This window comes from Barbus barbus, assembly GCF_936440315.1.
Source record: "Barbus barbus genome assembly, chromosome: 22".
Lineage (NCBI taxonomy): Eukaryota > Metazoa > Chordata > Actinopteri > Cypriniformes > Cyprinidae > Barbus > Barbus barbus.
In genome coordinates, this window is record NC_136750.1 from 31,400,759 (window position 1) to 31,472,847 (window position 72,089).

General features: G+C 43.4%; 2 protein-coding genes across 2 annotated transcripts; both read left to right on the forward strand.

The window, feature by feature from the left end:
* The first annotated feature begins 20,179 nt into the window (after positions 1-20,179).
* Positions 20,180-22,817, forward strand: LOC306888514 (uncharacterized protein). The gene is made up of 3 exons (XM_079446869.1): positions 20,180-20,454; positions 20,542-20,592; positions 20,807-22,817. Exon 3 carries the CDS (start codon positions 21,456-21,458, stop codon positions 22,164-22,166), a length of 711 nt encoding a protein of 236 aa, XP_079302995.1. The 5' UTR covers positions 20,180-20,454; positions 20,542-20,592; positions 20,807-21,455; the 3' UTR covers positions 22,167-22,817.
* Positions 22,818-47,178: 24,361 nt separating this feature from the next.
* On the forward strand, positions 47,179-57,289 carry LOC306888368 (zinc finger protein basonuclin-1-like). The gene is made up of 5 exons (XM_079446604.1): positions 47,179-47,529; positions 49,687-49,789; positions 50,495-50,730; positions 51,340-53,063; positions 53,250-57,289. The coding sequence occupies exons 1-5, from the start codon at positions 47,521-47,523 to the stop codon at positions 53,827-53,829; spliced, it is 2,652 nt and encodes an 883-aa protein (XP_079302730.1). The 5' UTR covers positions 47,179-47,520; the 3' UTR covers positions 53,830-57,289.
* The last annotated feature ends 14,800 nt before the right edge of the window (positions 57,290-72,089 follow it).

Sequence of the window (72,089 nt, forward strand, 5' to 3'; positions counted from 1 at the left end):
GACCTAGGACTGATCCTTGTGGTACTCCATACTTTACTGGTGATAATTGTGATGACTCTCCATTTAAATGAACAAAGTGGTAGCGATCGGACAGGTAGGATCTAAACCATCTTAAAGCCTGCCCTTGAATACCAATATGGTTTTGTAGTCGATCTATGAGTATATCATGGTCTATAGTGTCAAACGCAGCACTAAGATCAAGTAATACTAGCAATGAGATGCAGCCTTGGTCTGAAGCAAGAAGCAAGTCATTTGTAATTTTAACAAGTGCAGTTTCTGTGCTATGGTGAGGCCTGAAACCTGACTGAAATTCTTCATAGAGATCATTTTTTTGCAAGAAGGAGCACAATTGAGCAGACACAACTTTTTCTAAAATTTTTGACATAAACGGAAGATTTGAAATGGGTCTGTAATTTGCCAGTTCATTAGAATCTAGTTGTGGTTTCTTAATAAGAGGCTTAATAACCGCCAGCTTGAATGGTTTTGGGACGTGACCTAAGGCTAACGATGAGTTAATAATATTGGACAAATACAAGGTGATTTCTCTTTCTCTGCTTTCTGTTATAAAATGTGAGGGCCTTCCTGAGACTGATGCAAAGACTAGCAGTGGCAACTTTGACCAATCAGAATCAAGCCTTTCAGAGAGCTGTGTAATAATATAATAATAATAATAATGTATGGCTTCCATAATAAATACAACAGTAAGTTTCACTTAATTTTCAGGAGCTTAGGGACCCACCCACAGAAAAAGGGGTAGAGGCTGGTGGTGTGACTGCTGGTACATGGGTGATCTGCGTAGGACAAGGGCATCGTGTACAGATCCTGGATTGCCAGTGTATACATCTTAAAATGCACCTTTGGCATCACAGGTGCCTTGTAGAATGATGGAAGGAAAAAGCTTTCTGTTTATATAACACTTTTTTTTTTGTGGCTCTGCAGGAGGAAGAATCCTGATGTGGCACCCGTCGATGGCACCAGCTGCATAGCGGAATGCCTCATGGCCAGCAAGGCGAACAGAGCCGGCCCCCACCTCCTCCATCTCCTCTGCCTTTGGAAAATGAATAACTTTGTGGAGGATGGTCATCTCTTCCACAACGTTGTGAACAGTTCTACAGACAGTTGGAAGTGGCATGCTGAAGGTGTCTGAAGTGACCCTGTAGGACGCTCTGCAGGTGTTACAGATCAGCCAGGCTCTGCCGCCTCACAATCACAGCGGTCACTCTCACCTGAGTTCTGATTTCTTTCACCTGTCCCTCATCACGTCACTCATTACCGGTTCCCATAAAAGCACACACTGCCTGACACTCGACGTCCGGTCTCGTTTTAACGAAGGAGGACTACTTCAGCTACTCCAAGCGCTAGTGTGTTTAGCTACCAAGTACTATCCTGCTACTTAACTTGCCTCCACTCTGCACCCTCAGGATCCTGTTCCTTGTCTGTTCCGGAGTTCCCGAGTCCCAGCTCCCAGTCAGCGGTGTGTGTGTTCACTCCTCTCCTCTCCGTGAGTGTGGCAAGAACGCATTACGCCAGTTCATCCCGGTCAAGGATTCCAGCGCTCATCCTCACTCGCTATTTCTGGTCACCAATAAAGATAACGCATACCGTTCCTCTGTCTCAGTCCTCTTCTGTAACAGAAGACCGGACCTTCACCGACGATCACCAACATGAGCAATCCAGACCCGTTTCAAGAACTGGTGGAGATTCTGAAGCACGCGCTGACTGGGTCCCCGTCTACCTCACCCACGGGCGCTTCCGGCAACAATTCTTCTTCGGTGGTATCCAGTCCCATGGCAAGACCAGCGCCCTACTCTGGCTCGGCGGCAGAATGCAACGGCTTTCTCTTACAATGCTCGTTATCCTTTGAGATGCAACCCAATCTGTTCCCCACCGAGAAGTCTAAGATAGCCTACATTATCACGCATCTTCAGGGTAAGGCTTTGCAATGGGCGGAGACCATCTGGGCACAAGGTGGAAGTGTGACCCTCTCTTCTCAGAGTTTCATTCAACATTTCCGAGAAGTGTTTGGGAGGCCTGTATTTGACTCCACCATCAGTGATCAGCTGTATCGGCTGCGGCAGAATTCCCTACCCATTAAGGAATATGCCTTACAGTTTCGTACCCTTGCCGCTGCTAGCGGTTGGAATGAGTGTGCCCTCCTTACCGCCTATCGACAGGGCTTGGAACCTCGCCTCCGATTGCAGCTGGCCGCCTTCGATGATGCGCTAGGTTTGGAAAGTCTAATCCAACATTCCATCCGTTGTGCCACCCGAATGGATTCCTGCCTCTCAGAGATCTCTACCTAGTGCCGCCGAACTCCCCTTCTTACCCGCCAGATGGAGCCACACTACCCCGACCCTGCTCAGGAACCCATGCAGCTCGACAGCCACCGCCTATCTGCGCAGGAGAGAGCCAGACGACTTGGACTCGGATTGTGTCTTTACTGCGGGGAGAAGGGGCATCTCCGAGCAGCCTGCCCTGTACGACCGCCTCGCTTAGTGGTAAGCGCAGTGAAGTCCAATGTGCCCAATGTAAAACCCCTGACCATAGAAGTGCTACTCACCAGCTCCAAATGCTCTCTTCCAGTCACTGCCCTCCTCGACTCCGGGTCTGCAGGGAATTTCATCTCGGGCAGTCTCTGCCGCCAGCTCGGCCTCCCTACAACAGCCACTCCGCGGGAATACAAGATCTACTCCGTGACGGGTACTTCCATCAGCCAAGGGTGCGTAAGTCGCTGGTCGAAACCAGTACATATTCAAATAGGAGTTTTGCATGAGGAAATGATTCAATTTCTTGTTCTTGAGGGTTCCACCGTCGATATCATTTTGGGCAGACCATGGTTCATACAGCATGAACCCACTCTTTCCTGGCGGACTGGTGAGGTGATGAAATGGGGAGAGACCTGTTTTGACCACTGTTTCCCCAGAGCACCCAGACCTTGCTCCCTAGCTAAAGATTCCCTAGCACTGAACACCACTTCCATTGAGAGTCCCCCCGAAAGACAGTCAGTGGCGATACCCACCTGTTATTATGATTTCCAAGACGTTTTCTGCCCCAAGAGGGCTTCCCAGCTACCACCCCATCGACCCTGGGATTGCGCAATCGACCTCCTTCCGGGTGAGTCAGTGCCCCACGGAAGGATCTATCCTCTTTCCATCCCCGAGCAGAAGGCCATGGAGGACTACATTGAGGAGGCCCTTAAGCAAGGATACATTCGTCCATCCACGTCCCCTGCTTCCTCAAGCTTCTTCTTTGTGGCGAAGAAGGATGGCGGGTTACGCCCATGTATCGACTATCGTGCCCTGAATAAGATCACGGTGAAGTTCCGCTATCCACTTCCCCTCGTTCCTACAGCTCTGGAACAGCTCCGTGGTGCCACCGTGTTCACCAAGTTAGACCTCCGCAGCGCCTACAATCTGATCCGAATACGTGAGGGGGACGAATGGAAGACTGCCTTCGTGACCCCTACGGGCCACTATGAATATCTAGTTATGCCCTATGGCCTCGTCAACGCCCCCTCCGTATTTCAAGATTTTATGCATGAGGTACTCCGGGAGTTCCTCCATAAGTTCGTTCTGGTATACATCGATGATATACTGATATACTCCCGGAGTATGGCCGAACATCGTCGCCACGTTGCGGAGGTCCTGCAACGCCTGAGGGAGTATCAACTGTTCCTTAAGGCTGAAAAATGTTCCTTCCATCTTCCCTCAGTGCAGTTCCTTGGATATAACATCAGTAGCGGTGGCATCCAAATGGACGAGGGGAAAGTGAAGGCAGTCCGGGAATGGCCCACTCCTGACTCCATCAAGGGACTCCAACGTTTCCTGGGGTTCGCCAATTTCTATCGCAGATTTATACGGAATTACAGCTCCATAGCCGCCCCTCTCACTAACCTGCTCCGCAACAGACCTAAGACCCTCATCTGGACCCCTGCCGCCACCCAGGCCCTCCAAGCGCTAAGGGATGCTTTCACCAAGGCCCCTGTCCTAGTTCACCCAGACCCCAGGAAACCATTCATTGTGGAAGTTGATGCGTCCACTTCAGGAGTTGGTGCCATTCTCTCACAGGAGCAGGGGACACCAGCCCGACTCCATCCATGTGCCTTCTACTCCCGTAAGCTCAGCCCGGCGGAGCATAATTATGACATCGGGAACCGGGAGCTTCTTGCCATCAAGCTGGCCTTAGAGGAATGGAGGCATTGGTTGGAGGGAGCCCAACACCCCTTCTCCGTTTTCACCGATCATAAGAACCTACAATATCTCAAGGAGGCAAAGAGATTAAATCCCCGTCAGGCCCGGTGGGCACTTTTCTTCACTCGTTTCCATTTCACCATCTCTTACCGTCCAGGATCGAAGAACATCAAAGCCGACGCACTTTCCCGCCTATACGATGCACCAGATGAATGCTCCGAAGAACCCGAACCCGTAATTCCTGAAAAGATATTCGTCAACCCCATTCAGTGGGACTCCGATCCAGCAACCTCCTCCAATGCCCCAATCGAGACTCCGCCGGGCTGTCCGCCAGGACTACAGTTCATTCCCAGAACTCAACGCACCCAGCTCATCCATTCAGTACACTCATCCCTGGGCACTGGCCACCCTGGGGCCAACACCACCCTCTCGCTGCTACGAGATCGCTACTGGTGGCCCAACATGGCTGAGGATGTTCGGAGGTTCGTTCGAGGTTGTACTGATTGCGCGATGGCCAAGAATCCACGACGGCTCCCTGCTGGCAAATTGCTTCCCCTGCCTGTTCCTAATCGCCCCTGGTCACACCTCGGAGTCGATTTTGTCACGGATCTACCCCCTTCCGAAGGTAACACGTGTATCCTGGTCATCGTGGACAGGTTCTCTAAGGCCTGTCGGCTACTCCCTCTCAAAAATCTTCCCACAGCCATGGAGACAGCAGAACTCATGTTCAACTACGTCTTTCGCTACTTCGGAATTCCCGAAGATATCGTATCGGATCGCGGACCCCAATTTACCTCCCGTGTGTGGAGATCCTTCTTCCGGCTCCTAGGTGTGACCATTAGTCTCTCCTCAGGCTATCACCCCCAAACTAACGGGCAGACGGAACGCAAGATTCAAGAGGTAACCCGTTTCCTCCGAACCTTTTGCCATGGCCACCAGGACTCCTGGAACCAGTTCATTGGCTGGGCTGAGTATGCCCAGAACTCTCTCCGCCAGCCTGCTACCGGTATGACTCCATTCCAATGCATACTCGGTTACCAGCCACCCATGTTCCCTTGGTCAGGGGAACCCTCGGACGTACCCTCTGTGGATTTCGGGTTCCGGGAGAGCGAGAGGGTCTGGGACACAGCTCACCACCACCTACAACGTGCAGTGCGTAGGCGCAAGATGACAGCCGACCTTCGTAGAGCTGAGACTCCCATTTATCAACCTGGTCAGAAGGTCTGGCTGTCAACCAGGGACATCAGGATGCGCCTACCCTGCAAGAAGCTAAGTCCCAGATTTGTTGGCCCCTTCCCCATAGTCAGACAGATAAACCCCGTCACCTACCAGCTCCGATTGCCTCCCCAATACAGAATTCACCCCACCTTTCACGTCTCCCTACTAAAACCCTGTCATCCTTCTGTTTCTCCCCCCGCAGAGCCTGGTCCTGTAGCAGAAACCCCTCTCCCGTTGGTCATCGAGGATGGGACCATCTACCAGGTGAAGGACATATTAGACTCCCGACGCCGAGGCGGTCGTCTTGAATATCTCATTGACTGGGAGGGGTACGGCCCGGAAGAGAGGTCCTGGGTACCTCGGGATGACGTACTTGACCCGATCCTTCTGGAGGAATTCCATTCCAACCATCCACACCGTCCGGCGCCAAGAGGAAGAGGAAGACCGCCACGGCGTCGGGGTCCTCTGCCCTCAGGAGCGGGCCTTGGAGAGGGGGGTAATGTTACAGATCAGCCAGGCTCTGCCGCCTCACAATCACAGCGGTCACTCTCACCTGAGTTCTGATTTCTTTCACCTGTCCCTCATCACGTCACTCATTACCGGTTCCCATAAAAGCACACACTGCCTGACACTCGACGTCCGGTCTCGTTTTAACGAAGGAGGACTACTTCAGCTACTCCAAGCGCTAGTGTGTTTAGCTACCAAGTACTATCCTGCTACTTAACTTGCCTCCACTCTGCACCCTCAGGATCCTGTTCCTTGTCTGTTCCGGAGTTCCCGAGTCCCAGCTCCCAGTCAGCGGTGTGTGTGTTCACTCCTCTCCTCTCCGTGAGTGTGGCAAGAACGCATTACGCCAGTTCATCCCGGTCAAGGATTCCAGCGCTCATCCTCACTCGCTATTTCTGGTCACCAATAAAGATAACGCATACCGTTCCTCTGTCTCAGTCCTCTTCTGTAACAGAAGACCGGACCTTCACCGACGATCACCAACATGAGCAATCCAGACCCGTTTCAAGAACTGGTGGAGATTCTGAAGCACGCGCTGACTGGGTCCCCGTCTACCTCACCCACGGGCGCTTCCGGCAACAATTCTTCTTCGGTGGTATCCAGTCCCATGGCAAGACCAGCGCCCTACTCTGGCTCGGCGGCAGAATGCAACGGCTTTCTCTTACAATGCTCGTTATCCTTTGAGATGCAACCCAATCTGTTCCCCACCGAGAAGTCTAAGATAGCCTACATTATCACGCATCTTCAGGGTAAGGCTTTGCAATGGGCGGAGACCATCTGGGCACAAGGTGGAAGTGTGACCCTCTCTTCTCAGAGTTTCATTCAACATTTCCGAGAAGTGTTTGGGAGGCCTGTATTTGACTCCACCATCAGTGATCAGCTGTATCGGCTGCGGCAGAATTCCCTACCCATTAAGGAATATGCCTTACAGTTTCGTACCCTTGCCGCTGCTAGCGGTTGGAATGAGTGTGCCCTCCTTACCGCCTATCGACAGGGCTTGGAACCTCGCCTCCGATTGCAGCTGGCCGCCTTCGATGATGCGCTAGGTTTGGAAAGTCTAATCCAACATTCCATCCGTTGTGCCACCCGAATGGATTCCTGCCTCTCAGAGATCTCTACCTAGTGCCGCCGAACTCCCCTTCTTACCCGCCAGATGGAGCCACACTACCCCGACCCTGCTCAGGAACCCATGCAGCTCGACAGCCACCGCCTATCTGCGCAGGAGAGAGCCAGACGACTTGGACTCGGATTGTGTCTTTACTGCGGGGAGAAGGGGCATCTCCGAGCAGCCTGCCCTGTACGACCGCCTCGCTTAGTGGTAAGCGCAGTGAAGTCCAATGTGCCCAATGTAAAACCCCTGACCATAGAAGTGCTACTCACCAGCTCCAAATGCTCTCTTCCAGTCACTGCCCTCCTCGACTCCGGGTCTGCAGGGAATTTCATCTCGGGCAGTCTCTGCCGCCAGCTCGGCCTCCCTACAACAGCCACTCCGCGGGAATACAAGATCTACTCCGTGACGGGTACTTCCATCAGCCAAGGGTGCGTAAGTCGCTGGTCGAAACCAGTACATATTCAAATAGGAGTTTTGCATGAGGAAATGATTCAATTTCTTGTTCTTGAGGGTTCCACCGTCGATATCATTTTGGGCAGACCATGGTTCATACAGCATGAACCCACTCTTTCCTGGCGGACTGGTGAGGTGATGAAATGGGGAGAGACCTGTTTTGACCACTGTTTCCCCAGAGCACCCAGACCTTGCTCCCTAGCTAAAGATTCCCTAGCACTGAACACCACTTCCATTGAGAGTCCCCCCGAAAGACAGTCAGTGGCGATACCCACCTGTTATTATGATTTCCAAGACGTTTTCTGCCCCAAGAGGGCTTCCCAGCTACCACCCCATCGACCCTGGGATTGCGCAATCGACCTCCTTCCGGGTGAGTCAGTGCCCCACGGAAGGATCTATCCTCTTTCCATCCCCGAGCAGAAGGCCATGGAGGACTACATTGAGGAGGCCCTTAAGCAAGGATACATTCGTCCATCCACGTCCCCTGCTTCCTCAAGCTTCTTCTTTGTGGCGAAGAAGGATGGCGGGTTACGCCCATGTATAGACTATCGTGCCCTGAATAAGATCACGGTGAAGTTCCGCTATCCACTTCCCCTCGTTCCTACAGCTCTGGAACAGCTCCGTGGTGCCACCGTGTTCACCAAGTTAGACCTCCGCAGCGCCTACAATCTGATCCGAATACGTGAGGGGGACGAATGGAAGACTGCCTTCGTGACCCCTACGGGCCACTATGAATATCTAGTTATGCCCTATGGCGTCGTCAACGCCCCCTCCGTATTTCAAGATTTTATGCATGAGGTACTCCGGGAGTTCCTCCATAAGTTCGTTCTGGTATACATCGATGATATACTGATATACTCCCGGAGTATGGCCGAACATCGTCGCCACGTTGCGGAGGTCCTGCAACGCCTGAGGGAGTATCAACTGTTCCTTAAGGCTGAAAAATGTTCCTTCCATCTTCCCTCAGTGCAGTTCCTTGGATATAACATCAGTAGCGGTGGCATCCAAATGGACGAGGGGAAAGTGAAGGCAGTCCGGGAATGGCCCACTCCTGACTCCATCAAGGGACTCCAACGTTTCCTGGGGTTCGCCAATTTCTATCGCAGATTTATACGGAATTACAGCTCCATAGCCGCCCCTCTCACTAACCTGCTCCGCAACAGACCTAAGACCCTCATCTGGACCCCTGCCGCCACCCAGGCCCTCCAAGCGCTAAGGGATGCTTTCACCAAGGCCCCTGTCCTAGTTCACCCAGACCCCAGGAAACCATTCATTGTGGAAGTTGATGCGTCCACTTCAGGAGTTGGTGCCATTCTCTCACAGGAGCAGGGGACACCAGCCCGACTCCATCCATGTGCCTTCTACTCCCGTAAGCTCAGCCCGGCGGAGCATAATTATGACATCGGGAACCGGGAGCTTCTTGCCATCAAGCTGGCCTTAGAGGAATGGAGGCATTGGTTGGAGGGAGCCCAACACCCCTTCTCCGTTTTCACCGATCATAAGAACCTACAATATCTCAAGGAGGCAAAGAGATTAAATCCCCGTCAGGCCCGGTGGGCACTTTTCTTCACTCGTTTCCATTTCACCATCTCTTACCGTCCAGGATCGAAGAACATCAAAGCCGACGCACTTTCCCGCCTATACGATGCACCAGATGAATGCTCCGAAGAACCCGAACCCGTAATTCCTGAAAAGATATTCGTCAACCCCATTCAGTGGGACTCCGATCCAGCAACCTCCTCCAATGCCCCAATCGAGACTCCGCCGGGCTGTCCGCCAGGACTACAGTTCATTCCCAGAACTCAACGCACCCAGCTCATCCATTCAGTACACTCATCCCTGGGCACTGGCCACCCTGGGGCCAACACCACCCTCTCGCTGCTACGAGATCGCTACTGGTGGCCCAACATGGCTGAGGATGTTCGGAGGTTCGTTCGAGGTTGTACTGATTGCGCGATGGCCAAGAATCCACGACGGCTCCCTGCTGGCAAATTGCTTCCCCTGCCTGTTCCTAATCGCCCCTGGTCACACCTCGGAGTCGATTTTGTCACGGATCTACCCCCTTCCGAAGGTAACACGTGTATCCTGGTCATCGTGGACAGGTTCTCTAAGGCCTGTCGGCTACTCCCTCTCAAAAATCTTCCCACAGCCATGGAGACAGCAGAACTCATGTTCAACTACGTCTTTCGCTACTTCGGAATTCCCGAAGATATCGTATCGGATCGCGGACCCCAATTTACCTCCCGTGTGTGGAGATCCTTCTTCCGGCTCCTAGGTGTGACCATTAGTCTCTCCTCAGGCTATCACCCCCAAACTAACGGGCAGACGGAACGCAAGATTCAAGAGGTAACCCGTTTCCTCCGAACCTTTTGCCATGGCCACCAGGACTCCTGGAACCAGTTCATTGGCTGGGCTGAGTATGCCCAGAACTCTCTCCGCCAGCCTGCTACCGGTATGACTCCATTCCAATGCATACTCGGTTACCAGCCACCCATGTTCCCTTGGTCAGGGGAACCCTCGGACGTACCCTCTGTGGATTTCGGGTTCCGGGAGAGCGAGAGGGTCTGGGACACAGCTCACCACCACCTACAACGTGCAGTGCGTAGGCGCAAGATGACAGCCGACCTTCGTAGAGCTGAGACTCCCATTTATCAACCTGGTCAGAAGGTCTGGCTGTCAACCAGGGACATCAGGATGCGCCTACCCTGCAAGAAGCTAAGTCCCAGATTTGTTGGCCCCTTCCCCATAGTCAGACAGATAAACCCCGTCACCTACCAGCTCCGATTGCCTCCCCAATACAGAATTCACCCCACCTTTCACGTCTCCCTACTAAAACCCTGTCATCCTTCTGTTTCTCCCCCCGCAGAGCCTGGTCCTGTAGCAGAAACCCCTCTCCCGTTGGTCATCGAGGATGGGACCATCTACCAGGTGAAGGACATATTAGACTCCCGACGCCGAGGCGGTCGTCTTGAATATCTCATTGACTGGGAGGGGTACGGCCCGGAAGAGAGGTCCTGGGTACCTCGGGATGACGTACTTGACCCGATCCTTCTGGAGGAATTCCATTCCAACCATCCACACCGTCCGGCGCCAAGAGGAAGAGGAAGACCGCCACGGCGTCGGGGTCCTCTGCCCTCAGGAGCGGGCCTTGGAGAGGGGGGTAATGTTACAGATCAGCCAGGCTCTGCCGCCTCACAATCACAGCGGTCACTCTCACCTGAGTTCTGATTTCTTTCACCTGTCCCTCATCACGTCACTCATTACCGGTTCCCATAAAAGCACACACTGCCTGACACTCGACGTCCGGTCTCGTTTTAACGAAGGAGGACTACTTCAGCTACTCCAAGCGCTAGTGTGTTTAGCTACCAAGTACTATCCTGCTACTTAACTTGCCTCCACTCTGCACCCTCAGGATCCTGTTCCTTGTCTGTTCCGGAGTTCCCGAGTCCCAGCTCCCAGTCAGCGGTGTGTGTGTTCACTCCTCTCCTCTCCGTGAGTGTGGCAAGAACGCATTACGCCAGTTCATCCCGGTCAAGGATTCCAGCGCTCATCCTCACTCGCTATTTCTGGTCACCAATAAAGATAACGCATACCGTTCCTCTGTCTCAGTCCTCTTCTGTAACAGCAGGCAAGCCAATAAACTGTAACCAGCACTTCAATTTCATGGCTCATCCATGAGTTTTTTTGACAGGGCAGCATCTGCACCAGCATATTGATGCTGTTCCTGGAGAGCCTGAAGGATGTTCTTAAATCATCTCCAGAAAAAAACTTGACCAGGATAGGTACCTGGTCATTGATCTGGGAATATCTTTGAGTGGGACTTTGCTCCTGTTTACATATATAGATAATATATACATTTAGACTGTTTTAACTGTTGTCGTTTTATGTATTTATTATATTTATTGCTTTTTAAAATGGTTTTTATTCTATTTAATGTATTTATTTCTATATTTATTCAGTCTTTAATTGTATTTTAAGCATTGTCTGAAATTAATTGTTGAAGTCTGACAGAATAAAATTTTCCTCTAATATTTGATCGGTTTGGTGAGGTATTTGCTTGTACTTGATTTCAGTTTCATTCATTTATTGATAAGCGTTAGCACAATGGTCTTCACAAAGTCCAAAAGTTGTAGCCTATGTTATTATTGTACAGAAAACATGTTCTGTTTGTGTTAACGCAGTAATATGATGCGCACAAATAACAAAAGAAAGGTGTATGGAATGTAGGCAGATTCATTAATTTAAGTGTTATTAACTGTCAGACCCCTATTATACTTGAGTTTATTTGGTACACCTTGAAAAATCTAATGTAGTCTCATTTTGTAAGTTAGTACTTTATGCAGTCTTTTCATAAGGTGCTTATGAGGTAAGAGATTTATATATTGTGGCGGGAGGAGCAAACGACAGACACAGTGGGTGTGGCGTCAAGCCTCGGAGAGGTTTTTATTAAACAATAAAAAGGTAAAATAAAGTGTCCAAAGGAATGGGGAACCTGGTGTCCTCGCTGTGCCACGGGGCTAGTGAAGGAGGGTAGTGTTCGTCAGGGAAGGGTCCAGGGAAGGGGCGGAGTCCGGTGGCCGCACGTGCTCCCCTCTCGGGGCCGGGAGCGAGTGGCGGCGGCGTCTCTTGCGCGGCTTCGTCCATCTCCTAGGTTCCCGGCGCTTCTGGGGGATTCGATGGCCCGGCATCCTGGCCCGTCAGCCGTCTCACGGGTGCGGCAGTCCTCCTCGACGCTCCCTTCCTGGTCCCACGAGGACACCAGCGTGCATGCACGGGGAAGAGACTGGTCTCCCGAGGAGAGGCGTGCTCGGCGTTTAAACAGCGGCGGTGATGAGGCTCTATTCACATCAGGTGCGCCTCATCACACGCTGCCAGCCCTAGGTGTTCAGCGCCCCTCCTCTCTCACACACCCACTCCCGTCGGGAGCCTGGTGAAGGGCGGCGAATACGGGACGGGGTGGTGAAGATGGACAGGGGGGAGGCAGCCGACTCGTCACAATATATATATATATATATATGGTAATACTTTACTTGAAGGGGTGTGCACAGGCTGACATGACACCTTATGAATACCTCATGAATATGAAGGAGGTTCAATGTATGTTTATGACAACTGTCATTAAGTGTCATTCACTGTTGTTATTTTTAATGCAAAGATGAAAAAAGTCAGTCTTATGCACACCCCTTAAAGTGTTACCATATATATATATATATATACAGTTTATGAAGAAAGAATAATACAACGTACAAAGCTAGAGAGACATGCTAATAAGGCACCTCTCTTCTCCATCCTCCGCTGCATCCTGGCTCTTCTTTGAAGGATTCGTGTCCTTAGTGCGGCAGCCTCCTCTTCAGCATCTTGATACAGAATACCAACTGCAATAGCAATCGCAAGCTGTTCCATTTTGATGGATTAATTAATTTTTTATTTTCTTTTGTCTGGTGTCTATTTTTTCCTCACAACGACGGTTACAATTTCCCAAAGTTTTTTCCCCGCTTGTTTTTATTTAAAATAAAAAACGAAAAGAGTTGTTTCACATGTAATTTTATTTTAAACAAAGTAAATAACCATAAAAGATGCACAAAAGATGCAGTTGTTTAAGATCATATTAGGTACAAGTTAATATGTTAATTAATGTTCATAATAACATATTTAATACATTAAAAATAAAGAAATGAAAAGACATTCAATGAAGCATGACGTGCTGAGCGATGCCATCAAGTACGCTGCTGTTCCAATTGAAGGATTACCGGACTTGTGTCCTCTCGTCCTCGGAAGTTCACACTCCTGAGTCAAACTTGCGAAGTCCGAACTTCCGAGGACGCAAGTTCGAACTTTGCGTACTTGGTATTGAGAAACGGCATGTGTGTGATTGGGTGATAGTTCACAGCTGTGAGTGATTAGTGAGTGCAATGGATGGTGGGAAATGGAGTCCAATGTGCTGTGTAGTGTGAAAGTCCATGTGGTGAGCGGGTGACCTCTGGTGGTAAATGAATGGAATTGCACGGACCAGATTCGTGACATAGCCCCCCCCCCCCCCAAGGAGTGGCTTCCAGACACTCCAATACAATCCAGGAGGGCGGTGGAGCAGAGGCGGAACAGGGGGAGGGACGTAGGGCCAGGTTCATGTGCAAATGGAGGGACTGGGAACTGAGGCAGAGCGGGAAGCCAGGGCAGAGGCGGTGGGACTGGAGCCCACCAGGGCGGAGCAGACGGGACCGGAGCCCACCAGGGCGGAGCAGACAGGACCGGAGCCCCCCAGGGCTGAGCAGGCGAGTTCGGAGCCCAAGGCCACCACGGCGGAGCAGACGGGACTGGAAACCATGGCAGAGTCTGAAATCTGAGAGAAACAGAGACAGACAACACATGAAGAACAGAGACAGACAGAGCCCCCCTGGGCGGAGCAGGAGACCCCCAGAGCCAGACAGCTGACCACCACGACGGAGCAGACAGAGCCGGAACCCACCAGTGTGGAGTAGACAGGGCAGAGGATCTCCACAGTAGAGCAGACTGGTCAGGGAACCATGGCAGGATCAGGGATATGGGGAGAACAGAAACAGACACCACAGGGAGAGCAGAGACAGACTGAGCCCCCCTGGGCGGAGCAGGAGACACCCAGAGTCAGACAGCTGACCACCATGGCGGAGCAGACAGAGCCGGAGCCCACCAGTGTGGAGTAGACAGGGCAGAGGATCTCCACAGTAGAGCAGACTGATCAGGAAACCATGGCAGGATCAGAGATCTGGGGAGAACAGAGACAGACACCACAGGGAGAGCAGAGACAGACAGCACAGGGAGAGCATCCATGGTCTCAAGAGCCGTGGCAGGGCAGGACGGGGATTCATAAGCGGCCTCCGTAACTGTGGCAGGGCAGGACAAGGATTCACAGACGGCCTCCATAGCCGTGACTGGGAAGGACGTGGATTCACAGACGGCCTCCATAGCCGTGACTGGGCAGGACGTGGATTCACAGACGGCCTCCATAGCCGTGACTGGGCAGGACAAGGATTCATAGACGGCCTCCATAGCTGTGACTGGGCAGGACAGGGATTCGCAGACGGCCTCCATAGCCGTGACTGGGCAGGACAAGGATTCGCAGATGGCCTCCATAGGCGTGACTGGGCAGGACAGGGATTCACAGACGGCCTCCATAGGCGTGACTGGGCAGGACAAGGATTGACGGGAGGATACCACCGACACCTCTGAAGGTTCTGCAGCAAACGCCGCCACCTCTGGAGGTTCTACAGTGGTAACATCAGGTGGTAGGTGGAGTTCAGTGACGGTCTCTTTGACCACAACATGACAGACTGAGAGTACATTGCTGGGCGCCACCACCTTACAAGGGGCTGAAGCGAGCACCACCGCTTGAGGAGGTTCTGCAGCATGTGCCTCCTCCTCTGGAGGAGCTGCAGCGGGTGCCATCGCCTGGGACAGTTCAGAGGTGGTGTATGCGGCCCAAAAGCAACACAAAGCGATCCCTAACATGGGAAGTGCTTCAGACAGGGGAGTAAGTTCAGGGACAGGAGGGTTAACATGGGTGGATTTGGGAACACCAGCTGAGCATGCAGACACCAGCAGTGCATCCCTCACGCTGGACACAATGTCTTTAACAATGGCTGTGACCTGACTTGGCTCTTTAACAATGGTTGTGACTTGACTTGGCTCCTGACTGGCAGCAATGGCGCTGCGGGGTGTAGTTGTGGCCGCCATTTTGTGAGCGTGCTCTAGCGCGGCTGTGAACACACAATTGGGTGCGGGGTCTCGTTCCTCCGCAACCCCCACAGTGAGCGTTGAACCAACAGTCAATAAAGCATAGTCCAGAAATTTTATGAAAGAAGAACGGGGACCCTCACGGATTAGCTGCGATTTCAGCGGCTGATTAACGCCCTCACAAAAGAAGTCTATGAGTACACAGTCTGACAGATCAGAAAAATGGGCGAGGTCTAAAAACTATTCTATATAACCCTCGAGCGATCGCGAACCCTGCTTGAGGGTTAGTAACATACCTGCCATGTCCATACTTGGCCAATATCTACTGGAAAAGCTGCTGGATCCTTTTGTGGCCGAGTATTCTGTTACGGGGTTGACGAGACGTGAGAAGTGCGGATCTATTTGCAAAGCTTTATTATAAAACATGGTAAAGACAGGCAGGGTCAATAAACAGCAGACAGGTATGGCAGAGGCAAGACACAGAGCAATCCGAAGGGCAGCGTGGGTCGACGATCAGCATTCAGTATCCAGAGGGTTAGGCAGAGAGAATAATCCAGGAGAGTGAGCAATAATCCGAACGAGCAGCAAACAGAGTCCAAACAGGGCAAGACAGAGAGAATAAACCAGGAGACCGGGCAGGAATCAGAACACGGGAAATCTAACCAGGAAAACTATGAACAGAGAACGCTTCGTAGAGTAGCAGGGCTAAACAATACTCGGCAGTGAACAAGAGAATGTCCCAGACTTATAAAGTGTGTGTGTGATTGGGTGATAGTTCACAGCTGTGAGTGATTAGTGAGTGCAATGGATGGTGGGAAATGGAGTCCAATGTGCTGTGTAGTGTGAAAGTCCATGTGGTGAGCGGGTGACCTCTGGTGATGAATGAATGGAATTGCACGGACCTGGACAGTCAAAACACACATGTGAGAATGCTGTTCATAGATTTCAGTTCTGCATTTAATACTGTAATCCCCTCCAAGCTGATCTCCAAGCTCAGCCAGCTTGGAATCAGCACACCCATCTGCAATTGGATTCTAGATTTTCTGACTAACAGACCTCAGTCCGTTAAGTTAGATAACCTCTCCTCCTCCATCATCACCCTGAACACCGGCGTGCCACAGGGCTGCGTACTGAGCCCTCTCCTGTACTCCCTCTTCACCCATGACTGTGTTCCTGTTTATGGCTCCAACACCATAATCAAATTTGCAGATGACACCACGGTGGTAGGTCTGATCAAGGATGACGATGAATCAGCCTACAGGGATGAGGTACAGCACCTGGCTGTGTGGTGTGCCACCAATAATCTAGAACTAAACACCCAGAAGACAAAGGAGATCATTGTGGACTTCAGGCGGACTAGGAGTCATGCACACACACCCATCTACATCAACGGAGCTGTAGTGGAGCGTGTGTCGAGTTTCAAGTTCCTTGGCATCCACATCTCTGATGACCTCACCTGGTCCCATAACACCTCCACTCTGGTCAAAAAGGCACAGCAGCGCCTTTACTTCTTAAGGAGCCTTAAGAAAGTTCACCTGAATCCCAGGATCCTTGTGGAATTCTACCGCCGTACCATTGAGAGCATACTCACAAACTGCATCTCAGTATGGTAAAGCAATTGCTCCGCATCTGACCGCAAAGCACTCCAGCGGGTGGTGAAAACTGCTCAACGGATCACCGGCACCCAGTTAACTTCCATTGAGAACATTTATCATAAGCGCTGTCTGGGCAGGGCAAGAAACATCATCAAAGATGCCTCTCACCCTAACCATGGACTTTTCACCCTCCTTCCATCCGGCAGGCGTTACAGGTGCCTACGCTCTCGCACTAGTAGGCTCAGGAAGAGCTTCTTCCCCGAAGCTGTGACACTTCTGAACGCCACACCACCAATCTAACCTGCACCTGCTTATTACTGCACTGGTCACAGTACTTTACACACATGCATTTGCACTACTCATATTTTGCACAGACCGCACATTGTTAAAGTTATTACAATATAAACTGTCTAAAGTTGTTACTGTACAAAGCACAGTAAACTATTTCTATAAAATATTGCACTACTGTTATTTTGCATAGAATACATTGTTCTATCAATACTTGCACACACTCATCCAGCTGTATTTATTTATTTATTTATTACCACTGTTCTCACGTCTCTGCTGTTCATAATGTGTATATATAATCCCACATTGCTCTGTTCATAATGTACATACAATCCCTACATTGCATTCCTATTTATATTCTGTATATACTCTGCTCAATACTGTATATAGCAATTCCACTGTACATTCTGTAAATCATATCTTCATTTACTCTGCACTTATATGTATATAAAACACTATATTCTTGCACTTCTGGTTAGATGCTAACTGCATTTCATTAGCTCTGTACTTGTACTCTGCAAAATGACAATAAAGTTTAATCTAATCTAATCTAACCAGATTCGTGACAATCACCACCAAGGAAGATGAACGAAAACCGTGCCAGAGGAATTGTGCCTTTGTTCCTGTACCTTCTTCAAAAATGGCTACGTAAGTATCACACTGTTTTTGTTTTAGTTTTAATGCATTGTTGACAACTTTTAAATGTTTTGATCACATGTCATGTACTGTGGCTGCCGTCGCATCATCCAGGTGGATGCTGCACATTGGTGGTGGTTGAGGAGAGACCCCCCCCACATGATTGTAAAGCGCTTTGGGTGTACAGCAATACACAATAAAAAGCGCTATATAAATGCATCATTCATTCATTCATTCATGTCCATAATACAGGTGGTGTATTTTTCTCTTGGATTTTAAAACACTTTCTCCTCCTTTTTCTGTATTTTTGTCTTTCTAAGAAGCACCGGAATCATAACTATACAGAGAGGCATTTCTAAAGAACGAGGAATATAATTTGAAGGTACAAAATGAAAAGAGAAATCTCATTGTGCAACTTTTCACAGCAGTTTTTAACTGTGACTAAGGATTAACTTCATATAGCATTGTTGATGATCTTAAAATGCTTTGTTGTTTGTGTCTTGTCAAGGTCAGAAGAGACAAGGAAAGGTGTCTACATCTCAAGTAGGGATATCTTCTAGAAGGTTTGTTTTTAATTATTACTATTTTTTATAGTTTTTTAATTTAACATATCAGTGATAGTCCTCTGCAATTTGCTTGTTTTTTTCAGAGTGGAACAAGCATTGAGGAGCATATTCAAGACATTGCTGGAAGTGCTCAGCCCTGTCTCCTGGCTCAGGGAAGAATTATTCAGTTCACCAGTACTTCAGTTTTGATCAGCATGCCATTCCATGCAAGTCAATCTCTTCTCTTGATGCCTTTGCCAAACTGTTTAATTTACCCAGAAATGAAAACTGTCATCATTTACTCACTCTCATGTCGTTCCAAACCTGTAAGACTTTCGTTCATCTTCAAAACACCAATGAAGATATTTTAATGAAATCTGAGAGATTTCTGTCCTTAAATTGAGAGTCCACGCAACTAGCACATTCAAGGCCCAGAAAGGTAGTAATGACATCATTAAAGTAATCCATGTGACTCCACTGGTTTAACCTTAATTTTAAGCATGCATTCACAAAATGTCAGCTTTAATTTCAAACAAAACACTGATCTGTCATCGTGCTCTTGTGTATGCTTGTCAGGGATTAATATTTTCATAAAGTGGTTAAAAAAAAATTTTCCTTTGCGCAAACAAAGCACTCGTGTTGCTTAATAAAACTGAAGTTAAATCACCAGAGTCTCACAGGTTAATTTAATGATGTCTTTAACACCTTTCTGGGCCTTGAAAGATGTAGTTATAGGCTGTCGATGAAAGGATAGAAGTCTGCCAGATTTCATTACAAATATCTTCATTTGTGTTGGGAATATGAACTAACGTCTTATAGCTTTGGTGTGACATGAGGGTGAGTAATTAATGAGAATTCAAATTTTTGGTGAACAAACTTCTTAAGGCACACTTTGTTTTTGTCACCACTTATAATACTATTCTACACAAGATGTACACTTTCATTCAGACCACTGTGTTCAACAAAGATGTTGGCAAAGTGAAGGTCCTTGTATTGCTGAGGTTAGAGCAAGGCTGCTTAGCTAGGTGGTTCAACAGCTTCTGTACTGAATATAGTGATGTATTGTCATTTCATGCAGACACAATGTATTTTTGTGCATGTAATTGTGTATGTTTCTTGAGCATGACAGCATTGTAATAAATGTTTAAATATAACGTCGTTGATCTTGTTTTATGTTCTGTTTTTAAAACACCAAATGGGATTTAAAATTAGAGAATTTTTCCCTATTATAAATGTAAATGAACTCTACATAAGTGAAATATTAACATTAATTAGAGTAAATTTTCCTGCAGAGTTAAATTGTGGTAACACAGAACAGAGTTAATTTCCCCTTGTGTTAAACTCTGGTAACACTATTCAGTGTTGAGCAGTGTTAATTTTTTACTCAAAATAGAGTTAATTTAACTCTGAAAATTTAACACTATGACGAGAGTCAATTTATCACCAATTCTGAGTGGGACCAAATACACTCGGGCCCAGTGTTAAATTTAACTCTAATAGAGTTCATTTAACACTGCAAAATTTACTGTGTAGCAGAACATTTACTGTCCACAAACACAGTGAGAGGATCATGGTTACACGGCATGAACAGCATTCATGTGCTTGTCATGCTGAATAAAGGTTAACATGTGGCCTCGGAAAGCACTGCATCTGTGACAGAGAGGAGGAGAGCAGGCGGAGATGTGGACTCACCTGATGTGAAGTGTCACCTCTTCTGCCCTGCTGATCGCAAATAAAAATCTGTATAGTGCTTGTTATAGATAGTATGGAGCTCCCAATGCATTACATATATAAAAAAAACATTAAGAAAGCATATGTAACCGGAGCAAGATTCACCTTATACTTGGTTAAGTTCCCCAGTAATTCCCCTTTGTTGCTTTAACTAAGTTATGTGCGCTGTCCCCTTTAAGAGTTTGTGCATGCGCTAGAGGGAAGAGCTCGTCAAACTGGAAGAGAGCAAAGTTAGAAACGGGAGTTACACCGAGGAAGAAATAGTTGATAAAACTGTTAAAGAGAGGAAATTTCCAGCTTTATATTAACTTGTGAGTGTGTGGTGACTAGTTGTGTGATTTTATTGAGTGGATGGTTCAATTTGCCGGTCATACAAGCATTGTGTTCCTACAAGTGAGAGATCGCCCGTGGGGGAGGGGAATTCAGATCACGTTGACGGATATTGAGCGCGAGTTATCCTAAAATATGTTGTAAGAGTTATTAAAATCTTAAATAACTCTGTTTATTTCATATATTAACTGAACATGCAGTAACTCTTGTCCTTTATACTGTGTTAGAGGGGAGAGAAACGATACGTGAGATCACACAAGTGCTGTGTGCTTCAGAGAGTGAGTTTTGTTCATTTCATTCTCCCAAAGTGTTTCCGTATATTGCATGAAAAGGAGTGTACCCTGTGTAAAAGTGTGTACTGTTATATTTAGTCTATTTACCAATTAATATGCTCAAAAGAAGATAAACGTGAACTATGTATAAAGTGGGTGATGCATTCATGTGGTGAAATGTGCTGAGTGCTCATATTCTGTGTTCTATTTGTTTTATTAGGCACAAACAGGCCACTGCCGTTGTTTTGTACACCCTTTATAAGTTTTGTAACCTGGTTTGCATTGGTTTAAGTTTAATGGGGTTTGTGATTTGGAGTTTTTTAATTGAGATTGTGTGAAGAACCCTTTTTCATATTATTGCTTACTATTTTACTTCCTGTACCCATTGAAGAAAAGTGGGTGTTTGTCTTTGTTTTCGTTACTCTGTTTTGTACAATTTTTCTCATCTAATTGGATTAGAATCCCAAATCTTTTCCCCCAACAAAACCTTAATGCTGAGTCCCTTTTTTAGGCTCAGTCAGGAATAAAAAAATCCTTTTGCTAGATGTTTTGGCTTTGTCTTTTCCCTTAACACATAATAAGGACGTCAAGCCGGCCACATCTAATTTTGGTTTCAGAAGTGGGATTCTGTTTTGTTTGGGGCTGATTCCTTTTTGTTACAATAGTGCAAAAGTAGAAGGGTGCAAACAAAGATAGTGGCAAAAGGCGACTGAGTGCTGGAAGGACCTGCAGTGCCATCCCGACAGAAGCGGCGGCAGGACAAAGGGTCAGCGCATTAGGACTGCAGTTTGTGAGGACTTTGAGGAGGACAGTGCTTGTTAAACTGACTGATTGAAAACTGAGACCTTTGGTGCTTGCAGCTCAAAGTCATGGATGCTCAGGACATGGACAGTGCAGCCGCAGGGGAGGAGGACATTCAAGGTGCAGGTGCTGCAGCTCCGGAAATAGACATTGAGGGAGGTAACCCCGTCTCACAGCTCCAGCCCCAGATCTTGGAGTTGGGACGTAGACATGATCGAAGGCGGTCGGCTCTGTTCGAAGGCGGTCGCATTTTTCTTCCCTCCCTCCCTCCTGAACTTCCCTGCTTGCTCTCTTGTATTGTCCTGTCCTTCTTAAGAGACTCTCGCTGCACTATTTACAAAACCGAAATTATGGATCTGATCAACTGGTCTCTTAACGCAATTGACACCATCTTCTCGACTAGGAAAGCGGGATCTGGAGAACCGGAATGTCCCATTGGGACGTTTGCTGCTGGCTACACGATGGACGCATGGGAGAGATGGCGGGTCGTGTGTCTGGCGGCTCTCTCCGTGGAGGACATTGAAGACATCTTCTTATTCGGAACAATGATAACTGGGTTTCTGCTATTTGAATTAGGCGTTGCCCTAAATTATCAGAAAATTAAGGAGACAGGACTGGCTATCCAAAACCTCTCACGGCTGCCCGTCATGATGGAGGCTGTAGGCAGAGCGGTCGCCTCGGAGACAGAGGCGATTAACCGCAATATGGATTCGATCACGGCTAAGCTCTCAGCTTTGGAAAGGAAAATTGATGGACAAGCAGATCAGAATGGACAATGAGAATAGCTGTGAAACTGGAAGACAGCTGTTCGCCCTAAGACAAAACAATCTTATCTCTTTCCGGCTTCCCACAACAGAACGGCTTGGCAAGGCCGCTCTGGTATCAACTCTCCGGTGAATACTGCAGGGAGACGCTCTTTCTTCCATTCCCTCCCCCCATCAAACACCTTGTTATTGTCGGGCGCTTGTGCTCTGTCCAAGGTCGTTTCCATGGCAATTGCTATGTCGCATCACAACCTGCGAACTGAGTCGACTGGTTTGGAGTGCTGGCGAAACGGATTTCAAGGCATACGAACTCACACGAACTTACACATACACACACTCATACACCTCCCTACCCCCATCCCACGCCTTCGTCGCTTCATCCTGTCAGTGATAACGGGTCCGTGTGTTTGCGCTGTAATGGCTGCTGGCCGGATGGCTGTTTCGTCTGAACTAGGATTACTATGCAAGTTATGTTCCTGTTTTGACTGTGCTTTATGCTGAGGTTTTTGTCTGTTCTCACACTGCACTCTCGTCCAGGAGCGTAGTGTGAGGACAATTTTTTTCTCCTCTCTTTCCTCATGTTATGCTGTATTTCTTCTTCTTTATTGCATTTCGTTGCCTTGTACCTACATGTGCAATGACAATAAATTGAATCCAATCCAATCCAATCCAATGATGAAGTAATGTCAGCTCTGGCTAACATAACTAGTGCCCATACTAGATCCTATGTGTATATCCCCAGAGAGAGACAAATTGTACCTTTTAGTGGGGACCCAGGTAAAGACTGCTAAAATGTTGATGAGTTCATTGAGGAACTTGGCAGGGTTATAAGAGTGAGGAGGTTGAATGCTGAAGATCAGGTAGATTTTATTCTCTCCCACTTAAAGGGTTCAGCACTAGATGAAGTCAGGCTGTGTATGGGGAGGGAGGATAAGTCGGCTGAAGATCTGTTCTCATATTTGAGGGCAGCTTTCAGGGAAAAGCGTAGCACCTCCCAGATGTTGCGCACATTTTATGCACGAAAACAATTGGACGGTGAGGACTTTCATGATTTTTCACATGCATTGTCATTGATGTTAAATGCTACACTGCAACAAGCACCACATTGTGTTCCAGATGTGCAGTTGGCATTGAGAGACCAGCTTATAGAAGGGGTGAGGGATTCAGCCCTCCGAAGGGAACTGTGCAAGGTGGTTAGAGAGCGACCTCATGCTACATTATTTGAAGTTCGGGAGGAGGCCCTGTTGTGGTGTTCAGAAGAAAGACCTTGTCCAACTAACGTGGGCCAAAACCGAAACCTAGTGAGTGAGGAGGAAAGTGTAGTGCACGCAAGGATGACCGCCACCGTACCAAACGACTTGACTGTAGCCCTACAAGAGGTAATTAACCCTCTGGGGTCTGAGGTGATTTTGGGGCCCTTGAGATTTTTGACATGCCCTGATATTTGTGCTTATTTCAGCTACTTATAACATGATAATGACCAACATGTATTTTTTTTGTATTCAGCACAAACTGTGCTACAATAATATGTGACCAAGATGGATGTAAATGTTTGTATTTTTTAGAAAAAAAATATTATGCGTGGTTAGTAAGTTTTGGGAAAAAAAATGTAGCTGAAATAAGGCCATAAAACCCACACTAAATAGTCCTGAATAAGACTTTTGAGTAATCAGTCTTGTAGGCTAGAATATTTACTTCACAATTATGTGAAAATCATTCTGCTTACTCATTCACAGAAAACAATATATTGATTTAAATTTTTAAAGACATGTTTTGTGATCGAAAGCCAATATGCGAGGGAGTGGTAATGGCCTTGAATATTAAACCTCTGGGGCCCGCTGTATCGCCGGCGATACCAGCTCGGTTTTTTTAACATCAGTGCAAAAGACACTAAAAATAGTCTGTTGATTTTGGTCACACAAATAAGTGTTATACATCAATCGAAACTGTGAAGTGTCTATTTTTTTGTGTACACTCACGATTACAACAACTTTGTGGTTTTTGGGAAAAAAGAAAACAAACAGGGTGCGCTCTCTGTCTTCATCTCCGCGATCTGTTTATAGAAACGCGTCACTAAAATGAAGTGTAACTCAGCAAATACTCAACACAGAAACATGAGAGTTATCTGTATAGAAAGCCTGAAGTGTCTTCTTTCAAATGAAATATCTCGAAAACAAACGTTCTGTGATAAAGTAATCCGTATGAAACCGACACGATGTTCAGTCTGTCCAGTCTAACTCATTATTTTTAATATGATCCCGCCCCCTCGTGTTCACATGTAAATCACCACGTGATCCGTGCGCGCATGGAGACGCCCAACATAAACAAAGTGTCACGAGACTGTTCATCGCAGCTACTGTTCGTTTCTGGAAGAAGACCCCCTGAGTAAAGGCTGGAATTCCCTCAAAATAAGAACAAGATTTCATCCAGAAGATAAGATCAATCTGATGAGTAAGTAATGCTTCTTTTTTGCATTAGTTAGTGTGTTATTGTGACAAACTTGAACGCGTTTAGTTGGGTTTTTCCCAAACGACAACATGATGAATGCTAGCAGGATGAATGAAGAATGTTTAATGTTCAAAAATAGATTTAATAGCGTGCTAAACAATAACAATTAGTTTCTCAGATATATCCTTTTTTATGGTACAAAGTACATCCTTTTGTAGTTCACAGCATGCGTGAGTCTATGGCTGCAGAATCATAACAGCTACTATAAAATCAAACATACTAGGCTATATGACTACAAAATCATAGTTGTTTTTTCCCAAACTGTAATTCCAGACTACAATGTTTGAATATGATGGGCAATTCATTTTATTTAAATTTCTTATGGCACGATGATGTTTTCATGCACTATATAAAACAATAAAAGTAATATGAGAGTACATTGTAACATGATGAATGCTACGAGTCTAAGTATGTTTAGAACATGTTTATTATTAATAGCCTACTATGTTCAAAAATAGATTTTAATAACGTACTAAACAATAATTAGTTTCTCAGATATAAAAGGTCTATAAAACCTATATATATTGTGACGAGCGTCCCGATCTGTCATCAGCGTTGCCCTGGAAACGCACCAGGAACACCTGTCACCGCTCATCAAGGCTAAAGCGGACACACCTGATCCCCATCAGCCCGCGGCTAGATAAGCCGCGTGAGGCCTGGAGACAGGGAGAGACCTCTCCACTGCAACAGAGATCTAATGGGCATTCTCTTCACTCTCTTTTGCAGAAACGAGCGCCTAAGCGACCCAGCCTGCATCCTGCACTGCACCGGTCCACTGCGCCAAGGAAGAGCACGGAGAGCACCCCGAGCACCTCAGCACGCACCTTCACCGATCACCGCCTGTTTTCTTAATAAATCCACCCTCCGGGGTATTTACCTGAGCTCTCCTTGTCGCGTGATTCTTCCACCCTGCCACAATATATATATATAGATGCTCCTGATGTTAACATGCTCACAAATGTTTTTGGTTGTTTGTATTTTATTGAATCAGGTACCTGAACCACAGATGAATCCTGATGACTTTCTTCTGATGTTGGTACAGTGCTCTCAGAGGACCACAGTTTGATGTTCAGCTACACTGATATTCTATGGTAAAACAAGATCCTTGACTACTGATTGTTTTTTTCTTTTTTTTCTTCAGGGTCATAATGCTGAGAGTAGCTCCTGCGAAGTTAGATTTCATCAAATCTCTGCAGATTATGAAGAGGTTAGGGTTAACCAGAGGTCAATGACAGGGGTTAGCGGTGACCTGCCGTGTCCCTTGGAGAAAGTACAGATCGGCGGTACCCCTGCACAACAGGCAGAGCTGAAGGTGCTTCTGAGGGGATACCTGGATGTTTGCTATCACTGATGAAGACCTTGGTTATACCGAACTTGTAAAGCACAAGATTCCCCTGAACGATGACCTTCCTGTGTCACAGTCTTACCGACGTATACCCCCAATCCAATTCCAGGAAGTGAAGGACCATATCTCTGGACTGCTCAAAAAGTGTGTCATCCAAGAAAGCTCCAGTTCGTATGCATCTCCAGTGGTGTTAGTCCGGAAGAATGATGGGAGTCTTCGGCTATGCGTGGACTACAGGAAGCTGAACTGTAAAACTAGGCGTGATGCATTCCCATTGCCACGAATAGATGAGAGTCTGGATGCTTTGAGTAAGGCCAATATGTTTTCGTCTATTGACCTCGCGAGTGGCTATCACCAGGTAGCAGTTCACGAGAAGGACCGGCACAAAACAGCTTTCATTACACCATTTGGCCTGTATGAGAAGCAGCGGATAAAATGCCACAGCCCAAGATTCAGGCACCACTGGAGCCAGCGTCGGATGGGCAGGAGAATGTCCTGGTTGTGACCGATGTATTCACTAAGTTCAGCCAGGCGTTTCTGACTCGCAATCAGAAGGCAGACACTACTGCTAAGATCCTTCTGAAGGAATGGTTCCTCAAGTACGGTGTGCCTCAGCGTCTTCATTCAGACCAGGGGAGGAACTTTGAGAGTACCGTTATTGCAGAGCTCTGTAAACTGTATGGGGTAAGAAAGTCCCGCACTATGCCACAACACCCCCAGGGAAATGCACAGTGCGAGAGATTTAACAGAACTCTGCATAAACTCTTGCGTTCCTTGCCACCTGAAAAGAAACGGAAGTGGCCAGAGTACTTACCTGGGCTGGTGTACGCCTATAATTTGACACCTCATTCCTCCACTGGTTACTCCCCTTACTATATGCTGTTTGGGATGCAGCCACATTTACCAGTCGATGCCAGTGCCTGAGAAGGAGCCCGCCTGGTTGTCTGTCCATAAGGAGCGGCTTTGGGATGCTCATACCCAGGCACGTGAGTACGCTGAAAGGAAGGCAGCAGACCGAGTTGCCAAGCGTGAGAGTAGGGTATACTGTCCAGAGGTGGCAGTTGGTCAGCAGGTGTACTTACGGTATCGTCCGCCAGGACGGAACAAGATACAGGATGCCTGGGCACCCACAGCCTATAAGGTGGTGGAGGTGCATGGTACGACCTACACTGTGGAGCCAGTAGGAGACGGTCCTGCAAAAAGAGTTCATAGATCAGACATTAGGCCCTGTTCGAGACTTGTGGAAGAAACCAGATGGCCTGAGGAGGACCCAGAGGATCCAGTGCTTGAGGAGTCACAACAGCCAGATGAGGAACCAGACAGTTGTGCTGAGGGTGGAGTTGAAGAAGCATAGGAAAGATATAATGATGCACAAGTGAATAATGAGGCGAGTGTTGTTGGAGAGCCCACTCTGCCTGATACGGAGGGAACTGACTCCTGTTCAGACGTAGTGTTGACCAGACCAGTTCCTGTTCCCCGAAAGCCTAGGGCAGAGAGTATTCATGTGGATGCGCCCCTTCCTACACCACGCAGAACCCAGCGTTCAACTGCTGGTGTTCACAGTAACCCAAACAGACTGCCTAAATCCGCTTGTAATGCTGTGTCCTTCAGTCCCGATGTCCTTTCCCAAGTGTTAGCGGGCATGGTCTTGTATACGTCCAGTAAGCTACAAGGAGTAGTGAATGATTAAAGGGTGTTTGCAGTCATCGAGGACGTTGACTGTAGGCAGGGGATAGTGTAACCGGGGGAAGATTCAACTTATACTTGGTTAAGTTCCCCAGTAATTCACCTTTGTTGCTTTAACTAAGTTATGTGCGCTGTCCCCTTTAAGAGTTTGTGCATGCGCTAGAGGGAAGTGAACGTCAAACTGGAAGAGAGCAAAGTTAGAAACGGGAGTTACACAGAGGAAGAAATAGTTTGATAAAACTGTTAAAGAGAGGAAATGTCCAGCTTTATATTAACTTGTGAGTGTGTGGTGACTACAGTTGTGTGATTTTATTGAGTGGATGGTTCAATTTGCCGGTCATACAAGCATTGTGTTCCTACAAGTGAGAGATCGCCCGTGGGGGAGGGGAATTCAGATCACGTTGACGGATATTGAGCGTGACTTATCCTAAAATATGTTGTAAGAGTTGTTAAAATCTTAAATAACTCTTGTTTATTTCATATATTAACTGAACATGCAGTAACTCTTGTCCTTTATACTGTGTTAGAGGGGAGAGAAACGAGACGTGAGCTCACACAAGTGCTGTGTGCTTCAGAGGCTTAATAAGAGTGAGTTTTGTTCATTTCATTCTCCCAAAGTGTTTCCATATATTGCATGAAAAGGATTGTACCCTGTGTAAAAGTGTGTACTGTTATCTTTAGTCTATTTACCAATTAATATGCTCAAAAGAAGATAAACGTGAACTGTGTATAAAGTGGGTGATGCATTCATGTGGTGAAATGTGCTGAGTGCTCATATTCTGTGTTCTATTTGTTTTATTAGGCACAAACAGGCCACTGCCGTTGTTTTGTACACCCTTTATAAATTTTGTAACCTGGTTTGCATTGGTTTAAGTTGAATGGGGTTTGTGATTTGGAGTTTTTTATTTGAGATTGTGTGAAGAACCCTTTTCATATTATTGCTTACTATTTTACTTCCTGTACCCATTGAAGAAAAGTGGGTGTTTGTCTTTGTTTTCGTTACTCTGTTTTGTACAATTTTTCTCATCTAATTGGATTAGAATCCCAAATCTTTTCCCCCAACAAAACATTAATGCTGAGTCCCTTTTTTAGGCTCAGTCAGGAATAAAAGAATCCTTTTGCTAGATGTTTTGGCTTTGTCTTTTCCCTTAATAATAATAAGGACGTCATGCCGTCCACACATAAAAACAATACAAAAAGAACAAGTAATCCGGAACAAGGAATGGAGGAAAGATAAAGTCTGACATTAATTAACCTGTTAACCTTCGCCCCCCATTGTGGGCCTCACAGGTGAAAATAACCTACCTAAATTAAAATGGTAACAGTTCCTGACAAAGTGTGCTACACAAACAAATTAGGTATCTTTGGAAAGAAGACACTCTATGCTTTACTATCCATCATCCAGAGTTGATAATGCTCAAAAAGATAAAAAGTTATAGACACTGACGTGCCTTGAAAAATATTTTTCCACACTGAATGTTTTTTTATTTCATATACAAATACATGAAATAAGTCCTGGAGCAATCCAGAAAAGTAATGGATTGAAAGCCACGTGTCTCATGAGTTTATATTTCAAATTTGAAGATACCATGAAAAATGAGATTCCTGCAATATTTTTTCTGAAACTATTTATAGTCCCCCCACCCCCCTGTTTGAGGAAAAATAACCACCAAATGGATTGCAGAATTAACACAAACAATTTTAGTCATTATACATATTCCTGCATAGTTTTTCAACTATAAAATAATAGTCAGATTTATTTGAGCACTAAAAAATACAAAAATAATTATTTGAGTAATAAAAAAGGGAAAAAAATTGAAAAAATGCTTTGTATATAGTATGTATACTGAAGTATTCTGATTGCCAGACATGAAGTGATATTGGCAGACATGGTCATAGAGTCAGTAATCGCACGCTGATGTGCTTCCATTCAGATGATAATCATACAGATGGGCCATATAATCAATAATAGCTGATCAATGAATCACAATGATAGCCGTCATAGAGTCGGTAATAAACACACTGATGTGCTTCCATACATATGATAATCATGCAGATACGGCCACATTCCCCACACACACATATAAAAAATGTAGAAGAAAAAAAAACAAGTTTTTTATGCATAAAGCAGATCGCTAAGTTACGCCCCGCTCAGATGACAGCTGCGCCATAGCGTGCGTCACGCGCTGGCAGGAGAGAGCGCCAAATTCAATTAACATATATTCCGCTTTTCTGAGACTTTTTTTTCCGTGGACGGTCTCATTCTGTTTGTAAAACTGTATGCTACAACACTGTTGTTTTTTTACCACCAAGACGCTGTTTTTGAGCGTAATTTATTCCATAACGGACGCGAACAATAACTCTCTCGAAGAAATGAAATGTAAACAAAGGAATATTCATCCTTATTACAACGTTATTGTTTCGCTGGACTAAAAGTGCTCGCTGGGATGTTGTTCTGTGGACCCTTACCTCTCTAACTAAACTGGGATTTCAGCAGTGGATGCGTTTGTGACTCGTTATTACAATGAATCTGGTACGTACTGCTTTTTTATTCTGCATGTTTTGATGTGTACTGCTTACACAAATGTAGAAAATACATTCCTTATAAGCTTTCCATCGGAAAACAGCGATCTGTCGTCGATGCTTGAGGCTTAGACCTTCAGAATGATATATAGTTTGTCAAGATTAATGATATTCTTTCACGTTAAATTCATTCATAAACATTAAACTAGTGGGGAAAAAAAACGCTTCAGTGCGCCGTCGCTCTGGTAAACGTTAACAGGTTAAAAAGAAACAATGAATATTTAAATATGCTTTTTATATATGTGAATCTGTGGAGATTCACTGTATGTTCACTTGGTAAAAGATTCAAGATTTAACGGCAGGCGAGCATGTTTAACTAATCCAGACAAATCAAGGGCTCCAGGGGTCTGAACACGTTCGCTCATTTCAATCCTCACATTTATCCTCGCGATAAAAAGCGTTACAGTTAACTGTTTGTATTTCACAGAGATGCATAAAAATTCTGTGAAGTTTAGAATAAATGTGCAAAATGATGTAATTCGCCTAATTAAAAGAGCAAACGTTTTGCTCAATACAGCATCTGGAAAGCATCTCAAGACCGACTGAAGCTTTCCTCTTGTTTCCGTGCTGAGGGTAAAGAGTTTCGGTCACTCTATAAGGTTATTCCTCCAATCACATTAAAGCTTGACACCATCATCTGAAATTTTCAAATTATACCCTGGTATGCTGATGGACTTCAAAAGTGGCTTCAAAATACTTTGACAAAACATATTTTTCAAGTAAAATATATTTGAATTTAGTGCCTTTAGCATTCACGTAAACAACACAGATATGACTGGAGATGCAAGTCTCTGCTCTTTGATCTGCGTCTTCAGCCTTTGATCTGTCTATGAGAGTGAAAAATGTATTTTCCAGGGGGGCGAAACGCGGGCGCTGCGGTGACCCCACAGACGCAGGAAACACCATCTCCAAATGCTCCTGGAAACCTGCAAATGAAAGCTGGAAAATGAAGTAAACATACTCATATCTGTCGGTTCCACCATGAACTGCCATGCCTTAAAGCAGGATCTTCCGCTCCTCTCTTTCACAGGCTCCGTGATCCAGATGGAAAGCGGCAGGGGCCAAACGTTTTCAGAGCAATTACTAGATTGTGAGGAACAGGTTAACGTGACAAACAAAGCTTAACACACTTTATGGTGTTTGTGCACGGTAAGAAGTAATGAATTATACCCTGGGAAATGACTGGGATCAAATATTAACTCCCATCTTCAACTAGAAAACAGGTTTTGGGAATCTGTTTAAAATATCTGCTAAACCCTGTGTTTGACAAAATCCACCCACATGCTGGAGGAAAAACTGCAGAACCATCATTTAACAAGAGAAAGAAATGTCTGTTCTTCCACTTTTTCATGTAGTGAGGAAAAACAAGCCTGTCTTTGTCCCACAAATATTAATTTTCACACAGTGTAAAAATCTCAATTAAAAATTTACAATCATTAGTAAACAAATGTGGTTTGATGATGCGTGAGAATGTCAACTGTATGCTCCAAACACAACGAGGACGATGGCATGCATTCAGTGGTGCTTCATGCACTCTCTGCTTCATTATAAGCAACACTGGGCTTGTTTTGTCAGACCAAGGGATCTGGAACCACCAACATCCTCCATGAGAAACACAAATAAACACTTTAAAAGTTTTTAAAAGTTTAAAAGTTTTCATTCATCGATTTTTATTTAGTCAAACACATTGTCATTGTGCTGACCTCCAACACAGCGGTCTTGATTAGCTGGTTCAGATGTGTTTGATTAGGGTTGTCTTCACCGGCATAAAAGCTTCTGTTAAAAAGTTGTGTTGCTGAACTGTGGTCGGGAAGGGTTAAATGCACGGATTGAGTTTTTAGCACAGGGATTTTATCAAAACCAGTTGGAATGCCATATAAAAATAATGGATGGTGCGAAATGAAGAAACCCACTTTAAAGCACAGAAACAACTCAAATATCACATTTAGGAGAGTTTCTTGATCTCAGTTCAGCAGTCATTTGACTCTTAAACACTCCTCAGAGTCCTTCAAACCCTTACGCCTCAAATCAATGGCCTTTAGGAATACGCAGAATTAGCTTGAGCGGGGTTTTGGTCCGCGCGACTCAAACCTGGAGCTGACAGGCTGTACTGGGATATCATTAGCATACGACGGCAGCCGAGGCTCACAGCTGCCATGTAGATTTTCCTCTCGCTCGCTGCCATTTTATAATTGTCCACTCAGAGCTCTCAGCTCCACTTAGAGCATCTCCTCTGAAACAAGGCCTTCTGGGTAGAGAGATGGAATCAGTGGCCACCGGTCTGCCTTCACATAGTGATCTGCCACTGTAGATCGGGCATAAGGGCATCCAGCCTTATGGGCGACACGGCACAAACACTTACACAGAGACACAGAACCCGCCGGCTATCAACACACACGTCGCTCTTCTCTAGTGCTGATTCTGAACTTGCAGCCAGGACAGCGACTTGTGAACACGCGAATTGCAAATGCCGCCACAGACCAACTCTGACCCTGGCCCACGTGAAGCCAAAACCAGGGTCGTTTCACAGACACGCGTCGCAGATTCCTTGATAAATTAAATCATACGTTCATGTGTTCAGATCAAAGAAGTCCGGTAAACAAATCAAACATCACAGGACTGTGTTTCAAGCAGGATCTTGTCTCTGCTTCAGAATATTTATTGAATTCCTTGAAAAGTCTGTTTTAAAAAAGACTTCCAGTTTTCTGAATCTCACTCTGTTCGGACGCAAACTGACGCAGTCCAATGCACTCACGGTCTGAAGATGAGAGCTCACATCCTGTGATTTACGCCAAAGTGTTAGTTGTGTTATTAGCAGAGAAACAGAGGCTAATATGGGGTTAGATCTGTCATACGGTTGCTCTTCTCTCTGCATGTGTGTGAAGTGGAGAGAAAGGCTGGGCTGCTGACACGAATATCGACCAGCTCCCCACCGCCGCTATAGTAATAAATTTGACTCACCTTGCATAAAGTGCAAAGCAGCATGGGCTCCTGTCTGCATCTATGAATCAACAATGAGAATGATAGGACAGTTACACAAACTGACATGTTCATGCATGAGATGACAGGATATCATCGACTGAATGTTGAAGAATATGTGTTAGCAATACGTATAAGGCTGAGAAATAATTGCTTGACAAATATTACCACTCTGAACAAATGCACAAAATTAGCTGATCACCAACAGAATTTGTCACTTGATCTTTTTACCAGTGGTAGTTAGATTTACACCTTACCCGCCTGGATAAAATTTACATTCATATCTGCACTCAAATAACATCCAGCATACTCACTTCAGGACACTTTCATAACGAGTCTGTGAAGCAGAAACTTCTCTAGCAAAGAAAACACGCTCACCTCAAGACATAGCTGAAAGCATTTCTTTCTGCCCAGAGGTAACATTAGGAAAAAACTGCTTGGACATTGTATGTGGAATGGTTTGCAAGCACTGTTGACTGTTTATTGGTCAAAACGTGTGACCTTTGGGTGACAAGACTGATGGTGTCAGGAACTGGGACTTCCTGTTGGAGTTCAACCCAGACACACTGTGTGTGGTTCTGCATCAGGATGGATGGACACTTTGAGATTTGTGCCCTGCATTCCTCTTCCCCAAACTTAGGGACTAAAAAAAGAAACATTTAAAAAATAAATTTTTAGAGAGACTTGTACTCCTGACTGTACCTGAAACTTGCAAGGCTACCAGACTTTAGAACAGATCTGTCCTGAGCAGATGAGTGTTAGTCAAACTGGACTGAGCTATCTTTATTCCTGTCCATTATTATTATTATTATTTTTGTACTCAAGTATACACATGTACATACAGTAAATGTGACAATTTAATTTCCCTCCGGGGATTAATAAAGTTTATTGAATCAAATTTAATCAAACTCTTAACCTCTTACTCTCATTTTAAACCTAACTGAATCTGAAGTGACTCCATTTGGGATGAACTGATGTAAAAAGATTAACTGACCCAATCCAGCTTTAATCACTTTATGATAAGAATATTTCAGAGAAACGTGGCTTCGTGGTTAATGTGCATGCTTTGACATGTAGTGCTTATCTGCGGCCGGCCTGCGTTTGAGTCCGGCTCCAGACCATTACTTTTACAACGTCCAATCAAATTAAAGAAATGAAAGGCCAAAGACCAACAAAAATAATATTTCAGACAGAAATATACTAACGGTACAAGTAGCGCAACAGCTGCTGTCATGCACAGCGGCATTAGAGTTCAAAGGACCCATCGCTGTAAACTGGAGCGGGCCATATTCAAGCAGAAACACACTGAAGGACTAGCCTAATAAGAAAAAAAAAAACTGCTCGAAACTTTACTATTTATATTTCCACACACCTTCAAATCACATCCTACAATGCAAAAAACTACTGTGAAGCATGACTCTAAGACTTGAGTTTGGTAGCCTGTGAGTGAGGGTGTGCATGTGACTGGAAGCAGGCTGGCTGATCTGCTGTGATGTAGTATATATGACATGCTGGTCAGAGCGCATCCCTAATAAGAGCAATGAAGACACACTGGGGCAACAAAAGGCAGCTGTTTGCTCACCAGTCAGGTGGAATGAAGGGATTGAACCGGTGGGTCTGAACTGAAGCCATCCGAGCAGAAGCTCTGAATATCTGCATGCCTCCAATTACTGCCTGTCTTGCCAGCAGCCTATAATACACACACACACACACACACACATACACACACACACACACACATTCCTGAGCACTTGGATTAATGCTCTCTTTCCTTTGATTAAGGCAGTACTGAGCTTTAATGGTGAACCCACAATGTTAGAGAGCTGAAACGATACGCAAGTATTCACATTACACAGAGACGGAATGAACAAACCTGCCAAATTTCAGTGACGCTAAACAACATATTCACATCCAAAATGTTCTGCAGGACAAAACTCACAGCCAGCTTCCATCTAGGTGTTTCCCAAACAAATTGTTTGGATTTTCAAAAACATCCAACATACAAGGATGGCGTTCAGGATACTGCATAAAACAGTCATGTGATGTTTGGACTGTTTAACTCACTATCTAATTTTGGTTGATCATTGGTTGTAACTATTCCTGTTCACATTTATATTGAAGGCCTATAATAAATATCAGTAACAGAGAAGAATAAACGGAGTTCAGAGAACTGACCTTGTCTTATAAGAGAACAGAAAGAATTATTAATGATGACCAGACCTGCGGTGAATTCACTTAAACTTTGCACGAAGAGCTTGTGGCTTATGATGAGCTTAAATACAAGCATAAGGTGCAAACTATTTTGATAATACATTTCTAGGCAGCTTTTACACTTTTTTCACAAAACCAATAAGATTGCAGCTTTGGGTCACATGTCTGGAGAAACCGGCACTGAATCTTTCTTCCTTAGCATCCAAAGCTTAAATCTGCTAAAGAACAACTAGAGCTGTCCAAAGATTAAGGCAATTGTGATTAATTTAACCATGTGTAGGTAACATTTCCTTTTTAAAATAAGAAAAACAAAAGTCAGATTGACATCCGCATGTACTAACAGCTATAGCTGTGTTCGCGCACGCTTTCAGGAGGTAATGCTGCTTTGACGGTCGGTAGCTTGTCTTAGCGTGAAGAAGCTTGTCTTAGTGAACTTGGTGGAAATGTGCATCAAGCTCACAGCAGCCAATAAAATGGAACCCGTGGGCATCCTTCTGGCATCTAAAAAGACAAACAGAACACTACACAGTCCTGTGGGCTTCACGATCACACGGCCATCGTAATTCCACTTGACCACACATGAAGTGTGCCATTTGAGTCCATGTCCTTCGAAACTCTGTCTTTGCACAGCGAGAATGACTGGAGAGCAGCAGGCTGTTTCAGTTTCTCCAGAGCGGCTGCACAAACCTGATGATGACAATGACTAGAGTCAGACTCACCGACAACATCAACGATGTGTTTTTTGTGATTATTCTGACTAACCCTCATTTTCACAACTTTTTTTCCACCTTATTGTTCAATGTGGAGGGTAGCCCATGGGCGAGACTTCCGGTTCATTAGTCGCTGTAGGGAAATAACTAGAAGAATATCAACGTGCAGTAAACGGTAAACGGTTTGCATTACAAACCAGTGTGTTCATAATTAAGATAATACATTACAATAATATGGGAAGACACACCAATATGCAATATCAAGCAGCTTCACAGTAAACAGGAGAGTAACAGAATCAATGATGCAACCTTCAAAAATGAGACCAAATTCTGCTACAAAGCAGCTGTAGCAAGACCACAGTGTCATTATTCAGATCCAGTTAGTTCAGTTCAATAAAACTGTGTGAAATGTTTATTTATTTCACCCATTTATTGAAACAAGTTCAATTCAGCAATAAACAGCTTTTACAGAAGACATCAGTCATTATTCAACTCGAGTCAATGTTGATTCAGTTCAGTTCAGTGACAGCTCCGATGCCGCAACAAGGACAATTAACACCCATAACCAAAGTGTCTAAAATATCAAAGAAACAACACCAGAATGTTTAATCACATTTATACTCAAATTACAGGAGTCCAAACGAGGTGCGAGTTCATCTGTCTAATCAATCAACAGCAGCTTTAGATTACCTGTATTTAACAGGTAAACTAGAGACACAAAACTGATGGGAGAAGAAACTCCGGCAGAAGCGACGGGATCTGAAATCTTGGGATGGCAAACAGCTCATACGTATCTCTGTCTCCCTGAGTGAAACACAACATAACACATGGTTCACACTCGAGACACCCGTTGCACTATTATGTGACAGACTAGTTGTGTTGTTGTACTGGAAATTGAGTCTTATGATGTTTACGGTGTTAGTTCATTTGACAAAATTACGATTGCAATTGTTAAAGGGGTCATATGACGTTGCTAAAAAGAACATTATTTTGTGTATTTGATGTAATGCAATGTGTTTATGCGGTTTAAAGTTAAAAAAATACATTATTTTCCAAATACTGTACATTATTGTTGCTCCCCTATAACCGGTACATTATTTGTTTTGTGTTGCTTTTTACCTTCTCCTCTTGAAACTCTATCGTTTTTTAGAAAATTCAGGAAATTTTCTATTCTTCTTTTTAGCTATAGGAAAGGCTATAGGATAAAACACAGGCAGCTGTGTTTTATCCTATTGGTGATTAATGTAAAATAAACTCTAAAAAGAAGACTAAGCTAAGCTACTCTGCTGCTGCTGCTGCTGGACTCATGATTATGACGTCGTCATAAAAAGACTCTACAACATTACATGCAGTACCCAACTTTGAACTGAAGAGGGCACCTAACTATATCCTTTAAATTAAACTAAGTATTGAATGTTCTTGTAGAACAGCACAAGTACGGTTTATAAACTGAGGGGACGGATTGCAAAACCGTCGCCACGGATTGTTTTTTTTTTTTCTCCTACAGGTGATGTGCCGTGCTCCGTAGTAATAGCTTTCTATGAAAGCGCCACCATTTTTCGTTAGTTCCGTGTTGAGGTGCAGCGGTCACGTGGTACAAGCCGTAGCTTTAAGAAAACTACCAGTTCACAAGTTGTAATTACGAGTTCTACAAGGATGTGAACGCTTTTTACAAGTTGGCATCTCGCAATTACGGTTATTACTATATGGCGTGAAACCTTCAGTTTATTTACCAATGCCTTTCGGCTGCTGCCAGTTGATGATTTTTATTTCTACAATGCTTCATGTGTTTCATATTGTATTTTCATTGCTAAAATTACTGTTGAATCTGCTTCTACGCTTTGCTTCTGATGGAGTAGCTGAATTAAATTTTTGTCATCTATTGTACCGCCATCAGTTTGCATTTTGCTCATCCTGAGAGACAGTTGTTTTACTCTTGGTGTGAACAGACAAAAGCGGTGTATAATAGTTATGTTTTCCATAACATACTATATGCAGTTTAAAGCCGCCTTGAATTTTTTTTTATTTAGTCAGAATACACAGATACTTGGATGGACCATCAATTAAGATGTTTTTGCAGATGTGTATAATTATGACATCTACCAGCAGAGACGAACAGAGAGATATTGTAACCAGCAAAACCTTGACCCCTTGAAACAGACATTTGTCAACCATTCAATTAGCGTTTTTGTTTCGTGTTTTGTGTGAAAGGGGCTTCAAGATGCCTGTAAAGCATTGAAGATGCGCTCTCTTCACTCAGTACGGTGAGACATTTTCACAGCAAGGTTGATCCCTTTGATTTGGTTTTATTTGTCCTCATGGTCATTCTGACTTGTGGAGTCACACAAAGATTTGCTGGGAGAGAAAGAGGGAATATGAGGTGTCAGTGTGCCGTGATGGTGGGGGGTTATAAAGCACATCTGGTGGAGAATGTGGGTGTTTCTCAGAGCAGCTTCCCTTCCCGTACCAGTTAGAGCCGTCACACGGCTGATTTACGCTCCTCTAATGTCATGGAACGAAAACATGGAAACTGTGCTATAAACAGTGAATTCCTCATAAATTGGGAGATTATGATTCAGTGTGTAGGGAGGAGGTCCAGCTTTTACGAGACCATCAGTGCATTAACACACATTAACACACACACAGGAGCAGTGAGCGTGGCATAAGGGAGAAGTGTGTTATCTCATGGTGACCCCACGGCCCCCCTCATTCTGAAATCCAGTAACTTTCCATTCCTTTTTCCTTTAGTCAGGGATACATGTCATCGCCAATGAGACTGTGTTTATGATTTCACACAGAAAATGTTTTGGTAATGACTTCAGTTGAATGCTTGGCTATTCTGTTTGGGAGGGAGACAGAAGCAGACGGATGCTCTCTGAGTGTGTGAAAGATTAATGCAAACTCTGGATTACCAGTGCCATCGCAGGCATTACACCAGAGTCTATTGATTTTCCTTCAGCTCATCCAAAAGAAGAAAAGAGAGAGGGCTATTCTCCACAGAGATGCTGCACGTCTGTTTTACCAAGAGCTTCTGCTGTCCGTTTTCACAGGCTGCTCTTCTTCCGCAGCGAGCACAATAAATGCTGGAACATTCTTATCAGTCATAGACTAGCCAGATTTACAGCATGTTGACATTCATGACTGACAGCGCAGATATGGTGAAGACCTTGTCACGCTGCTGAAGCCTTAAACTGCATAAACGTTGAAAGCGTAAGACCACTTTCGTATTTCTATATGTAAAAAGCCTTTGCGCACGTCTCGTGAACGGCTCATACAGGCAGTGTAGGAGTGATGGTGTTGTGAAGAGCTGTGCACTTTAATCTGCTCGTTCACAGGTCTGCGTGTTGCCATACATATCAAGTGCATGAGAATTTTCATTTTACAGAAATAAGCAAAAATCCATAGATATCCATTTGCTATGTTGTCGAGTGTCTAGATCAGTTTGAGGATGTCATGCAGTGAAAACCTCACCTTGATCTGGAGACAGCAGGGACAAAGCCTGGACGTTTTGATCCATGAAGATGATCACCAAAGCCCAGAACTCTCCAGCAGATGAAGCTGCTGTGGATAAGAAGTGTCTGCTAACCAACTGATTAATGTCTGTCGTCTTGTGAACAAGAGAAAGTTTTATACAAATTAGCCTGACATTTTGTGACGTTGTAACCAAAGGAATCTTTTGCAATCCCTGAAAATTGTGGGTAAAAATATATGTGTAAATCTGCACGCATCTGAAAGTATGACCGTTATTATGTTTTATTTGATTTGGTTTAACCACACCACGATCTTGAGTATACAGTATATAGGTTGGACAGCCTAATTAGGGGACATAATCAGTCTCAAATTATTCAAATTACTTAAAGTTTAAATAACTCCCAGGTCCCCTTTGTCGAGACCTCCTGTTGTAATAAAACAAATAAAATAATGCATATGATGCAGCACTATTACAATGGTCCCTGGTTTCCTGATTGGGAACTTTTGTTTTAGACCTCACTGACAGGCATAACTATATCTTGTATGTCAATCATAAACATAATTACTTACAAAATACAATACTTACACAGGTACCCCCCTAAAACATCATGGTTGAGACTCAAATCCTTTCCCACTACAAACTGTTCCTAAATGTTGAGTGATCCTTATCATTACATTTGTACTTCACTTCTTAGTCAAAGGAACAAGACTGCATGAAGATGTTCTTTATGTCCATGTACCTTATAATTTGCTCTAGAGATCAGTTTTAGTTTAGAACTCTGACCATCCCGAGCTAATATGGAGTTTTCTTTATATGTCTTTATAACCAAAATGTGTTGTGCTCCATGACACAAAGTCCCCAGTGTGGTTAAACCAAAGTCAAATAATTTAAAAAATGGGTGGTTTAGTCATTTTAATACACAGAGATAATCACTCCAAGAAAAATTAGGAAAATTGGTCAAGAAACATACTGAACCGAGAAGATGGGTCTCAAAATCATACAGGCACTGTTGGAAAGAAATGCTCAAAAGTGCAGAAGACGCTGGACAACTAAAGAATGAGGATTTTTCTTAAGAACAGTTGGCAGTTAAAAAAGGGACAGATGAACTATCACAAAACAAACAGTTGTGCATCATCCAGGGAATTATTACGTAAAAATCAACCGTGTGTAAACCTTTGCACAGGATCAGTTGTGTAAATTCAGTTATTATTTTGTCTTGTGAACAATTTGTAAACATCTGTTATGTGAATTAAATTAGTCAGGGCAGTACTAAATAATAAAAAGCAATTCTTATGATTCCTCTTTATTATTATTTTTTTTTAATCTGGTGTATGCAAACAGGGAATCTGTATGATCATGAGTCTGATGACTGATCAGAACAGCTATCCAGCTCAAATATCCCTTAAAATGATATTAAAGCAGACAAACTTGAGCTGGGAAAATCCTCAGGGTGGGACATTTGTAAACCTCTCTATCAGAGTAAATGGCTTTTGCGCGTGTGTGTGTGTGTGTGTGACTGCTGATAGATGTTGCTCTAGTTGTGTCAGAGCTGTGGCCACGTTTGGGCAGGTGTGTCTTTGGCTCAGACACGTATTGCCATGAAACAATCAGCTCATTGTGCAACATCTACATTCCAGCCGCCACATGAGCGTCTCAAAGCTGCTGTACTTCACGTCCATCTGTGAGCCAGCAGCGGCCACGGTGAAGCACACCTACATGACCACGTTCTCATGCCTAGTTTACTGAACAAACATCCAGCTGATGTGACCTGCTCTCTGTCAAGAGCTCTTGTGCATTTAATTGTAGTTTCACATGACTATTTTATAGTGAGAGTTGGTATTCTTCTGTCTTTCCTGAGTGTTGGATTGTGGGAGTGCCCAAAGAGACTTTAGAGAGATGTAGAGGTATATTTTGTTAGTCCAGGTTGGATGTCTGGACAAGGTCCCTAAGCTGTTTTATAGTTTAACCAGCCTTGACTTGTTGGATGGTGACATGTATCTGCTGACTAGCAGGATCAGTGCGCTAAGCTGCAGTCTGATGCTTGAAAGGCTTTTGGCATGTGCTGGTGCCTGCGTTTTTCACCCTTGACTGAAAGCATATGCTGCGAACAGTGTTAGCGTGTGTTAGCCTGTGTGCATGAGTGTGCATATGTGTTAGTGTATGAATGTGTGTGAGTGTGTGTCCGTGGGTTCCTGGCCATTTCCGACACATCTGGCAGTGCTTGGCTCCTTCAGGTGAATCATGTCTCTTGGGAGGCTGCCTCACTGTGTGTGTGTGAGTGTGTGGGTGTATGTGTGTGTGTGTGTGTGTATGTGAGTGAGTGAGTGTGTGTGTGTGTGTGTGTGTGTGTGTGCATGTTTATGTGGTTTATGAGGACACAAATTTGTATAATGACATGGGTATGACAGAGGTATTACAATATGAAGGTGGTTTATGAGGACACTGCCTATGTCCCCGTAATTCAAAAGGCTTAAAAAACATACTAAATGGTGTTTTTTTGAAAATCTAAAAATGCACAAAGTCTCCTGTGAGGGCTAAGTTTAGGTGTAGGGCAATAGCACACAGTTTGTTCAGTATAAAACCCATTACGCCTATGGAGAGTCCCCATAAACCACAAAAACCAACATGTGAGTGTGTGTGTGATTGTGTGTGTGTGTGTGTTCCTGGCTTCCAGCGTTGTGGCATCTGCAGTATGGCAGGAAGTATGTGAATCTGTCTCACAGTTAATTCAGACACCACATGCTTTTCTAATTCCACCCCGTCACCCCTCTCAGCCCTTAAAGGCAAATGTCAGAAACTAAATGTGTAATCGCATGTAGTTGCTGATGTTTGTGCAGTAGTTTGGAGTGGGTCACGAGCGCTGGCGGGAGAACGGTAGCACAGGTACGCTCTGACAGGGCTTCTTTATGTGGCCGACGGTGTTCATGGGGCCAAGAGCAGCTTTCACACTTACAAGCCCCAACACACATCAGCTGCCTGGGGCGGCACATGCCTCCGTCTGCGATCAACAGATAACAACCTAAAACTGCCGCGCTCCACCGACAACTTCTACAAAACACCTAAAGTTTTACTCTTCACTTCAGCTACTAAGCTGAACAAGAGAGTGTCAATAAAAAAAATTCTCACTCATTTCTGTCGGAAGCGTTTCTCTCTCTGTCACTGTTGCAGATTGTGTGTTAACAGGTGTAGGGAGGCTGTTTTTGAGGAAAAGGTCATGAGTGTTATAGGAGAATCAAACAGTGGAGAGAGTTTGTCTCCACCCTAATGAAGAGACAAGAGGATGGAGACACGAAACACCAAATACACCCCCATACTAAAATAAACCAGCTCCCTGCCCACATCCACACACTTTCACACAGACACACTGCACCCTGCACCCCTCACTGACACCGGGTCACGTGTGTGTGTGTGTGATGAGTTACACCTGCAGGTTTCACCATCTACATTCCATTCCAATGAATTATTTTCGTTATATTGATATTGTATAATACGATTTCAGAAAGTTATTTTCACTGAAACTAATTGTGTTACATTAAGATAATGAGCAGGGCTCTGTGCTTACATTTTTTTAGAAGTACAGTCAAAATTCAGCCTAACCAAACTATCCATAAGCTTCACTTGCATCGGTGCATCTAAATATATTTTCACAGTCACACACAGTAATTTGGTAGCACTGTAGAGCTGAAGCATGTTCAGAGATTGTATTGCTCTAATCTGGAAAATTATGTTTGGCAGATCACTCACAGCATTGTAATCGTAGATGAGACTTTAACATTTAGTACTCACATACTGCAGACCTTTAGCAGCAACTGAACACACACCGGCTCCTTCTGCCGACGCTAATGTCACTAATACTCCTTCTAACACGGTTTGTGTGTGGAGAGAGAGACACGTGAAAGAATGGGTTGTGTGTTGCAAAGTGATAGTGATGCAGTGTGTGTGCATGTGTGTGTGTGTCAGAATGAGTGAGTGAGTGTGTGTGTGTGTGTGTGTGTGTGTCAGAGTGAGTGTGTGTGTGTGTGTGTGTAAGAGTGAATGAACATGTGAGTGAGTGAGTATGTGTGTGTGTGAGAGTGTGTGTGTGTGTGTGTGTGTGTGTGTGTGCACATGTGTGTGTGTGTGTGTGTGTGATGGGAATGTCAGTGTTTCTCGTGCTGCTGGGATGTACCGCTGGGTGATGGGTGTGCAGTGTTTGGCTGGTAACACTGAACGCTGTCCCCTGCTGAAAGATTCCAGAAGCTTCTCCTCCTCACAGGGCTCCTGGGTCATGCGTTTGTCATCATGACCTCTGACCCCTCAGGCCAGTGTGGCAGCAGGAATGTAGGAGATGTTTACGCTGCTGAAACTGATGGAGTCCAGGTGGCCGCGGCAATCCCTCCATTCGCTCTCTTTCCTTCTCTTTCTCTTTATCTCTCGGTCACTCCCTCTATTCTGCTAGATCTTTGTTTTATCTGGATAAAACACGTTATGCATGTGTAGCTCGCGCTTTCATTCAGGATTGTGAGAAGTCCTCTGACGGCTGCATTATCAGAGGCATATGTTTATTATGAAATTATAAGGAGGAGAGGAAGTGCAGGCATTGTCAGCAAGCGCTTGCCAGCGAGTGTGTCCCACCTTCATGATGATGGTCCATCTCTCTCGCCATCATTCATCTGCTGATGGCTTTTTGAAGTGCTCTCTAACTTCTGGAAAGTTTTCCACCGCCCCCCCCCCCCCTTTTAAAAGGCCATTAAACTGTGTTGTAATGCAAACGGTAATTCTAAAGAGACCGAACAGGTGTCCGATGTGCAGGCAGCGTGTCTAATGTAGCTATTACATGGACAACAGCAGATTATCATAAAAGCATCTCTCCTTAATGTGGACTGGACTGATCAATAGCAGACTGGCGAAGAGACACGCACACACACGCTACAGACTGGAACTGATATATGCTGCACTTTATTAATCCTCTCCAGCATCCTGACCTGATTGCACGCACACACCGAATCTTTCGCCGTCACTTTGGGCTTGACAGCCGTTTTCGGTTCTGCAAATTCCAGGGTTTGGGTTTGGATTGGGGTTAGAGTCAGATTTAGCGTTATCCCGTTTACCTTTGCTCTGCCTCTTCATACATCATACGTCTTTGCTTCGCCCGGGGCTCGTTCCTGCTCCTCTGTGAGCGCAGAGAAGAGAGAGGTCAGAGGTCACACAGCTCCTCCACAACCATCTGACGTAACATCTCTCTGAAAGTGGCATGGGTGTCAGATTTGAATACGAGGACTTCTCATGGCTGCCGTGGCCTCCAGCTTGTTCAAAGGCAGTATTTTTAGAGCCACTATGAGATAGAAGGTGCTCTTCGCTGCTCTCTGTGTTTTTGAAGTACTCTCTGCAGGCACAAAGCTTTTATTCGTACCTTTTTGGATTAAAACGATCCTCATTAAAGCACTATGAGGCTTTTCATCCTTTCAGTGGTGTGAGGGAAAGCTTATTTAACGTGCTTTATTGAGTTTGGTGCCGCAGAGATATGCCATGTTTTACTGAATTGAACAGAATCACCAAAATGTAATTTTAAGAGTCATTTCTTTGCAATAATCTATGAAATGCCCTGACTGTATGGCAATTGTGCAACAGTCACTGTTTTTTTATATTTATACACACACACATATATATATATATATATATAGAGAGAGAGAGAGAGAGAGAGAGAGAGAGTCTCAGCGTTCAGTACAGCAGACTTATGCAGGTTAAAGGGACAGTTTTCTGTCATAATTTACTCTCTTTCTTGTCATTCCAAACCTTTCTATCTTCTTCTTTCTTAGCAATAGCAGTGCATTGTCGCTCACTTTAAAGCTTTATAAAAGCGCCAAAGAGCACCAAGAATTTAGAGCGATGTAAAGGGGAGTAAATGACAACAGAATGACCATTTTTGGGTGGACTATAGCTTTAATGTTGCATGAACGGTGTGTATAAACAGGGTATATTTTAGCTGTAATCTTAACTCTTTACAACTAAACTAAATAAAAAATACCTGAAACTGAGACAACAAACAAAAGTCAGATTAGTCGACTGTAATATCACATGTCAATATGTTTCTGATCAGCACTTACTTATTGTAAATGGGTTTATAGAAGCTGAATGTAATTGCAGTTCAATGGGTCAAATACGTTTAGATGAACAGCCAATGCACTTTAATGGTATCCCATTTTTTCCTCTGGGATCAGTAAAATTCTTTGATACATTTGCCTAAAATTGTGCAGCGTGTTATGCAGCATCTAGAAGTACTGTACATGAACAAACCAAGCTCATGAGGTGCATCATTTCTTTGGATATTCACATTGCCTGTTGTTTACACACAAGCCAAATGTGTGCAATTCAATACTAAGCATTAATGAAATGATATTTTAACTGTTAATGCATCAAAACACTCTTGCATGTCCCTGTGTGTTGTAGATGAAGCGATTTGTGTTTGCATGTGAAATGCAGTTCACAGGAGGGAATCTGCCAGAACGAGCCGCTGCTCGGCGTAGAACTCGACTCCAGACCACAGCCTGAGGGAGAAGATCAGCAAAACGAATTTTGTCTTTAAAAAACCTATCTTACAAACAGCAGCACTGCAATCCAGCCAATTTCTGCATGTTGATTTGATAAGGGTCCTCTGGGTCTTGCTGCACGACTGAGGGCTTCCCATGTGTGACTTCATAAAATTTGCCTCTTACAAATAAAGCTTTGATGTAAGTAATACAGATTTAACCGAATATTTCAAGCTATATTAGCTGCACAGTAATAGTTCCTGCCATTTTGCTTGTTGCAAATTTGTAGTTAAGGAGAGGAGATGCCCACTCAGTCATCTGTCTAACTTGTTAAAGAAGCCAAAACCTGTTAAAACCTGCTCTGTAATGGATTAAACGCAGCATGTTTTTACCTGCTGTGTAATTGGTGTATTAAAATGTCAAGTGACTGCACCAAATGTAATATCGCCCCATCAGCTCAGTAGATATAAACTTCATGGACTGATTGTCATGCGTTGTGAGGCACAATTACGGGAAACATGTATTTAATTGAATGTTTTTGAATTCAAGCACTTCATTCAAAAATCCTTCACTGACCCGTGATTTTTTTCTTGAGAACATGCAGCCAGGTTTTTTTTGGAAACTAAAAAGTTTTTTTTATTTTTCTGTGTTTAAAGCAGACATGTGACAACTGAATCACTGCAAACAAAACGTTGAATTGGATGAAGCATGTAAGATTCTGGTGAGCAAAGCATAAGTTACTGGGATTGATCAGAGGCTGTTAAAGTGCGCACACACACACACACACACACACACAGTATCCAGTGCTTGAGTGTGTCTTGTGCCGGGCTGCATTGATTTAATGCATTACTCAAACTGCTGGAGAGAGAGAGCAGAGGTAGAGAGTCTCTCCTGACTGCATTAGGAGCCTCCAGCCTTTGTGATTCCTTTTGATCAAATCTCTGTGAGAGACGCGTGTCATGCCCTCTTCCAGCCAGCTGTGAGGGGACTGGCCCGCCACCCAATGGGGGAGGTGTGTGTGTGTGTGTGAGAGAGAGAGTGAAGGAGTGTGTGTGTGTGTGTGTGTGTGTGAGAGAGAGAGAGATCTCCTAAGGTGAGAGGCAGAGAGTTCGACGGGTAGGAGGGTCTCATTCCACTCCCCAGCGCCCAGTTCCAGCACACACTCATCCTGGACAAGCTCACACACTCACACGGGCCTGCGGACGCGCAGCGATTGTCGATTGCAGGAGAAAGTGTGTGTTGTGTGGGTGAGTGTGACTGAACTGTGAGTGATGGATCTCTCGCAGTAGAAGGGAGAACTTGTACAGACAGGAGCTGCTGGAATGGCAAACTGCTCAGAAACACTGGAAACTTCAGTCTGACCAAAATGTCTGAGGTAAGAAGTTTAGTTTGAGTTCGAGTCTTTCTTAGAGAAATTAAATAAGAACAAAAGAGGATTGTGAGTTATGTACATCCACTGTTACGGTGAGAAAAATGTGCTTTTTAAAAGCTTGCTTATTTTGTGAGCTGTTCTGTAGTGTGCGAGTTTACTGGTGTGCGGGACAAAAACCAGCTCAACTGTGCATGTAAATATGAATTATTTATTAAGAGCCTTTTTTCATTAATAGAGCAATTTGCAAGCTAGATCTTTCAGGAGAAACTTTATTGTGCTCTTCCAATGGGTGTGATGTGTCTTCACAAGTGTGTGAGTGTTTGTTACTCGTCCACTGGAATGTAATTCAAGACAGGAGTAATTCTCTGCCATAATGTTTGTGTGTGGAACGCTTGTTTAATCTGAAGACCAATGTGAAAGACATATTCATTATAGACAATCAACAAAGGATTTTGTTGATGGGACACCAGGAGTCAAATTGTTATTTTTTCAGCTGTAAGAGATCCGGTCTCTGTCTTTGTGCTAATGGTGACGAGTTAGTGTCCCAAAGAGGGACTAAGACCCCGATTCTGGGCGGGCAAACACAGTTAATGGCCTTGGGGCGTGAAAGCTTTGTGTGTGTGTGTGTGTGTCTGTGTGTGTGTGTGTGCTGACTTCATAAAGCTCATGTTGATCAGTCACTGTTGTTTGCTGCTACAGGCCTGTTTTGTGAGATCTGACAGTAAAACTCCTTCTGTTAGAGATTCACCACTGCGCTTGTTTTCACTGTATGCTACTACTTTTCTCTCTTCACATCATTCCACATGTTTTTGTGATCCCAGTAGAGCTGCTAACTTGTACTTTTTGTCAAACTAATATTTGTCTGATATTATATTATATTATTTTCTAAAACATATGAGTCATGATGTTTCTTGGGACCTTTGTTTAAGTTTACGAATTTTACATTGCAAAAAAATTGATTTAATAATCAGTCTTAAAGAGTACATTGTTATGATTTTTAAGAAATTTCATTATTTCTTAAACATTAAAATCTAAAATAATTTGCTGTATCAATGCTGTTGTGTATTTCACGGTGCAGTCGCATCTTCAGCCATAAAGCTGTATTATTCAACTGTTGGTGAAAACATGAATTAGCATGTTTGTATGAAATGCCACGTAATGCTAATAATACAATACAATACAAATACAAATTCTCACATGTATTTCATAAAACTTCAGAATTTAATGAAAACAGTAATGATAGAGATTTGGAAAATGAACAGCACATAAGCCAGCATAAGTAAACAATTGAAATGTATTCAGAAATGAACCTCTCCAGAAGTTTCTTTGACGTAACCTAATGCATCAAATCATTATTTTAAAATATGTCTTGTGCTTTCTAGTGACTCTCATGATGTAAATATGTACAGTACATTGGGAGGTTTGTGCATTTTCAATGATCGCTCTTCTCTTTCTTTGTGTGTGTAAGTGCCGATGTCTTTCATAGTTACGGTTTGAGGAAAAATAGTTATGATGTGGTTCTATTGGCTGTTACCTTGTGTTATTGCAATTTAGACATGATCTGTTGATTTATGCTAATTAATATGAAATTACTCTACCTCAATGTATGTTTTGTGCCCAAAAGAATACTTTATATTATTTATTTATATTCTATGTATGTAAAGTGATGTCCAATCTAAAACTATAGAAAAATGCTTACAATTTTATTTTTATTAGTACAAAATCATCATGAATAATAATCTGCATAAGAGTATAAAAAAGTGAATTAAAAACTGGACATGGAATTGAAAATGAGTCTATATCTGCTGTCTCTCCTTTGGTTTAATGACAGCAGCACTGGAGCTATGAAAAACTGATGATCATGTTTATTCTCCAGCATGAGAAAAATCCAAATAGCATCTTGAGTTTAATATAAATACAGTGTGTGTGTGTGTGTGTGTGTGTGTGTGTGTGTGTGTGTGTCTGTGTGTGTGTATGTGTGTATAGATGCGTACACATATATATACACACACACACACACACACACACACACACACACACACACATATTTAAGTGAAAGTATAAACTTTACATAATAGATAGAAAATGGGCTATTTGTGATAATTAAATGCGTGGTCTGCATTACAGTTCTATGACATTATTATCGTGTGCGATTGACAGGCTATTTGCTGCACGGTGGTGAACTGCAACTGTGACAGTTTCAGACCTGGTAAACTGAGGCGGCGTCTCTGTGAGCACTGCAGGCACGGCTGGGTTGCCCATGGTGAGTCTCACATTCTAAACAATATTACGTTACACACAAACATTCACACAACTTTAGACCACACTTTTGACTGTTGTCTGTTTCTCCTCTTTAATATTGTGGGGCAAAATGCTTACTAAGTGTAAGTGTAAGTGCTTTTATAAAATTATAAGCGTCAAACAATCTGAAAATGAAAGAAAATGAGGGACAGGTCAGGATTTTAATTTTTTTATTTTTGTGGTGATAATCAACATTTTGCCACAAATGCTGTTGACTGAGCTCAACTTGTATCGAACCTTAAATATTCCTTAAATTGGCATATTCAAATAATAATAATAATAATCATGAAGAAATTTGTTAGTTCTAAATGAATCTAAATTAATATTGCCTTTCTGACATTAAAGCTATGTGACGTAATTTATAAACTGATGGCCAGTTTAGAGTCCCAGTTTTTTTTTTTTTGTAATCATTAGTGTTTGTAGATGGTAATCATTTACAATATTGTCTGTAATTTTTCATTCACAAAAGCAAATAGATAAAAGCCCACTTTTATTACATGAAGAATTCTTCTTAAATTTGTAAAAATGCAAACTTAAAACCACAGTAAAAACAAAACAAAAAAACAGACAAATTCAGATGTCAATAACAGAAATGCTTTCATGAAACATATAGAGATGCTTTGCTGATTTCTGCATGTAAACCAATGCCTGTTTTGTTTAATTGCAGCTCTGAGTAAGCTGAAGATTCATCACATGTACCAAGGAAGCCAGGTGGAGATTGTTCACTCCAATGTGGTATTTGATATCTGTAGTCTGATGCTTTATGGGACGCAAGCGATTCCAGTGCGTCTCAAGATCCTGTTGGACCGCCTCTTCAGCGTTCTTAAGCAGGAGGAGGTTATTCAGATCCTAAATGCACTGGACTGGACTCTCCAGGACTACATCCGCGGTTACGTCCTGCAGGTGAGCTGCTGCCCATCTGATCCGGCCACTCGAACCGACTCACAGAATAACACATTTCAATTTGAGATGGATAATTACAGTTTTGTCACACTCTTCTATGAAAATCCGTTGGTTAGCCACCGAGGTTTCTTTCATTCTATTTGCTTATCAAGTATTCAGGTGCTTGAATTAAATTCATGGTAGTTCCTCTAGTGAAGAATGTAAAGTTAAAGCCTCTTCAGACTTCCAGATGAATGCTGTATGATGAAATATTTATTCTGGTTACAACATGAAGCTGCTGCATGACTTTCAAAGCCTGCTGGCACTCAAGAGTAATTACAGGCGGACTGAAAGACTTGCCCGACTCCCCTCTGATCTCTCCCCTCCCCTCCTACTTCGACAGGGAAACCTGCATCATCTAAATGAAGAAAAATTACGCTCCAGAATGAATCGCTCTGCTGCAGTAATTAGACCTCTCAAGTCCAAATGCATTAGATGTATGGATGACTTGTTATTTAGTAACTCTGTCAATCTGTCAGAAGTTATGGAGTATTTTAGGACCCAAGCGTAGAGCATTTGTTAGTTTAGAATTCGTAATGCAAATTATATTCCTTGTGTGTATGTGTCTAGGATGTGGCCGGTAAGGTATTGGACCGCTGGGCCATAATGACCTTTGAAGAGGAGATCGTTACGCTGCAGCAGTTCCTGCGCTTTGGAGAGACCAAGTCCATCGTGGAGCTCATGGCACTGCAGGATAAGGAGGGACAGGCAGTCGTAGTCCCAACCACAAGAACCAATTCTGACATCCGCAGCTTCATCGAAAGCAGTACGCAGCGGCCTGTGCGTCTGCCGGCTAAAACCGAAGCACCTGGTTGCAGTAACGGACACCATTTTGAAACACTGGTCAACAGTATGGCCCTCATGCTGCCACTGCAACTGCTGAATTCTGTTCCGGCACCATTGCTGAGCTCCAGTAGCGATTCCAGCCACCAGGACGCACAGCCGAGACACGAGACGTCAGACGTGAGCCTTGACGGCGCTCCGTTCGACGCTGGCCCCGTGAGAGCAGAGATGCTGCTGGACGCTGAGTCTCCAAAGATGGAGTCGGAAGAGTTTAACGTGAGCGGAAACTCCTCTCCCTCCACGCCTTGCACATCCTCCATCACTTCTGAAATCACACACATGTCTCCTGAGAACAAGGTGCGGTGTGCAGAGAAGAATGGATCCTTGAAGAAGGGCCGCGTGTTCTGCAGCGCCTGCGAGAAGACTTTCTATGACAAAGGCACTCTGAAGATCCACTACAACGCCGTTCATCTGAAGATCAAACACAAGTGCACCATCGAGGGCTGCAACATGGTCTTCAGCTCCTTACGCAGTCGGAACAGGCACAGTGCGAACCCGAACCCGCGGCTGCACATGCCCATGAACCGCAATAATCGTGACAAGGACCTGCAGGGCAGTCTGAGCCCGAGGCAGGAGGACGGAGCCGAGGGCGAGAAGCGAGACTTCAGTGCCATCTCAGAGAGCAGGACCGTCTCAAGTTTCATCATCCGCAACTCAGAGTCCAAACTCCACGGCTCTTTATCCGGCATGAGCCAGAGCGGCATCCTCTTTCCCAATTTAAAGACAGTGCAGCCCGTGCTTCCCTTTTACCGGAGCCTGGTGACCCCTGCCGAGCTGGCTCATACGCCAGGCAGTCTGCCCTCTCTCCCGCTTCTGTCTTCTTCGGTGCCCATCAGCACTGGTCACATGCAGAGCGGCTCGGAGCCGGTGCCCAAAAAGAAGTCCAGAAAGTCCAGCATGCCCATCAAAATTGAGAAGGATGAGCTGGTGGCAGAGGGCGTGTCAGAGGAGGAGACTCCGCCCCTCAGCCCCTGCACAGACACAGAAAAGTGCGACGTCAGCAATATGGGGCGCGAACCTGTGGACTGTGACATCCCATCCGGCCTCAACTCACAAGACACACAATGGGACAAACTAACTCAGGAGGACAGTCGTATGATCTCGCTGTCGTCTCCTTCTCTCTTTCACAATAAACAGAACGATGAGAAAGAATGGGAGTCGTCAAAATGTGAAGAAGCAGCATGCAGTTCGCGACCAGAGCAGCCCTGTGGCCACCGACCGGCCTATTTCACACACGGCAGTGAAAACTGTGCAGACGGCTGCAGCGACCCAGAGCCCAGATGTCCAGATGATAAAGACGAGCAGGCACATCCATGCGAGATCTGCAGTAAGACATTTAAAAACCCTTACAGTGTCAAAATGCATTATCGAAACGTACACTTAAAGGAGATGCACATGTGCACTGTGGATGGCTGCAATGCTGCTTTTCCGTCCCGTCGCAGCAGAGACAGGTAAGATGGGAAGGCTTGAGGGAAATTAATGCTTGTTACACCAGGCTTTTTTTTAAAAGCACATGACAGTTTTTGTGTTGCTGTATTAGGACTAAGAGTTTGAGAATTGCTTTTATTGATGCAAAAAAAATTGAAACAAAAGCATGTTGGATTTGTCTTCAAACATTTTTGCTTTTAATTCTCTAGACACAGTGCAAACCTGAATCTGCACAACAGGCTGTTGACCAAAGATCATTCAGGAACATCTTCTCTCCGCAGAGAGCATCCAGACCTCCCTCACAAAGAGCCCCTCAGCCAGATGTCTGTCATCCTCAAAGAGAGTCACCGTACGGGCCTCGTCTTCCCCATGAGTAAATCACTGGAGAGAGCGTCTGAGCCGGTAGAGGGCGCTGTGGAGAATGAAGCGGTGCTGGACCTGAGCACCAGAGGAAGCACCCAGTCCTGGGACTCAGACGTAGGTAGTGAGGAAGGGCTCCCTCTGGAGGACAGTGACGAGAGCTGCGATGGAACGGCCGTGTCTCCGCCTTGCCTCAGTCAGCAGACAAACGGCTCGTCGCCCATCACCTGCCATCTCTGTCAGAAAGTTTACAGCAACAAAGGCACATTCAGGGCTCATTACAAAACGGTGCACCTTCGCCTTCTTCACAAGTGCAAAGTTCCAGGGTGTGACACTACGTTCTCCTCTGTTCGGAGTCGCAACAGACACAGTCAGAATCCAAATCTACACCGCAACCTTGCGATGAATACCTCCCTGAATCAAGAGTAGGGCACACACTCAGAGCCATATTCTCTTAAATATACATAGTCAAAGATTTACTCCTAACTCCTAATTCGGGTTCAAAAGCACTCCGCTCTTTTTACTGCACAATCAAGCACAACTGGAAGGACACAATCATATTTATAAAAACCTGATGTTACCTTTTTAATGTTGAGATATGTTTTTCATCTCTAATGTAATATCTACTTGACAAACGTTACTTATATTTATTGATTTTTAATAGCAGGACAGAAAGATGCCTAGAAATGACTGAAGAAATGACAGGGTAAAAGATCGAAGAGATAGAGGTACTCTCCACATGAGAAAGCACATACAGAATAACTTTAATAACCTTAAAACAACCAGTGCTGTTATACAGTATGTTAAGTCCCTCATTCTTTATCCAAAGCCACATAACAATCATGTCTTGTTTTCCTTCTCTGCACTTATGCATTGAGGGGACACATCCCTCCTCAGCATGAGACAGAGACAGAACATTGATACAGAGTCTACAGCAGATGAGAGAGTGACTGCTAGAAAGAGCGAGCGAGCAAGCACTACTGAGTGTTGGTGAGAAAGTGATGAGGAGCACGAGCCGTTTGTAGGTGCAGGATTCACGTTACAATGTGCTGCAGTGAATTTTCTGCTAGTATATTTGTGTTTGCTTGGTGTTCAGATTTGTTTTATTACAAAAGATTCAGTGAAGTTGATAGATTGTGTTGCTGTTCCAATCAATATGCTCTTTAAAGAGGCTGTTGTGTTCCTGTTGAGTAAGTTGTTGTGTGTAAATTTTACATTTAGGGGCCAAGCACCTGCAGTGTTTGTTCATCGTCTTATTCTTCTTGTGTCGTGGGAGTCCCTTGAATAAATTTGGCTTCACTTAAACTCTATAGCACCAAACAGTTCACTCTTTCAACCATGCCGCTTAGTAACAAATGTTTGTGATAACGTCCATTTGGCAGCGTTCGCTTTGTCTTCACACTCTCTTCTTGTTGTTATATCAGTCTCATTGTCCTGGTTATTTAAGTTTGAACCCTTCACGTCTCAGTTGTTTTTACAATTATTACATTAAATCATTTTAATTGAGTTGAGTTTAATATTAAATTGAGTTGTCATGTAACTGCTGCTGTCGTGCTTGGCCCCTTCATTGCTGCTTGCAGCTATATTGCTATAGTTGTTATTCATGTGGAGACCAAAGATTCTTAATCCAGGAAGGTCTGTTTTAAACAACAGGAGCATCAGACTGCACACATGGACACACACATATGAAAGATTCAGTCAAGATTCAGTTTTGTAACACATTTTCATCAGTTCAATGTGATGTTGCTCTACAATGAGTTTAATATCAGTACAGTCAAAGGACTGTACCAGCGAAGGCTTAGGCTGAGGACAGCAGATGAGGACATACTGATAGAAATCAAAGCTGAACTGATCAAGTCTTACACTGGCTCCCACAAGCTAACACAAACCTGGACATTTATTCCTTTAATTTTGTAAAATCTTTTGTAACCTGCCCTCCTCCCCTCCACCAGAAGTGTATGCTGAAACGTGATAAGAAGGGTTATCAGGATAATAATACCAATCTAATGCACAAACATTTATTTGTGTTCAATAAAATCATTTTGTGTGTGTTAATAAACAGTTATTTAAAAATACCAGTAAATGCTTACTGTTATCCATAAATATAGTTAAGCAGGGGGAGGGAATAAAATCTACTTTTTTTTTTCTTTGTTCTTTTCCGAGCCAAGTGTGATTTGGAATGACAAACATAACATTCACAATTTCAAGTTTGACAAGATCTGTATTTCTTAGCAGAAGGAAAATATGCCTGACATCAGACAAGATCTCTGATTTTTAGACATTCGAGAAGACGCTGTGACCTTGTTAACTACACATTTATTTATTTTGCAAACTTTTTCATCTGAAGCAACATACAGTTTTGTTTTGTGTGTGTGTTTGTGTTTGCACAGCTTGCTCTGGGTTCACTCAGATATGAAATACCTGTGACTAGGCTCAGAGTGCAGCCTAGTGAAAAAATAGTATACTTTAGTACAATTTATCCGTATATACTTTAGTATAACTAAATATATTTGTGGCACACTATAAATTGGTATACTTAAAGTCTGCTAAATTGGAACAACAAATCTTGTACTAAATGCATTTTAGTTGTGTAAAAGCAGTGCTGAAGTTAAACTAAATTTGTAATAAATATACTTGTTTGTGCTAAAGTGGAACTATTCCAAGTATACTTAAGTACACTTTAAGTATACTCTTTTATTTAATTTTTGAAATGCAGAATTCATTCAGCATAATCTTCAAATGTATTTTGGTGAGATTACAATTGCAAATTGTAAAAAACACTGTAAGAGTGTTGAACATACATTAATATTATACTAATAACAAACTGAGGTCATACTATCCCTTACTTTTAGTGACTTTAAAATGCATTGCAATGGCATTCCAAGTAAACTTGAAGTTTGCTAATGGCACAATTATTGTGTGCTTCAAATGCAATAAATTAAGCTTCATAAATAATGGCACAGCTTAACCTGTTAACGTTTGCCAGAGCGACGGCGCACTGAAGCGTTTTTTTCCCCACTGTAATAATGAGTCACAAACGCGTCCACTGCTGAAATCCCAGTTTAGTTAGAGAGGTAAGGGTCCACAGAACAACATCCCAGCGAGCACTTTTAGTCCAGCGAAACAATAACGTTGTAATAAGGATGACTATTCCTTTGTTTACATTTCATTTCTTCGGGAGAGTTATTGTACGCGTCCGTTATGGAATAAATTACGCTCAAAAACAGCATCTTGGTGGTAAAAAACAACACGGTGTTGTAGCATACAGTTTTACAAACAGAATGAGACCGTCCACGGAAAAAAAAGTCTCAGAAAAGCGGAATATAGATTATTTGAATTTGCCGCTCTCTCCTGAAAGCGTGACGCACGCTGCTTTATCCATAAAAAACTGTTTTTTTTTTCTTCTACATTTTTTATATGTGTGTGTGTGGGTATTGTGTGGGGAATGTGGCCGTATCTGCATGATTATCATATGTATGGACGGACATCAGCGTGTTTATTACCGACTCTATGACGGCTATCATTGTGATTCAATGATCAGCTATTATTGATTATTTGGCCCATCTGGATGATTATCATCTGTATGGAAGCACATCAGCGTGTGATTACTGACTGTATGACCATGTCATGAATATGTATAATGACTAACATAGTTTGTATAATTCTGCAATACTGCAATTCTGGTGGTTATTTTTCCTCAAACAGGGGGGCAGGGTGGACTATAAATATTTTCAGAAAAAATATTGCAGGAATCTAATTTTTCATGGTATCTTCTTCAAATTTGAAATATAAACTCATGAGACACGTGACTTTCAACCCATTACTTTTCTGGAATGCTCCATGACTTATTTCATGTATTTGTATATGAAATAAAAAACATTCAGTGTGGAAAAACATTTTTCAAGGCACGTCAGTGTCTATAACTTTTTATCTTTTTGAGCATTATCAACTCTGGATGATGGATAGTAAAGCATAGAGTGGAGTGTCTTCTTTCCAAAGATACCTAATTTGTTTGTGTAGCACACTTTGTTAGGAACTGTTACCATTTTAATTTAGGTACTGTAGGTTTTTTCACCTGTGAGGCCCCAAATGGTGGGGCGAAGGTTAATAGGTTAAGAAACTGCGTTTTACTAACACCCCCATCATACCAGTCAACTCAGTTATCCAGAGAACATCAGTGAAACACTTGACACAGACATTTGAACATTTGCTGAAAGAAACATTGCAGACTGGATTCGAGCCCAGGACGCTGCCACACACGAGCACTCGCTTTACCAGATGCTCCACCAAAGCAGACATGCACTGTGATAAACTAAGGTTACTTTTTTAGTCTTTCTATTAGGGCTGTATACCTTGGAGAACCTGGCGATACGATACATACCTCGATACACAGGTCACGATTCGATACGTACCTCGATACAGAGCTGTCTCGATACGATTTGATACAATGTGACACGATTCGATACGATTCAATAAAAATACATGGGCCAGAGCCAATTAGTTAATGCTGAACACATTTACTCAACAAACAGAACTCTGCATTTTTCTTCAATTTAATGAAGACAAAAGTGCATTATAACAAAGTGCATTTTGCTTAAATATTTGCAACTTTAAGTGCTCTGATTAATTGTACACAAATTGTATTATGTACCATGTACTGCCATAACATATTTCACTATGAAATCACTTAAAGGTGCCATAGAATGCATTGATACAGTATTTTAAATTGTTCTCTGATATCTACACAGAAGGTATGTGGCTTAGGTAAGGGCAAAAAATCTCCAGAAACGATTTTACATGTCCATTTACAACCCTAGGATTTCTCCCTAGAATGAAACGGTCTGTTATTGGCTTATTTGGCAGGGTCATGAATAATAATGAGCTCTGCTCTGATTGGCTGTTTCACAGTACGGATCATCAGCAAGAAGGAAGCACAGGGAGGAAAATATATATTTAAATACTTTCTCTCGCAGTTATATCGTCGGGTAATTATACTGTATATAAAACGCGGGCATCAGGGAGCCGTTATTAATATGCGAGGCATTGAAACTGCTTTTGAACGATCCATCGATCGCGTTATAGTTCACTTTCAAGAGACGTGATCACACAAACTATGTTTACATTATGGAGCAACAGTACTTACCACACATGTCACAAGATCAGATGCTTGTCAGTGGTGCTCAGGATCTGTAAGTCATTCGCCATCATCCTCATCTCTCCTTACTGAGAGTGAAATCTTATGTACTGTAACAGGCTACCGCTAGCAAGGAGCTAACCATGTCCCTTTAGTGGCTCGCGTTATTTGCTTTCTGTGCCTTGTGAGTGCCTTGCTTTCTGTGAGTTTTTTTTAAACTCGCGGGCGCCGCTGCGCCCCCTAATGGCTGGGCGGAGTATCGATACTAAGGGCTAGAATATCGATACTGTATCTTTTTTTATTATATCGGTATGTATCTAAGAATCGATATTTTGAGCACACCCCTACTTTCTATACTGTTAGAAATACTACTATAAGTAAACTTTTTTTTTTTTCATCAATGATGGCGCAATTTATGTGGACTTAAAAGACTGCAAATCGTGTGCGTGAAAATAAACGCGAAACGGCCTGTATAGAACACGAAACTGCACTAAATTTGAAGCTGTTAAAGTCAGCGGACACAACATTAAATATCATCTGCAGAATGTTTTGCTTCCCTTTTCCGTTTTATCGCGCGACGGCAGGACATGCTTTTACATCAATGAGAGGTGGTGTACAGATGTAACCGTGTTAAAGAAGATGTGCTCTTCAGATCTAGAAACGCTCTTCATTAACTGCAAGACGTTCTATTCGCCTCGGGAGTTCTACTCATTCATTCTTGTGAGTATTTACATTCCACCGCAAGCGCATGTGAGCACAGCTTTACAGAAGCTCGCTGATCTGATCACAGAGAGTGAGCAACAACACACGGACTCTGTTTTAATCATTCTCGTGGACTTTAATAAAGCAAATCTCTCCCGCGAACTGCCAAAATACAGACAGCACATCACATGTCCCACCAGAGACAGTAATATATTGGATCACTGTTACACAGCGATAAAGGACGCATATCACTCGATTCCACGAGCAGCTTTAGGACTCTCTGATCACTGTTTGGTTCATCTTATTCTGACGTACAGGCAGAAACTTAAATCTGCAAAGCCTGTATTAAGATCTGTTAAAAGATGGACTAATGAAACAGAGCAGGACTTACAAGCCTGTTTCTCTCTCACTGATTGGTCTGTTTTTGAAGCCACTGCCATCGATCTGGACGAGCTCACAGAGGCTGTAACATCTTATATCATTTTCTGTGAGGATATGTTCATTCCTAACAGGACTCATCTAATCTACAACAATGACAAACCATGGTTCACTGCAAAACTCAGACAGCTCCGTCAGGCCAAAGAAGATGCTTACAGAAAGGGGGATAAAGTATTGTACAAACAGGCCAAATACACACTGGAAAAGGAGATCAGAGTGGCAAAGAGGAATTATTCTGACAAGCTAGGGAAAAAATGATCTTCCAGTGATCCTGCTTCAGTGTGGAAAGACATGAAGGATATCACCAGTTACAAGACACCATCCCCCAGCACTGTGGAGAATCAACAACTAGCAGACGACTTGAACGAGTTTTATTGTCGTTTTGAAAAAACACCCCACACTCGTCCTGAACACCTCTCCACACAACCATTAACACCTCCAGCAACCCTCCTCTCCCCCACACCTACAATTCAAATCAATGAAGATGTGTGCCTGGTCTTCAGATAGAACAAAAGAAGGAAAGCACAAGGCCCAGACGGTGTGTCACCAGCCTGTCTGAAATGCTGTGCTGACCAGCTGGCCCCCATCTTCACACAGATCTTCAACAAATCAGTGGAGCTGTGTGAAGTCCCCTCATGCTTCAAATGCTCCACCATCATCCCCGTCCCAAAGAAACCCAAAATTACTGGACTTAATGACTACAGACCTGTGGCTCTAACGTCTGTAGCCATGAAATAATTTGAAAGACTGGTTTTGGCTTATCTGAAGGACATCACTGGACCCTTACTGGACCCCCTGCAGTTTGCCTACAGAGCAAACAGGTCTGTGGATGATGCAGTCAACATGGGACTGCACTTCATCCTGAAGCATCTGGACAGACCAGGGACTTATGTGAGGATCCTGTTTGTCCGTCTTTAACACCATCATTTCGGAAACCCTTCAGAATAAACTAACCCAGCTCTCCGTCCCCACCTCTGTCTGTCAGTGGATCAACAGCTTCCTGACAGACAGACAGCAGTTAGTAAAGCTTGGTAAATTCACATCTGGCACTCGTACCATCAGCACTGGAGCTCCTCAGGGCTGCTTACTCTCCCCACTGCTCTTCTCTCTCTACACCAATGACTGCACCTCTAAAGACCCCTCTGTCAAGTTCCTGAAGTTTGCAGACGACACCACACTGATCGGCCTCATCCAGGACGGTGACGAGTCTGCTTACAGACAGGAGGTTAAGGAGCTGGCTGTCTGGTGCAGTCTTAACAACCTGGAGCATAATACGCTCAAAGCTGTGGAGATGATCATGGACTTCAGGAGAAATCCCCCTGCTCTCCCCCCACTCACCATCATGAACAGCACTGTGACTGCAGTGGAGTCATTCAGATTCCTGGGCACCAGCATCTCTCAGGACCTGAAGTGGGATATTCATATAGACTCCATTGTCAGAAAGGCCCAGCAGAGGTTGTACTTTCTTCGCCAGCTGAGGAAGTTTAATCTGCCACAGGAGCTGCTGAAACAGTTCTACTCCGCCATCATTGAATCCATCCTCTGCACTTTAATAACTGTCTGGTTCAGCTCAGCTACCAAATCTGACCTCAGAAGACTACGGAGGGTAGTCCGGACTGCTGAGCGAATCATTGGTACAACCCTCCCCACTCTCAAGAACTGTACTTATCCAGAGTGAGCAAAAGGGCTGGTAAAATCACTCTGGACCCCTCACATTCAGCACACTCCCTCTTTGGACTGTTACCGTCTGGTCAATGCTACAGAGCTCTGAGCACCAGAAAGACCAGACACAGGAACAATTTCTTCCCTCAGGCAATCCATCTCATGAACACTCAACAATAAACGTGGAACAGACAATTATAATACATTATCCGTTCACCACACTCACTTATTTTTATTTTCTCATTTCTAATTTGCACATACTTGACCTGTACATACATATTTGTCTATATTATATATTGTGTTTTTGTTGCTTCGTACATTGCCTATTTGGATAGTTGTATATTATTCTTTTATTATCTGTGTCCTGTCCTGTTGCTGTCTTTGTGTTGCACTGTGGTGCTTCTGTCACTACAACAAATTCCTTGTATGTGTAAACATACTTGGCCAATAAAGCTCATTCTGATTCTGATTCTGATTCTGATTCTGACATGATCTGTCATTAACACTGCAGGAAACTGGATGATAAACCGGAATAACATAAGTTTTATTCTAGAACATGCACTAACACCGACAGTTCCGTCAGTTGGTGGAAGAATGTGAACCCTTACAGAAAAACCACGTGGTCATATAAATGTGATTCTGCAAATGTGAAATTTAATGTGTGAAAACGTGATCACGTATGGAAAACCCATCCGTAACATCTCTGCTCATTGTCTCTGCACGCTTCAAATCTCAATGTACTGCACAGATATTAATATGAAATGCAATGAAATGTTTTGGCGGTTTGACGGTCTCGCAGTAGGCCTACGCTGTGGATTTATATGTGACGTATGAATTGAAATTATTTGAAAACATTTTGTTGCTGTCACAGATCTGCCAGGCTCTGTCACCAGCCAATCACAGCGCACTCCCTCACCTGAGTACTGATCACAGGCACCTGCACATCATTGAACCACTCATTAGCCATGCCATAAATACACACACCTCACAGCACTCCAGTGTCCGGTCTCGTTCATGCGAAGAGGACTGCCATAGCTATCACAGCCCTATGCCTACTACTTACCTCCTTGTCTACTTACCTGCAGTGTTTCCTCCCGAGTGTGTTCTCCAGCGATCCCCAGTCAGTCTGCTCCTGTGTTCTATCCCAGTCTGCCATCTTGGTGAGGTGTGTGTCCAGTTCGTGTTCCAAGATTCCTGTCAAAAGAAGATACTCAAGTTAACACTTCTCCAGATTAACGAAGACCTCCAGGATAACCACTCACCTGTCTCACTCCTTGTTGCTCAGCTATTTGTCAATAAATATCAATACCTGTCAATTAATCCATCTCTCTGTCCGAGTCCTACTTCTGTAAGAGAAGACAAACACCGACAGACAAACAGCATGAGCACTCCCGACCCCTTCCAAGAGCTCGTGGATATACTGCGATGAGCTCTCACACCGGCACCACCGCCTGCACCTCCCATCACTTCCATCATCAGTTCTTCCACTACAGTGATCTCCAGTCCCATGGCCAGGCCAGCGCCCTTCTCTGGCGTGGTGGAGGAGTGCAACGGATTTTTGTTGCAATGTTCCCTAGCTCTTGAAATGCAACCTCAATTGTACCCCAATGAAAAAGCAAAGATCGCTTTTATCGTTTCTCTTCTGAAGGGAAAGGCGTTACAATGGGCAGAAACCATCTGTGCACAAGAAGGTACAGTCACACAATCCCTACAAAATGTTGTACATCACTTCCGAGAAGTCTTTGGCAAACCTGCGCACAGCACTTCAGTAAGTGACAAATTACATAATTTACGTCAAGATACCATGTCCATTAATGATTATGCCCTTCAGTTCCGCTCCCTTGCAACAGCCAGCGGATGGAACGACCGAGCCCTTTTAACTGTCTACCGTCAAGGGTTGGAGCCCAGACTCCGCTTACAGCTGGCTGCCCGATGATTCCCATGGATTGGAAAGTCTCATCCAACATTCCATTCGCTGCACTACACAAATGATATCTTGTCTTGAAGAACTAACTTCCATTACAGATTGCAATTCACTCCTCCGCCACCCAACAGGCGAGCACCCTCCAGAACCAGTCAACGAACCCATGCAAGTAGACCATTCACGACTGTCTAATCAAGAACGACAAAGAAGATTTGCTCTTGGTTTGTGTCTGTATTGTGGAGAGAAGGGGCATCTTCGTGCCACATGCCCCGTGCGACCCCCACTCAGTCGTAAATGTGTTAATCACAGTGCTGGGCCTGTACATCTGAAAATTGGATTGCTGCATCAAGAGAACATCCATTTACTGGTTCTGGAGGGTTCCACTGCCGATGATATCCTCGGACGGCCTTGGTTTGTTCAACATGAGCCCAATATTTCATGGCATACTGGTGAGGTCCTGAAGTGGGGTAACCAATGTTTCACCAACTGTTTTCCCAATGCACCTAAACCTGTCTTTCCTTCAGTTGAGTCCATCGCCTTGAACTCCACGACCATTGAAAGCCCTCCAGAGAAGTTATCAGTAGAAATTCCGTTACCCCCTTCCTCTCGTCCCAGCGGCGTTAGAACATCTTCGCAGAGCCACCGTGTTCACCAAGTTGGAACTCCGCAGCGCCTATAACCTCATCAGAATACGTGAGGGGGACGAGTGGAAGACGGCTTTTGTGACCCCTACTGGCCACTAGGAATATCTGGTCATGCCCTATGGTCTTGTCAACGCCCCCTCTGTATTTCAAGATTTTATGCATGAGGTGCTCCGGGAGTATCTCCATAAGTTTGTGTTGGTCTACATAGATGAAGTGACATTCAGCCAAGTATGGTGACCCATACTCGGAATTCGTGCTCTGCATTTAACCCATCCAACGTGCACACACACAGCAGTGAACACACACACACCGTGAACACACACCCGGAGCAGTGGGCAGCCATTTATGCTGCGGCGCCCGGGGAGCAGTTGGGGGTTCGGTGCCTTGCTCAAGGGCACCTCAGTCGTGGTATTGAGGGTGGAGAGAGCGCTGGACATTCACTCCCCCCACCTACAATTCCTGCCGGCCGGGGACTCGAACCCGCAACCTCAGTGCAGTTCCTTGGATATAACTTCGACAGCGGTGGCATCCAGATGGACGAGGGGAAGGTGGATGCCATTCGTAAATGGCTCACTCCTGAAACCATTAAAGAGCTTCAACGTTTCCTGGGGTTTGCCAACTTTTACCGCCTCTTCATCCATAATTACAGCTCCATCACCAGCCCACCGACCAACCTGCTCAGCAACAAACCCAAAACTCTCTCCTGGACCCCAGCCACCACCGAAGCCTTTGAAATGCTCAAAGAAGCGTTTACGAACGCCCCAGTACTTGTACACCCAGACCCTAAGAAACCATTCATTGTGGAGGTCGATGCATCCACCTCAGGAGTTGGAGCCATACTCTCCCAGCAGCAGGGGACACCAGTTAAACTCCATCCATGTACCTTCTTCTCTCGCAAGCTCAGCCCGGCGGAAAGAAACTACGATATAGGTAACAGAGAACTTCTCACCATTAAATTGGCCCTAGAAGAGTGGAGGCATTGTTTGGAAGGTGCACAACATCCCTTCACAGTTCTCACCGATCACAAGAACCTACAATATCTGAGAGAGGCCAAGAGACTGGACCCTCGTCAAGCCCGATGGGCCCTCTATTTCACACGCTTTAACTTCACGATTTCTTACCGTCCAGGTCCCGAGAATGTCAAAGCCGACGCCCTGTCTCGCCTCTGACTCCAAGGAAGAAACTAGTGAAGAACCTGAATCCATCATCCCCGAGAAGATCATCGTAAGCATTAATCTGGAATCTGAGGGAGCAAAAAAATCTAAATATTGAGAAAATCGCCTTTAAAGTTGTTCAAATGAAGTTCTTAGCAATGCATATTACTAATCAAAAGTGAAGTTGGGATATATTTACAGTAGGAAATTTACTAAATATCGTCATGGAACATGATCTTTACTTAATATCCTAATGATTTTTGGCATAAAAGAAAAATCAATAATTTTGACCCATAAAATTTATTTTTGGCTATTGCTACAAATATACCCGTGCTACTTATGACTGGTTTTGTGCTCCAGGGTCACATATGCATGTAAAGCTGCTTTACAATCATTTTCAACTAAAATAAATTACTGAAGGATTACTTCAATATTTAACAAATTAACATTGAAAGCCAATATGCGAGGGAGTGGTAATGGCCTTGAATATTAAGTGATTTTCACCTGAGAGACAAAGGGCCCTCCCCTAATGGCCCCATAATGGCCCATCAGTGTGACTGTGACTTTGAGGCAGGTAAGAGAGAATGTGAGGAGATTGAAAAAATTAGTATTTAAAATGATTTGTATTTTATTTACAACACCGTATAATCAAAGCATACATAATGAAGGTCAAAGACACATTGTTGTGCACACTGATCTAACCACAGAGATGTGAACAGACTTTAACTCATTCCTACTACAGATTCTGTTCAACAAGTGAAACAAATAAATCATACCTGATATTTACGTGTTATTTAAGTGTTTCTGCTACTTTCCATGGATTCAAGAAGAAAAAAATATAATCAGTAGTCAAGGATCTTGTTTTACCATAGAATATCAGTGTAGTTGAACATCTGATGTTGGTGCAGCACTCTCAGAGGAAAACAGTTGGAAGAGACTGAAAGTCAGCAGGATTCATCATCTGTGGTGCAGGTATCTGATTCAATAAAATACAAACAACCAAAAAAACAAAAAAAAAACAAAAAGCATTTGTGAGCATGTTTATATCAGGAGCATCTTCATATATATATATATATATATATATATATATATATATATATATATATATATATATATATATAGGTTTTGTAGCCATAGACTCATGCATGCTTTGTGTTATCGTAAAAAAATACATTTTATTTTTGAGAAACAAATTATTATTGTTTAGCACGTTATTAAAATCTATTTTTGAACAGAGTAGGCTATTAATCATAAACGTGTTCTAAACATACTTAGGCTCGTAGCACTCATCATGTTACAGTGTACACTCATGTTACTTTTATTGTTTTATATAGAGCATGAAAACATCATGGCACCGTAAGAAATTTAAATACAATGAAATGCCCATCATATTCAAAATGTTTTACTGGATTTCAAACATTTTAGTCAGGAATTATAGTTTGGGAAAACCCCAACTATGATTTTGTATTCATATAGCCATCCTGAGCATCATGTATGATTTTATAGTATAAAAGATATGATTCTGCCGTCATAGACTCACTCATGCTTTGTACCATAAAAGGATGAACTTTGTACTATAAAAAATATATTTTATATCTGAGAACTAATTGTTATCGTTTAGCACGCTATTAAAATATATTTGTGAACAGATTATTAATAATAAACGGTCTAAACATTCTTAGATGCGTTAACTAATGCAAAAAATAAACATTACTTACTCATCAGATCGATCTTCTCTACTTGATGAACTCTTGTTCTTCTTATTTTGAAGGAAATCCAGCGCGTCTTCTTCCAGAAACGGAACAGTAGCAGTGATGGGCTCCTCCTTTGTTAATGTTGGGCGTCTCCACGCGCACGGCTATTTTTATTTACATATGAACACGAGGGGGCGGGATCACATTAAAAATAATGAGTTAGACTGGACAGACAAAACATTGTGTTGGTTTCATACGGATTACTTCATCACTGAATATTTGTTTTCGATATGACTTTATTTGAAAGTAGATGCTTTTCTATAGAGATAACTCTCATGTCTGTGTGTTGAGTATTTGCTGAGTTACACTTCATTTTAGTGACGCATTTCTAAAAGCAGTTTGCGGAGACGGAGAAGACAGAGAGCGCATCCTGTTTGGTTACTTTATTCTTCAAAAGCACAAAGTTTAGTTGTTATTATGAGTGTATACAAGTAAAAGTAGAACCCTTACAGATTAGAATGGTCTATTGCTCTTATCTGAACGATCAAGAATGGCAGAGCTCATTTCATTGATTTTTGAAAACAATTTCCATCTGAAATACATGATTTATGAAAACAATTTCCAATGTGAAATACATGATTTATGAAAATGTCCATCTGAAACACATGATTTTTGAAAAAAATTTCCATCTTAAAATATATGATTTATGACAACGATTTAGGAAAATGTCCATCTGAAACAGGGTTAAGGGTTAAAAAAACATTAAAACAAAGTCCAATTTCGGTTGTGCACTGTCCTTCCACTCCTTCTGTCCACTTTCCAGTCCCACTCGGTTCTGGTCCCACTCCTAGGGCCCACCATCCATCCGAGTTCCTTGACTTTCAGCAAATTGAATTATTCCTGTTTAAATTCACACATTCTCCTCTTTAATCATTTCTTTGCTTTAAGCATGTATACATGATCTTATCATGAATCTATGAAGGCCTCATTTATACTGTGTTGAATCTCTATTTGAACTACCCATGCAGACATTAATCTTTCATGTCTAAAATAGATTTACAAAATGAACCCGGTCCGGGTTTTGCTCCAATCCAGGAGACCGCAGAATCCGGTCCGGGTTTTTTTCCAATCCAGGAGACCGCAAAATCCGGTGGTCCTCAGAATCCGGTCCGGGTTTTGCTCCAGTACATGATTTATGAAAATGTCCATCTGAAACACATGATTTTTTAAAGCAATTTCCAATGTGAAATACATGATTTATGAAAATGTCCATCTGAAACACATGATTTAAAAAAAAAATTCCATCTGAAATACATGATTTATGAAAAAGTCCATCTGAAACACATGATTTTTTAAAGCAATTTCCAATGTGAAATACATGATTTATGAAAATGTCCATCTGAAACACATGATTTAAAAAAAAAATTCCATCTGAAATACATGATTTATGAAAATGTCCATGTAAAATATATGATTTAAAAAAAAAAATTCCATCTGAAATACATGATTCATGAAAATGTCCATCTGAAACACATGATTTTTGAAAACAATTTCCATCTGAAATATATGGTTTATGACAACGATTTATGAAAATGTCCATCTGAAACAGGGTTTGGGCTTAAAAAAAAAAAAATAATAAAAAAAGTCAAATTCCGGTCGTCCTCAGAATCCGGTCCAGGTTTTGCTCCAATCCAGTATACCGCAGAATCCGGTCGTCCTGAGAATCCGGTCCGGGTTTTGCTCCAATCCAGGATACCGCAGAATCCGGTCGTCCTGAGAATCCGGTGCGGGTTTTGTCCAATCCAGGATATCGCAGAATTCGGTCGTCCTGAGAATCCGGTCCGGGTTTTGCTCCAATCCAGGAGACCGCAGAATCCGGTCGTCCTCAGAATCCGGTCTGGGGTTTTTTCCAATCCAGGAGACCGCAGAATCCAGTCGTCCTAAGAATCCGGTCCAGGTTTTGCTCCAATCCATGATTTATGAAAATGTCTATCTGAAAAACATGATTTTTGAAAACAATTTCCATCTTAAATACATGATTTTTGAAAATGATTTCCATCTGAAATACATGATTTATGAAAACAATTTCCAATGTGAAATACATTATTTATAAAAATGTCCATCTGAAACACGATTTTTGAAAACAATTTCTATCTGAAATACATGATTTATGAAAATGTACATCTGAAACACATGATTTTTTAAAATAATTTCCATCTTAAAATATATGATTTATGAACATTTCCATCTGAAATATATGATTTATGAAAACAATTTCCAATGTGAAATACATGATTTATGAAAAGGTCCATCTGAAACACATGATTTTTGAAAACAATTTCCATCTGAAATACATGATTTATGAAAATGTCCATCTGAAATACATGATTTATGAAAACAATTTCCAATGTGAAATACATGATTTATGAAAATGTCCATCTGAAACACATGATTTTTGAAAAAAATTTCCATCTTAAAATATATGATTTATGACAACGATTTATGAAAATGTCCATCTGAAACAGGGTTAAGGGTTAAAAAAACATTAAAACAAAGTACAATTTCGGTTGTGCACTGTCCTTCCACTCCTTCTGTCCACTTTCCAGTCCCACTCGGTTCTGATCCCACTCCTAGGGCCCACCATCCATCCGAGTTCCTTGACTTTCAGCAAATTGAATTATTCCTGTTTAAATTCACACATTCTCCTCTTTAATCATTTCTTTGCTTTAAGCATGTATACATGATCTTATCATGAATCTATGAAGGCCTCATTTATACTGTGTTGAATCTCTATTTCAACTACCCATACAGACATTAATCTTTCATGTCTAAAATAGATTTACAAAATGAACCCGGTCCGGGTTTTGCTCCAATCCAATAGAACGAAGAATCCGGTCGTCCTCAGAACCCGGTCCGGGTTTTGCTCCAATCCAGGAGACCGCAGAATCCGGTCGTGCTCAGAATCCGGTCGGGGTTTTGCTCCAATCCAGGAGACCGAAGAATCCGGTCATCCTGAGTATCCGGTCCAGGTTTTGCTCCAATACATGATTTATGAAAATGTCCATCTGAAACACATGATTTTTTAAAACAATTTAAATTTGAAATACATGATTTTTTTAAATTATTTCCTTCTGAAATACATGATTTTTTCAAACAATTTCCAATGTGAAATACATGATTTATGAAAATGTCCATCTGAAACACATGATTTAAAAAAAAAAAAATTCCATCTGAAATAAATGATTTATGAAAATGTCCATCTAAAATATATGATTTAAAAAGAAAATTCCATCTGAAATACATGATTCATGAAAATGTCCATCTGAAACAGGGTTAGGGCTTAAAAAAAAAATTAAAACAAAGTCCAATTCCGGTCGTCCTCAGAATCCGGTCCAGGTTTTGCTCCAATCCAGGAGACCGCAGAATCCGGTCGTCCTCGGAATCCGGTCCGGGTTTTGCTCCAATCCAGGAGACCGCAGAATCCGGTTTTCCTCGGGATCCGGTCCGGGTTATGCTCCAATCCAGGAGCCCGCAGTATCCGGTCGTCCTCAGAATCCGGTCTGGGTTTTGCCCCAGTACATGATTTATGAAAATGTCCATCTGAAACACATGATTTTTTAAAGCAATTTCCAATGTGAAATACATGATTTATGAAAATGTCCATCTGAAACACGATTTAAAAAAAAAAATTCCATCTGAAATACATGATTTATGAAAATGTCCATCTAAAATATATGATAAAAAAAAAATTCCATCTGAAATACATGATTCATGAAAATGTCCATCTGAAACACATGATTTTTGAAAACAATTTCCATCTGAAATATATGGTTTATGACAACGATTTATGAAAATGTTCATCTGAAACAGGGTTTGGGCTTAAAAAAAAAAAAAAAAGTCCAATTCCGGTCGTCCTCAGAATCCGGTCCGGGTTTTTCTCCAATCCAGGAGAACGCAGAATGCGGTCGTCCTCGGAATCCGGTCCGGGTTTTGCTCCAATCCAGGAGACCGCAGAATCCGGTCGTCCTCATAATCCGGTCTGGGTTTTGCTCCAGTACATGATTTATGAAAATGTCCATCTGAAATACATGATTTTTTAAAGCAATTTCCAATGTGAAATACATGATTTATGAAAATGTCCATCTGAAACGCATGATTTAAAAAAAAAATTCCATCTGAAATACATGATTTATGAAAATGTCCATCTAAAATATATGATAAAAAAAAAATTCCATCTGAAATACATGATTTGTGAAAATGTCCATTTGAAACACATGATTTTTGAAAACAATTTCCATCTGAAATATATGGTTTATGACAACGATTTATGAAAATGTTAATCTGAAACAGGGTTTGGGCTTAAAAAAAAAAAAAAAAAAAAAAAAAAAAGTCCAATTCCGGTCGTCCTCAGAATCTGGTCCGGGTTTTGCTCCAATCCAGGATACCGCAGAATCCGGTCGTCCTCAGAATCCGGTCAGGGTTTTGCTCCAATCCAGGAGACCGCAGAATCCGGTTTTCCTCGGGATCCGGTCCGGGTTTTGCTCCAATCCAGGAGACCGCAGTATCCGGTCGTCCTCAGAATCCGGTCTGGGTTTTGCCCCAGTACATGATTTATGAAAATGTCCATCTGAAACACATGATTTTTTAAAGCAATTTCCAATGTGAAATACATGATTTATGAAAATGTCCATCTGAAACATGATTTAAAAAAAAAATTCCATCTGAAATACATGATTTATGAAAATGTCCATCTAAAATATATGATTTAAAAAAAAAAATTCCATCTGAAATACATGATTCATGAAAATGTCCATCTGAAACACATGATTTTTGAAAACAGTTTCCATCTGAAATATATGGTTTATGACAACGATTTATGAAAATGTCCATCTGAAACAGGGTTTGGTCTTAAAAAAAAATAAAAATAAATAAAGTCCAATTCCGGTCATCCTCAGAATCCGGTCCGGGTTTTGCTCCAATCCAGGATACCGCAGAATCCGGTCGTCCTCAGAATCCGGTCCGGGTTTTGCTCCAATCCAGGATACCGCAGAATCCGGTAGTCCTGAGAATCCGGTCCGGGTTTTGCTCCAATCCAGGATACCGCAGAATCCGGTCATCCTCAGAATCCGGTCTGGGGTTTTTTCCAATCCATGAGACCGCAGAATCCAGTCGTCCTAAGAATCCGGTCCAGGTTTTGCTCCAATCCATGATTTATGAAAATGTCTATCTGAAAAACATGATTTTTGAAAACTATTTCCATCTTAAATACATGATTTTTGAAAATGATTTCCATCTGAAATACATGATTTATGAAAACAATTTCCAATGTGAAATACA

Bases quoted from the DNA above. Each gene is read 5' to 3' on its own strand.
- LOC306888368 (XM_079446604.1), top strand. The intron at 50,731-51,339 runs GTGAGCTGCTGC...GTATGTGTCTAG, and splicing joins TCCGCGGTTACGTCCTGCAG to GATGTGGCCGGTAAGGTATT. The intron at 53,064-53,249 runs GTAAGATGGGAA...TTAATTCTCTAG, and splicing joins TCCCGTCGCAGCAGAGACAG to ACACAGTGCAAACCTGAATC.
- LOC306888514 (XM_079446869.1), top strand. From the start codon at position 21,456: ATGGATGCTCAGGACATGGACAGTGCAGCCGCAGGGGAGGAGGACATT.